Source organism: Phaenicophaeus curvirostris, chromosome 11, assembly GCF_032191515.1.
Source record: "Phaenicophaeus curvirostris isolate KB17595 chromosome 11, BPBGC_Pcur_1.0, whole genome shotgun sequence".
In the NCBI taxonomy this organism is placed as follows: domain Eukaryota; kingdom Metazoa; phylum Chordata; class Aves; order Cuculiformes; family Cuculidae; genus Phaenicophaeus; species Phaenicophaeus curvirostris.
The window spans coordinates 12,864,565-12,936,653 of record NC_091402.1 but is presented as its reverse complement, the minus strand read 5'-3'; the positions used below and the strand labels follow the sequence as shown (position 1 = coordinate 12,936,653).

General features: G+C 42.5%; 2 protein-coding genes across 2 annotated transcripts; both read right to left on the bottom strand.

Moving 5' to 3' along the window:
- Positions 1–35,518: 35,518 nt before the first annotated feature.
- On the bottom strand, positions 35,519–47,506 carry EDEM1 (ER degradation enhancing alpha-mannosidase like protein 1). Its single transcript, XM_069865435.1, has 12 exons — positions 47,112–47,506; positions 46,964–47,036; positions 43,849–43,952; positions 42,880–43,051; positions 42,120–42,303; positions 41,114–41,288; positions 40,424–40,544; positions 39,780–39,950; positions 39,125–39,198; positions 38,041–38,137; positions 37,169–37,354; positions 35,519–36,284 (listed from the first exon to the last, which is right to left on the bottom strand). Exons 1-12 carry the CDS (start codon positions 47,456–47,458, stop codon positions 36,195–36,197), a joined length of 1,794 nt encoding a protein of 597 aa, XP_069721536.1. The 5' UTR covers positions 47,459–47,506; the 3' UTR covers positions 35,519–36,194.
- A 4,911-nt stretch (positions 47,507–52,417) lies between these two features.
- Positions 52,418–67,245, bottom strand: ARL8B (ARF like GTPase 8B). Its single transcript, XM_069866293.1, has 7 exons — positions 67,064–67,245; positions 57,827–57,907; positions 57,126–57,199; positions 56,625–56,718; positions 56,110–56,177; positions 55,804–55,874; positions 52,418–54,374 (listed from the first exon to the last, which is right to left on the bottom strand). Exons 1-7 carry the CDS (start codon positions 67,184–67,186, stop codon positions 54,325–54,327), a joined length of 561 nt encoding a protein of 186 aa, XP_069722394.1. The 5' UTR covers positions 67,187–67,245; the 3' UTR covers positions 52,418–54,324.
- Positions 67,246–72,089: the final 4,844 nt, after the last annotated feature.

The following is a 72,089-nucleotide window of genomic DNA, read 5'->3' as shown; positions in this document are numbered from 1 at the left end:
TTCATGACAGCTTTGCTCGAGTCTTTGGGATTTCACCTTGTGATAACTCAATCTACATTCCCACATTGGGTCCCACATCTGGTCCCCCAGTCCATGCTCTCTGGAGAGCTTGGAGCACAGGCACAGACCCTTCCCTCAGTCCCCAGCAGCCCTCCAAAAGCCAAGGCACAAATCCTGTTGACATACACAGTCCCCTACCTGAACATCAAACTTCCTTCTATGTCTGCCATCCTGAAGAATTCGGAGTGTCCCTGTGATAGGGATGTCAATACTTTTTTTTCCCTCCCATGTGACAGGGATCTTGCTCCGGGACACCCACAGGGCTTTTCCAGCTCATTTCTCTGAATTTTGCTTGTAGGATTTCACTCCTAATTGTATTTTTGTGAGGAAGCCCGGCAGAGAATAACATTTTTAGCTGCACAGCCTTAAGGCAAGCTCAGACTGTGTCAGGTCTCTGTTCGCAGACAGCGTGAGAAGAACCTGCCATCTCCAAGTGTGTCCATGGCAAAGTATCCCTCATTCGTTCCTGGTCATGTCTAGAGAGAAGCACTTTGTAAACATGCCAGTGAATAATATTAAACAAGTGCTGAAATGTTCTATGAACAGGAAAACTAAACCTTTTGTAAATATTTTTCATTTTCCTATGCAGCTGGTTAATAGTACTGAATTTTGCCCCATGTACAGTCTTCATTGGTATTTAAGAATAACACACATTCTTGAATACATGAGAATGCTTGACACTTTTCCCACAAATAACCAAGGATTGTAATAACTCTGGGATAATCCAGCAAATAAACAAAACCCCTTGTAATAACCAACTTCCCAAAAAGCACTCAGGGGTACACTCACAGCCAGAATGGGGCTGCACTACTTGATACAATATTTGCATTAATATTCCTTTAGTAGCAGACTACACTCCTTGGACATCAGAGGGAGTCAATGTACAGAGACCGTATGTACTTATTCAGTGTGCTAACTGTATTTGTATGCATTTATTGCATTTATGTGTATACTTAAAGTATTTATTTAACTCTATGAAAATGTGACAGGAGATTTTTCAGTTTGTATCCATCTTCACCAAATTTAAATAAAACCAGCCTCCTTATGAGCCCTTCACAGAGCACTGTTTCCATTCATACTGAAAATTAATGCTGCCAGAATTTATATTATCTTATTTCTGCCACAAGAATCATATGAAATTATGTTGACTAACAAAGCAAGAAATAATTGCAATATGAAAACAATGTCCAGTGCTCCCAGAGTTTGCAGTACAGCCTGTGCAGAGCCCAACCCAGTATTGTATACAATTCCTATGATAAGAAAAATGCATTATGTCACTTATTTTTGTGAGAAATTTCTCACCAGTGTCAGGCAGGTGGATGTGGACACTGGGGCCATGGAGTATGCAAGTGCATCTCATAGTAAGACGCATTCTGCAAGCAGTGCAAGGAATAATATATTAATATAAATCAGATGCTTTTTATATTCTCCTTTTTAATAGAAAGAATAGCTTTTTATGCATTTGAACAGCTGATCCTTGAAAAAGAGGGGAGAGGATGGTTGGCTCTCAACCACATTTTGCCTAAGATGTCAAAATAAGGACCATGAAGCAGAAATTCTACAGCTCCAGTTGTAAGAGCTTCTTTGCTCTGTCACTCGGGGGAAATCAATACCATCCTCGGCTGGAAAATGCAGCCCATATGCAGCAAATTACTCATCACTCCATTTCTTCAGAAATCCACATTGGTAGAGATAGCGAGCATTTGAGGGGAGCTGAACCACACAGAATATACTAAGATGCACTAATCTAACTCAGACGAGCAAAACCATAAAACTTCCATTTTACAGACTGTGGCTATGTGCTTACATGGGATATCTCCCTCCACCTGCATTCCTCAGGGTCTTATTCCCAGAGAATTCAAGTACCTGGAGAAGAAGCGAAGAGTTCAGTAATTAGTCCTCTGGCATTCATGTTGGGTTTTATTCCAAATAGCTCTTGCAAATCCTTATAGACAAAAAATGGGGAAGGAAAAAAAGAAAGAAGGAAAACCCAGTATCGTGAGGACTTTTCTCTTCCAACTAAATAAACATGCAAAATTATAGATGCTGCCTGAACCAGCTTTCCTGCCAGGGGCAGGGAAAGAAAGGAAGGTGAAAAAACATCCCTACTGCATGTCCAGTGGTGTAAATTGGAGCAGATTTTAGGTATAATCTGTTCTTTCAGGCACCATACAACCCTGGAGTACCGAGCCTGCCCTCACCAGTACTCTGCTGGGCATATAAATGGGACTATCCAAATATTGAGCTAGTTTCTGGATTTGCTACAGAAACAGTACTTTGAAAACTTCATCCCTGCCGTGCGCATAATCAGACGATAATTAGGACTTAGCAAAGCCTACAACCTTTCTGTTCTCCCTCTTTCTCTGCTTTTCATGAAAGGGAGAAGATAAAAGCTTGCACAGCATGCTGAAGTTTTCCTTTATTTTTCTTATCACCTTGCTAACTACATTGTGGTTTCCAAATCAAGCTACAGAGAAAGGTTCCCTTTCCACCTCCCCCACACCCTTCACAGAGCACAGTAGAACTCTGCAGCAGACTTCTCATGATTATCACTTTTCCACTTTCTAACGTGATTATCAGTAAATGGCCCCAAGTAAGTATTTGAAAGCATTTTCAACATTTACTTTTAAATAAGATTTATGAAGCCCATAAAATTCCTTTCCAAAATCCAGGCAAGTCACTTCTGAAATAGCCTGTTATCACTATATATGTCTTCGTATTTTGACTTCACAGCTCATTTTTTTATTTCTGTCTTATGCTGGCCAAGAGAACCAAGCCCAACAAGTGGGGCCAAATGCTGCAGGACAGAAGGAAGCAAGAGGATCCAAAATCTCAGCCCTAACCATCAGATTTGTGGGGCAACATTATATCTGAGCAAATACACCCTTACTCTCTGTTGGGTTTACTAGCTCCTCTCAGCAACTGAACATACATGCTGGTGATTAAATAAGTGCTATCAGGGTGCAGAGGGTGGCCAGGAGTTGGAAACCCAGACGTCAAACCCCAAGGACTAGAGCTCCATCGGTGAGCACAGATGCTGCAGCACGCGCAAGTGCAGAGGCATCCAAGAGCAAAGGCAGAGCTATTACCCCAGCAGATTGTGCTGTTTCGCACATGTTCTTTTGAGCAATCCTCTCAGTTATTCCAGGCTGTTAGGATGGCTCACAGGGTGTTTAAACAGTTTAGCTGGGTCCTCTGGATGATTATAATGAGCTACAGTCTACCAAAACCTCCCACAAAATGTGATTCTACCCATGCTGACTTATCCGACTGCGGCACTCATTATGTCTCCTGGGAATATTTACAAGAATCGGGGGACTTCTTGCCAAAACGGGGTGGGGGGAAGAAGCAGCCAGTCATCACTGCTCACTTGCCTTTCCATACACCTGCTTACCTGACATCTCCTACAGCCTGGGGAAAACCCACTGCAAGTCACAGCATTGCACCCCGCAGCAACACATCTGCTGTTTATACCAATTCATCTACTGCAAAGGTACTTCTGGGCTTGCAAATTCTGCATGTAAAGTGACTATAAATATGAATTATTAGCCTGCCATAAGCCGGAGTTCTCTGTATCTGCAAGGCACTTCTCTTGACAGCCGCTGCCTCTGGCATACGGGTACACAGGTCAGGAAGGATACCTGTTCGTTTTGCTCCCTGTGCTTATCCTTCACAGCATGGCTGGATTTTTGCTCTGGTTTGCCTGGGATGGCTGCTCCATCTGCCGGCTCCGGAGATGTGATTGCCTCCTGCCCCCTGGCAGGGAGGAGGATCAGGAGAGCTCAGTCCACTGCAAGGCACAGGCTGCAACATCTCTCTAGCCCAGCTTAAATGTGCATCTTCCTCCCGCTGCAGTGATAAACTTTAAAAATCCTCCTGGGTGTGTGGTTATGCTGCAGGAGTGGGGATCTGGAGGCGCTAGGAACAGTGTGATCTCCCACGAGGATGCAATTTCAGGAGAGCTTCGCTTCCTCCAGGGCACTGCTGTTCTGGGAGGAAATTGTTTTTATGAAACTATCACACAACTTATATTAAGAAACACATTAGCAGGCTCTAATACTGCTTAAAATGATGTGAACTTGAGTTTTTCCATGGTGTGCCACCTGCATTTAGCCAGGGACCCAGAAGGGACAAGAAAATATGGAAAAAGTGCGGGATGCTGCACAGACATCTACAGCAGAACCAAAATCGGGAGCAACTTAGCTGGCCAGGACCAAGAAAAGGCAGAAAGATCATTCTGCAATGGCAAGAAGCACCAAAGGACACATGGAGTGTCACAGGACCTGTAAGCAGCACAGCCTGAGCAGTGGTATAATCCATATTACTAGTTCTATTTGTGTTTTTCTAAAAGCAAACCTTGTTCCCCTAGAGCTGAGGACAAGGATGGTATGGTACTAAGTACAACAGCATCATTAATGCATTTGGCTGGCAAGACACTGAAAAACAATTCATCAACAATCCCCATCATCATCATCCTTGGCCAGCTATGACAACTATATCACTATAGCATAAAGAGCAATTCCATAGATACATGATATATGAAGTACAAAATGTGTTTTCCTAAACATCTGTGAGGCAGGCAAGCAACAAATTAACTTGTTGTAATTAAGCCTAATAATGTGATGATTTGAGCATGACCTTTGTATAAAGGGCAAAAAAGTCTACCATCATTCATTAATGTTAATAAAGCAGTCGAGCTCTTTACTAAATAAATGTTCATCAATGGCACCTTGCCAAATTGCTACACAGGTATTCTTAATTAGTGCCTAGCAGGGCAGGTCACACTATACATGGGCTGATTAACAAAGAAGAGTTCTGTTTTAGGCATTAAGAATTATATTGGTATCAGAGTCAAGGTGGGTGTTTCACTGGTTTTTCATTCAAATGCAGGTGGGAGTGATGGTGGTAACCTTTCACAAGGGTTTGCAGAGACAAGGGGAGAGCTGCAGCTTAGAGGAATGAGAAGTTATTGTGAGAAGTGCACAGAGCAAGTTTTCATGGAGGTGGCACCATCCCATCAAGTGACCAAGCACAGCCAGCACCGACCCTGGGCAAACAGAGCTGCTCAGATTCAACAGAAAAAAAAAGCCTTTGCAGGAATTCTTTACATTTACTTTTCCTAAAATCAGATGGTTCATTGTTTCACCATGTCACAGAACATTTTAAGAGTACAGAAATCACCTGGACCTCTCCTATTTACTACCCCATGTGAAAGCTGCCACAGCTTCAATAGAAAACTTTGGCACTGGCTGGGAACTCAGACCCACAGGGAGCAGGCACACAGCCCTGCAGTATGTTACACCTGTGGAAGCCATGAGACCACCCAAAGATGGTCTGAAAGACCTTCAATTATGACAACAAGGCACCACTTCATCACAAAGCTGGGTCTTAATGCTCCTTGCTGCCCTCCTCTGTCATGCCCGTGGCTCGCCACCTGCCAGCATAGCAAGAAAAACAGGCAGTGTAAGAAAAGCCGGCTCTAAAGTGTTGCTTCACAGCTCAGTTCCTCGTTTTTGGTGCCCAGGGCTACTGGAAGATGCAACACAAGAAGACTGAACTTTCCATTTTGCATGCACAAGGCAGCCAGAAATCATGGATTGCAAAAGATCAGGCACCAACAAGGGACACCACAGACAGCAACGTCCTCTCTACATGACTCAGTTTTGTGGGACAAAGGTGCGACTTAAATCACGTTTAATGGGTAAATAACTAAGGAGAAAAACAAAACTATTTAAAAATACAAACAAACAAACAAACTTAGTCGTACCTGCTGCACTCTGGTGCCACAGAATTGCAATCCACCATAAGCACACAATGCCACAGAAGCAAAAAGTGTATTGTGAAACAACAGAGGAGCACATTAAATCACACCAGTGAGGGTGGAGAGCTGCAGTGGCTTTGTAAAGCCTGATTTCTTAAAAAGTAACTTCAGCTGATAGAGCAGGCAGGCAGCTACATGTCTGTGGTAGCAAACACCCCTGTCAGAGTGATCAAATATTTGTTACTGGCTCTTACACTCATTTTCCTGTGGCATTTCAGCACAGGGCTACAACTATAAACAATAACAGGGATTTTACAGCCAAACTTCAGAGCACTCTTGCTTTCTCTACTGCTAACTTTTTTTATTTTTTAACTGGAGAAGGAAGGAAATTAAGATGGAGTCACTTAGAACAAACAGCATGCTGGGCTGGAGTGGCAAGTGGTTTAAAGTGAGAATAAGGAAACAAAAGCAGAAGAAACAATAGGTAAAATAGGTTTGTATCCTCAGGTGTAAGAACAAATTTTAAAATAGTGCTTTGAAGTATAAATGTAAACTATCTTTAATTATTAATTTTATAAATATAATTATATTTTACTGTGTTAACATAATATCTTACCCTGGAGGGTCCTTTAGAGGTCTAAGTAAGCTAAGTATTATTTTCCTGTATTTTAGAACAGTAACAATCTGCTTTTTAATTTCCACAGCAGAAACAGGACCAAGGCTGTGAAACTCTCTGAAGTCTGGGAAACACTGGAGCAGCTCAAGCTCCTGGTTGCCTCCCTGGGGTGAAGTCCTGGCACCTTCATCACAAGGTGCTCACTCCCACAGAGCTGGAGTGGGGGTGTGTAGACCCTTCTTCCTAATATTAAAGCAAACCAGACTTCGGCTGGTTTTCTTAATCCACTTTGCACTACTGTAGAAATGCCCAGTTCCTGTGCTGTATTCAAACTTGAGGTAAGAAGCCTGCTTGCTTTTTTTGCCTTGGGAGAAATCAAAGAGAGCATATTTTTTCAAAGCTGGGCTGTGCAGGCTTCACCCACTCCAGTGCCTGGGGGTGGTACTGGTAAGAGGGTCTCAGCACAGGTGGGCTCAGCCGCTGCACCTCTGAGGGGCGATGCTCGACTTCATCACTGGACATTTAATGATGTGCTGTGTACAGCACCACTGCCATAACCAGAACAGTCCCCACTGAGGCATTCAGCAAACGCCTCACTTCACTGCTTTCATTACAGCAAATTTCCAGCAACAACCAAGACCCCCAAACCACCTCATCTTTGAAACAGCCAGAGGCTAAGAGGTAAAATACAAACATACAAACATTGTCAAGACAGTTTGGTATTAGCAGTCTAACATCGTTATAGAGCTAAGTGCTAGGGAGAAAATCCAGTGAACCATCTGCAGAAAGAATAGGTATTGCACACCCCTAACAGGCATGGCCAATAAATATATTTATCAGTTTAGAAATGCTAAAGTCTGTTCCGTTTCATTTCTCTCACAGAATATTTCTCCAGATAAATATATAGAGGTTGAAACATTTTCATCTTTGCAGCTTGTTAGGAATCTATATTTAAAAAGGAAAGAAAAAAAAGAAAGAAAGAATCACAAAAACCCCTCAACAAACAACCTAAAAATAAAAATCCAAGGGTCTCTCAGGGTTTTTTCCTAAGGCTCATTCACTGTGGGAAAAATTCACACACAGTCCTTTGCTTTCCTTTACTTTCAAGTCTGTGAAACCTCTCCTGAATAAGCTTTTTCATTATTATTAGGATTCAAAATAATTTATGAAAAGAGGCTGTGGACATACACCCTAATACAGACAAGATCTCCCTGTGCTGTTAATACAACTATGGGTTTATCACTCTCATCCCCAAATTCCCACCTGCCCTTTCTCTGCTGAGCTGGTCAGGATGCCCACAGCATCCCTGACATAGAGGACACCAGCAGCACCACGTACAGCTCTGGGTATCCAATTCCACTGCCCACTTTGTGCCAGAGCAGCACTAACAATTTTACACACCAGGAGTGAAAGAAGCAGGCATTTTATGGCTTGGGGAGGTTAAACGCTGCTGACATGGGACCATGTCCCCTCCTGTCCCACTGGGAAAGGGATAATGGTTTTCTTGAACTGCTCAGACCAGCTCAGTGCCAGACAGCTGGAAGGAATGAAACCAAAAACTCTACAAATGTGCGTAACCTACACACCCTCCAAGAAAAGAAGATGTGAAGGGAAAATATCCTGTGTCCAATATCACACAGAGAATGTCATATTTAAGCCTTTTCCTTACCTCAGCTTTAAGGCACCTTTCAAGCAGCCTCGGAAGAAAGAAAGATTAGCTGGTTTTATGCTGGCAGAGAGAATACATAACCTTTCTATTTTTTAAATTCAGTAGTAAGTTTGAACCACAATAGTTTTTATTCATAAAGTGATTTGCCTTTCAGATCTGTCAGGCAGACAGCTATGTTAGTGACCCAACCTGCTTTCACAGAGTGAAGGACAAGGGCTGATTGCTCATCCCAAATCTTTTGGCAAATGCATCAAGTATTTGTTATGAAAGGCAGTGAAAAGGGAACCTCTTAGAGAAAGTTATTGTTTGTTTTTTAACTACTTTAGAACAGTTTGTCCCCAGAAGGAATTGTTTAAACACAGAGGGCATGAAAGTAATCATTCATATCCATTTTGTCTTCAATAAATTATTCTTAGGACGTTAGCCCTGTGTTGGGAATAGAACTTATTACCCATGGGCCCTGAAAGTTTTTCCTCACCCCTTTAATTGCACTCACCTTCCTAAAATTGCAGTGTAGATGCTAGAGAAGTGCTTGATCCCACATTGAACCGGCTTTGTAACCCCCAGCACACAATAGGTCATGCTCTTTGTCCGAAACGTCTTTATTCTCAGCCTTATAAATGATTGATTTTGTTCATCTCTAATACAACAGGGAAAACTCAAGTTTTGCTTGTATGATATTCATAAATGATGCATTGATGCAATTCACGATTCGTCTCTACATGCTTATTACATACCTATCCATCACCTCAGGCATCACTGGACATGGAAGCCCCACAGCCTCCCCAGGGGAGTCCCTCGAGTACCTACAAAGGTTGAGCGGCTGTTAATTAGCAGATGCTTTGCCCTGGGTCCTCACTAGTTCGTTCAGAGCCACACCACAGAGCTCTGAGCACAACAGTGAAGTGAGGGTATGATTTTTCAAAGGAGTCTGAGCAAGGCATACATCCAAGCAGGATTCCCATTCTCACCGTCCTCAAGTTCCCAGCCCAGGTGCTTAGACCCAGCTGCCCCAAACCTACCACCCATCACTCTCAGCCCATGATGTACAAACCTTTACCAGACCAGGCATCTGAAGCTACTGTGCAACAGCTTCGATAGCTGTCTGGTACATTATTTCACTTTTCACATTGGAAGTGGATAAAGGCTGTGTGTGGCCAATGACTTACATCTGCACCAAGCTTTCTCCTTTCTCTTCTTGCCTTCTTAGGGAATCAAAGGACAGGATTCACACAGTGAAAGTCTGCATTTCTACCTTGAATGCAGTCAATTCTGCAACCAGCAGCAATTTTATATGCAAAGCTAGATAACACAGCACAAAAGAAAAAATCAGTAAAACTAAATTGCACTCACAATTCAAAGGCTGCAAGATAAAAGGGTATGATCCCACCATGAGCACACATCCAAACCTCTTTCAGAAATTCATTCATTTAAGCAAGTTAAACCATCTATGACTGATGTTAGTAAATCAGCCTTGTCCTTGAAGTTACTTAGGCATCAAGGGTTTGAAAATTATCCCCACTTAACTGAGATGTTTTGGCAAGACTGTACAATTGAGAGGCACAGATCCCTGCCCTTGTGAGAAGGGAAGCCTGTATCCCACCCGCACGCCCCAGCTACGGCTGATGGCGGATGTTGTGAGCCAGACCATGAATGGATTACCCATATCTCAGGGAACCACTCACCAGACTAGGCCAGTTTTACAAAATCATTAGTTTTACCAAAATCTGCAGTTTGGCACCATCATCAGTGAGCTCTGCTCTGAACCACTGCCATGGAGAGCCAGGATCAGCTGGACCCCACTGATGCTGGACCAGGAGCTGGTGCAGGAGTTGGATGCTTCCAGCTCCTCACACCACAACCAGGGCTTTGTATGCTTAGTGCTCTTTGAAACATGGACTCAAATAATCCATTTCTCCCGGAAAGATAGGCCTACATCATTATCTGTCCTCTGCACTGCCAGGCAATGTGTATTAAAATGTTTGAACAGAGAGTACTGCAGTAAGTCCAGTTTTGACTTTTTTTTTCCTTCTGGAAAGCATGAAAAAAAAAAGTTAATATAATAACCAATAAAAGATAAAAATTCTTGTCTTCTTTCTTTTAAATTGAAGTTTACCTAAGTTACACAAATACAGCATTTTAACAGCATCTTTTACACTTCAAAGGATTTCTATGTTTATATTAAAACCTTGATCAGTGAAATGTATTATTTAACTACTTCCATTTGCAGGAACAAACCAGAGATGCAGCAGTCTTCATTTTAGCGAGCCTTTCTTTAGAAAATGTTTTCCATTTTGCAAGCAGAAGAAGGGAAATCATCAGCCACCAAGCCCTATACTTTGCTTTATCAAACTCACAGAGCTTTGACTGAGCAGGACTTGTAACACACCCCTTCCCCATATCCCACCCTGAGAAACACAACTGCTAAAATTACTGCACATGCCACGTCTACTGTGCTCTCAGCACATAACTTCACTAACTCAGTGGGGAATCACACTCAGCTTGTGTAGCAGTTTGGGCTTCAAGATTCATACAGAATAAACAGAGCTTAGGCGTGATGCACCAATAGTAACCGCCGTAATCACCCACAGCTTCCGAGGTGCATTTGAAATCACCTCTTTCTTGCAAGACCACCAGGAACTTCCCAATCCTTTGAAAAATAAATTAAAAAAATTAACTACAGTGATTAGAGTTTATCCACATGTATCAGAATGAAGGTGCCAGGACAACGAGGCAAACCACTCCAGGTCTGCTAGTCCTCATAGACACACATTAGAGAAGCTGTGACAATAAATTCATACAGACTGTACTCATGCTCTACTTAATCCCATGTAGGGAAGCAAGTCCGTCTCATCTGGTTTGTGCACAGTGGTTATGCTGCCAGGCTGGGGTTGCAAATGTCACCAGCAGTGAAACAGGTTTCAGTATTTTGCTGTAATTATATATTTGAGAGAATGAATCAAAGCTATATAGTTGCTTCTTGCTTATACTAAAGTTTCTTCAAATAAATCCTTTTATTTTGACATAATGCTATAAACGTATAACAATTATTATTAAAAGAGCAAAAATTACATAAAGTAGAACTTAACAGGGGTAAGTGAACACAGCTCAGCTTAATGCAATTAATTTTATTCCACATGCCAAGGCTATAGTTACCACAAAATTAACTGTTAACCCACTTCCTCAAGCAGGTTGTCGAAGACATCTGAGGGAATGAAAACACTGAAGTTCCCCAAGTTTCACGTCATTCCTATGCTGCTTTCACAAAATTAGGTTCCTTCTGTTGCTGGATCACCCAAGAATAATTTGTGAGGAAACACTAACTGATACCTTGGTCAGAATTTGCCTCTTGGCAAAGCATCTTCAGGCAGGATTTACCAATGGAAAGTTTGTGCATGTGCAGAAGTCCTGCACAATGGTCCCCTGGAGGTGGGTGAGAACTTACAGCCTTAGTCATTAACAAATCTTTCCCTTGTCCTTGAGATCTTTCCATTATACACACCCCTGCCTCCTGCAGCAAGCAAGCCTGACCTTTTCTATAGGATTAAGAGCCAATTTATTGCATATTTTAAATTCATAATGAGATCAAAAGCGATAACGCTAAGATGACCCGGAGATCAGCCCAAGACATGAGAGATAATTGTTTCCTTAATTGTGATGCTCGAATTAAATTACTTTTACACTCTGTGTACTCAGATGATATGTGAAATGGAGGTCTCAGCAGCCTGTGGTCATTAATACTCCACTGGCAGCTCTTGCAGGAGTAGAGGAGTTAACCTCTTGACTGCAGTTCAGGTGATTACATCTCTTCGTGTCCGTGCTCCTCACCAGCTCGCAGACACATACTGTACTTTTCACTTTCTGCTCCCAACAGCCACTCACTTATGCCAGAGACACCAAATTCCAACCAGGGACAGCTGCATTTTGTACTCTATTCCTAGGAATTAACGTTTAATGCAGACTTTGCTCTCATGGGGAGAAAAGCCCATACACACAGCGAGAAGTATTTAGAGAAGGACCAGAGGCAGCACCAAAAAAATTTTAACCTAATTTGAAAGTGACATCTGAAGTCATTCATTTTTGCTTGGAAAACAAACATTTTTCTTAAAAATACCCAGCTGCTCTGTATCAGGGAAATTAAGCCACAGTGCTTGTAGGGAAAGTTTTGTTCAGTGTTACAGATAGTTCCCAGAGAAACCTATGAATTAGGGCTTATCTAGCACACACAGGGACAGGGACAGGTGATTATTGATGTAAAATCCAAGACACCAGGCTTTACAAAAAGGGTTTACTTTACAAAGACTTGATAAATTATTGTCTGAGGTTTTAACAAGTGGAAAATCAATAGTTATAGGCTGGCTGAGTGCTTATAAATAGTGCTAAGAGGTAAGCAGATGTCCTGCTGGTGCCCTCACATCCATCTGTAGCACTGGCACATTTAGTAATGTGTTTATAACACCTATGGATTGTTTATTAAGCACTTGCACTTCTATTTTGTAACTTTAATGTTTGCCCACTAGGAGTTTAATATACAAACAGGGAGTGTGCACAGACAGGTCACATAGGCTGGAATCTCCTTTCCTAGAATACAGGGCTTTGGCCCTGGAATCAGTGCGCTTCACTCCAGAATTTCAAAGCTGCATTTTGATATTTTGCAGATAACCTTTTTCCAAACTATAGAGAAAAACTAGAATTATTATGCAGAATTGTATATATAAGCCTCCAGCTAACCACAATCTTTTGTTTTAGAAATACAGTTTAAAACTTTGAAACGTACCTAGAGATTTTGACTTGAGATCCCTGAAGAGCCCTGAAATGCCAGAAGCAGACTAAGATGTTCCTATTCATTAGATTTGATTAGAAAATGCTGAGTGGTGTCAATAGCACAAAAGACGGACAGATCTCACCACACTGCTCCAAAACTGCAGCGAGCTGGAGTCACAGGCATTTTGCTATACTGTCACAGAGGCCTCTGGTTTTCTTGCCAGCCCTAAGAGTGAGCACTGGAAGCATCATGATGCTCCTGAAAGCATCGCTGTGTCCCTCCCACAACCATGATTGCACCAAGCAATGCTTGAAGATGCTAGCACCAGCAAGAGCCTCGGTGATGGAGACGGCTCCGTGGCTCATGCTGCCAGCGCCTGGCTCACAGAGGAGAACAAACAGATTAGAGGTACATCTGGGCAAAGAGACACGACTGCACAAAACCACACATACCACAAAGCTTTGCATGCTCAGTCCTGATTCATAACTGTGCGATGTTTCTCAGTTGCTTTGCTTGAAGTAATAATAATTAATAACTAATAATAGCTAATAACTAATAATAACTATTTTCCCAAATTTTCAAAGACAATCTCACACATTTTTTTCTGATCCTTCTATAAAATCAGCATATTTGAAATTAAAAAAAAAATGCATTGACCAATAAATTCACACCAAACCCCACAGGTTTGGATGCACATGAAATGGCTCCAGCAGGTAGACGGACACTTCTGCTCCTTCCACAGTGACAGGCAGAATGCCACCATGAACCTGGCAGTGTAATTTGCCTCCAGCCTCAGCTAAAAGATTGGATTTCCCATTGTCATTATCCCAGGTGCCACTGGGCATGCAGACTAATTTAGACATATAAACTCTAGTGCACCTCCAGACCAGCAAGTCATTATTTACAGGGGGAAATTCTAATTTAGATTGAAACTCCCTGCCAAAAAAACCCAGATTTTATCACTATTATCCTTTTCTTATGAGCTAAACAAGCATCTCGCTGAGAGCTGCTTGCTTCTGCATGTCACCATTTGAACACAGGTTTGAAAATGGAAATTCCTTCCAGAGATGACATCAAATCTCTTGCCTTTTCCACATTTAATCACTCTGCTTCCTAGTTCATCCTTCTGCGCATTCCCAGTCATTTGCAGGACAAGCATCTCATGCACTAATACAGCACCCAGCACAGTGAGGTCTCTGTCCCATTTGGGCTTGTAAGTACCGCCCTGGTGCAACCAATAACCTGGTGTTTATTCACCCATAAATAATCCCTCAATGGCTGCTTCCCAGCTGACTGTAGCACAGAGGTATTTTGAAACCATTCATACTAGATGATTAGCTAATACTTGTTGAGCCAGCAGTGTAAAAATTAGATGAATTGGCTTCATATGGAACTCAACCCTCAAATCAATGTGCTTTAGTTTATGCAATTCATATTGAATTAATAAGTACAACGATAACTGGTGAAGATTATGGCTCTGTCCCTGAGAGCTCACAGCAGCTTTGCAGTAATAGAGATGGGGTTTGAACAGCCTTTTAGAAACACCCCACTGCTATTTTTCCTAAAGAGTGAAGTAGCTGCAGAAAAGGTCATTGTTTTCAATCAGTTACTCCCATTGATGGTTTGCACAAGAGCAGATACATAACAAGGAATTGTTCATCCTGGAAGAAATGTCCTCTCCTTATCAGCAGGGAGGGGGAGGGAGGGGAGGATCACAGTAACCCCAGCAGCACTTCCTTCACATTACACATTGTCATAAATCACTGGTGATGCAAGTTACTTGGCTTCTTCCAAAAACTTGGGTTTCACTGATCAAATGTCCCAAGAGTTAAACACCCATCCCAGAGACCTATGGTTTCTGCTTTGGCTGCAGAAAGCCACAGCTGATCTGACCCAAAAGTTACTGCAGATCTTTGAACAACATGAAAATCTTTTGGACCTTGTCCCAGTTGAGACCATTAAGAGTTTGTTTAGTTACACAGCACAGAACAGCATCCTTTCTAGATACCCAGTGGTGATTTCCCTGGGACCCAAAGCGGATGTCAGTCCTGAAGCTGTTTCTTTGCAAATGGAGCAGAAGCATCCTTTTTTTCTTCTAGGACAGAAAGACTTAACACATCCCTAGTTTCTCTATATAGTGAGAAAGCAACTTGTTGGCTGGTTTTAATGTTCATTTTGACAAGAGGCTGCTTCTGCTCAAGGAGGATCAGCACAAGATTCCTTTAAGAGTCCCAGGGAAACACTCAGCATTGCTGTCAAGTCATATCTGGCCTTCAGCATTAAATAAAAGATGTGTGTCATGCCAAAAGCTGACCAATCCAGAGGCTGCCAAGGAGTGCCTGTAGCCACTGCACCATCCCATGTCAGTGACAGGGACACCCCTGTTACTGGCAACAAAGGGCAGGAGAACTTTTCTTACAGTCATCTTCAGCCCTGTCCATAGCCCTCAGCACAGGCTGCTGTGGAAGGTGCATAAGAACATTGATATGCTTATTACACTGCTTTTTCTACATTGTTTATAAGTGATTTGGAATTGAGAGACATTATAAACATCAGCAAGTGTGAACAGCATTAATTTTAAAGATAGCTATCTAGTGGTTAAACCTTTCATTATAAATAGCTTATGGATTTGCTGAGTTCTCTAACCTGCAAAAACAATAGATCATTTAATAAAAACATTAATGTGAAGTGCAGCTGAAAGTTATTAACCTGAATATGGAAATATATTTAAACCTTATAAGAAAGCCCAATTAAAGATAGAGAAAATGTAACAGCATGTTACTGTATTGCCAGTATAGGTGATTCAAAGGATACAGAATTAAAAGACAAGATTGAAATGAGTAGTATATTAGCAACGTCTTGCATGTGCCAGATTCTGAGCTCACACTGGTAGGCAGCCAACTTAAATCTACCAAAATGCATCAATTTGCACCTTTGCAAGAGGTTTGGACCCAGATAGATGCAAATAACTTTGCATGCCTGGTCTCACGTCAGTAGAGTACTGGGGTAAATGAATGAGCTGGGAAGTTATAGGCCAGACAGAGCCTCAGGTGGGAGATAAAATGAATATTCCAGGCAGGAAGAGCTAGAGGGGGGTGACAGCTGAGGGTGGGGGAACTGGTTGTGTAAGTGGCTACGGACAAGAATACAAAAACAATAAAAGAGTATAAGGACCAGTTCATCTTTCCTGATACAAGAGCATCCCGGGTAGGGAACGGAATACTTTCCTTACTGAAAATATAGCCATAAAAGCTTCATTTAAGGTAGCACAGTGTCTCACAGCCCCACAGGCAGAGCACAGGGCAGTGTGCTGTCACAAGTGATGCTGCTGCCGCACCAAGAGGCTGCGGAATGGAAACTAGCTCAGACAACCTGAAAAAGAAAAAAATTTGTTTCCTCTCTTCCTTCCCTGCTGCTGGGCTCACTCAGCACAACGCTTCTACGGGAGGCAGACACGGCCTCACTTTGTGTTTGTGTCCAGGGATGGAGTGACTCCAGTAACACAGGAGCAACCAGCTTTAGATTGGGTTTAGCAGAAGTAAAACCCGAGACTGGCATCATTCAGCACCACTTTGTGGAAGGAAACAGAGCTAATCCCTGTCACCTGCTGAATATTTTTCCCCCTAAACACGCCCATATAATTGTGCATACGTGAGCACAAATGGCTCCAACTCTGCCATGCACATGAACTCTGCCATGCACATGAACTCTGCCAGCCACACCTTATATTTTACAAATGTGTTTAATGCATATGCAAACTGCAAGCAAGAATTACCAAGTTGTCCTTTTTCTGCTCAGAACTGCATTTTTAATCATTTTCTCTAGCCAAAAGACAGTGGTGGGAGCACCACAGAGGTGTGTGAGTTACACATCCCTACCCACATGAGCTAATGAGAAACCATTCAGATGGAAACAAGGAGATTGTATCTTATAGCTAACTGGGTAAATGGCATGGTGTGCTGAAACCTGAAATAATAAACCTGGAAGCAAGGTACAAAGAAGGATGAATATCAAGTAAATTAGAGGGTTTGCAGGAGGTAGATCAGAAAAAAAAGCGCTCACAAAACAACGTTTAAAAATCCACAAAGCCTCTATCTAGAAGTCCAGCTTCAGTAAAGGAAAATGAAATCAAAGCAGAAAACAAGATTGGTGGTTGTAAAGAGTGGAGAAATCCGCTATAAATCAGATAAAGATGCTGAGGTCCCCAAGAGGATGCTCTCTGGTAGCATTCACCTACCGCAAGGAGGAAATAATTGCTTTGGAGGAGGTCAATACAAAGCACTCAAAAACCCATTCAACATTACAAACTGCATTAAAATGTGAAGTATCCTTAGCCCAGGTGATTCTGGATTTCATTTGCATAACCTGGACCCAGAAGAGGGAAGACACAGGTTACTGCAAAATGCAAGGTCGCTGGAGCGAGCCGCGCTGTCCTGGTGAGCACCACCAACGTGCTCCTCTCTGGCTGCCTCCTGCTGACATAAGCAAGGGGAAACACAGTGCTCAGTGCACCCAGAACTCAGTGCATCTGCCCCAGCAGGCAGTTTTATGGCTATCTGTGTTATATCAGTGCTGGAGAACTGCAACCAGGATCTGAGTCTGCCCCTTCGAGCCACACAGTCCTCCAATGGCAGCTTTTCTTATCAGCTGCATGCAAACACCAAAAAAAGTGTATTTTCCTTAAGCTACATTTCATGAACCCTGCAAAAGCAAGCAGTGGACTCACTGAGTAGTTCACTACACCATATCCTCCAGTACCGGTCAACAAAAATGCAATTTCAATCTTCAGCCCTCTCTTCTTCTAAAGCATGTGTGTAAGATGTGTAAAAACTAAAAATAATCCCTAAAGTTGAAAGCAGATGTGCAACCTCAAGTTAATTCAGGAAGCAGAGTTGGGCACACACATCTGTGGTATCATCATCTAATTTTGGTCCACCCATATTTGCAATGTCAAGAGAAAAATTATCTTTTTCAACAGTTTGGAGTGCTTTTTTCCCAGCATATCACCTTGACCGCAAGCTCCTGTCCTCATGCATTCACCTTAAACAAGTCTTTTGGCTGCACCAAGGAGTGATTCCAGCCAAGTCTTTTAAGACATGAGCTTCTTATTGATCTCACTGTATTATAAATAATTTCCATAGAAACTGGAAATATTCCCTAAACCAACAGAGGCTTCCTTATTTCCAGCAATTATCTTAAGGTCTGATTTGCATTTTAAATGTCACCTGTATAAATTAAAACTGTTTACTGCTAACACTGTCATTATTCTGAGTCATCTGGCAATAGCCAGCTATAGACTTTTTTTGTTTCCCTCCAGAAAGCTCTACTACAAGTACATCCCCTGAAACACTCAGTGGGGCCATCTCCTCCAGACAGCAGTGCCTGGCCCATTCTGCAGGCAGTTAAGCTTTAAAATACACCATTTTCCCCTGTCCCCTTGCCAATTCTAGCAATACAACTATTTCAGAATATAATATGGGATACATTTCTAAGCTGTTGCTGCAGGTTACACAGCTGATCTTCATCCCTGAAAGGACGTACAGGTAACAACAGTCTCCGCTATTTTCAGGAACTGGTTTGGATTCTCCTATATCATTTTTTAAGTTCAAGTCATTTATTAGGTTACAAATATTCTTTTTGTCTTACACTAAACTTTCATAACAAGCAGAAGATCTTCTGGCCACTTAAAAAGTTTGAAAACCTCTTTACTAAAACAAGTCAGATAACCAAATGGCAGTGCCCCTGTCAGACAACTGTCAAACTGGTTGACTCCCAGTTCAGACTGGAAGTCTTCTACTGATCCACAGTGCACTGTAGGTAAGGTGAATCCTGAATTGCATTCTATTTCCTTGCCAGCAAAGCTTTTGGACCCAGGTTCTTATCCACCAGATTAGACTCATGATTTCTATTTTCAAAAACTAAAGCCAGAGAAAGGCAAACCATTCACTGAAATCTCACCATGCTCAGACCAATGCTCTGTAAACTTTAGCTAGAGTAAGACCATGACCTCCTGTATCACATGGATAAGAACAAGCAGAGTGATGATTGACATGTTATACAACATCTTGTCCTCTGCCAACATGATAAGGGTAGACAAAAATGAGAATGCATTTTGTCTAATCCAGCCCAATGACAGACATGGGGTCAATACCTTTCATTTAAACTTTTGCAATGCCCTCACACCTCTGAGCATAAACCAGAATGTGTTTCATCTGCAGCCTCGAACTCTTCCTACGAAGGAACATCTCCCCAAATTTGTACCAACAGAAAAGTCCCTTGGAGATAAGAGAAGCTAGAAGAGCAGGTCTTGACCACCTGTGTAGACCTTCTGATGAAGGTCCCCGTGATTCTTATGATATTATTGTAAATACCAGCAACATTATTTTGCAATTATTATTCTGGTTTTTCCACCCATCACACAAATTCTGACAGTTTTACCTGTCTGCACGCAGGACTGCAAACTGAAGAGGAGCATGGAAAATCAGGAGGAGAAAGCCATTTTCTTAAATATTCACAAACTAAACATTTTCATTCATTAAAAAACAAAAAAAAAAAAAAGAAAAAAAGCAGAAACGTTGAAGAACTTGGAGACTTTCCCTTGAGGTCTGATATCCACCTGTGCATCCACAGCTGTGCATACATGCATCAAAGACAAAATGTCCCCACTCTCATTTCTAAAATACAACAGCAACACTTCTCTGTCTTTCTTTTCAACTGCAGTGTAAATGGGTATCAGAGCCCTACAAGGTTACTAGCTGATGACCTTCAGCATAATTGTTCAGGGAAAATTATTATTCTAAGGAAGTTTATGAAATGATTATTTTGTCCAACTTTCCAGTTCAGCTTACAGATCAATCTAGGTGAACTAATTTCATCTGCCTAATGATTAAATGCTTCATATTAATACAACCCTGTGAAATCAAGTTCAAGAACTCTGTTTTTTCATTCTCTGGAATAATTAGATCTTGAGAATAATTTTGTACCTCCTTAGCTTTTTCCAGATTTGTTACTTCTTAAAAAAGCTTTCCTGTACTTTCTGTTGCCATCTGTCCTAATAGGCAAAACAACACTTTGACTCTTCCTAGCAAAAGCACATGCAGGTTTACAGACTACATGAATCAGCAAAGCAATGAAGAGCCAGGCTCAGGTAGCTGAAGTGATTTACATCAGTATCACTCAGCAGGGCCAGGGCAGACAGAAATACTCCTTCTTTTCTAAAAACAAGTTGGAATTGTAAAAGTCTTCACTGTGGAAATCATCAAGAGAAACAGATTTTGCTAAGAAGAAGACAGCTTCAACACATACGACCTTAGAACAAACACAGCGCTTACCAATTTCCCAGTGTTGCTGGAGAAGCAAGTGCAGAGCACGGTGGTTCTCAGAGATGACTTCCAACCTCCTGTGTCTCCAGTTCTGACTCAGAACCAAGACATGAGAAAAGTTGTTACTTCTATTGATATTTTCAGAATTTTGGGAAAATTAAGTAAATAAATGTGATGTTAATACAATCAGTGAAGATCCTCGAGGCTCCGGGGACCCATGCGGAGCAGACATCTCTCTACCCAGAAATGCTCAGCACAATAACACCTACAAAATGCACAAGGACTGCTCTTGTTGATATCAGAGGGCGCAGTGAAAAGCCCTAACTTAAAAACACATCCTAGTTCAGCCTTTTATTCTTCTTTTCCTAAAGCTTATGCTGCAAGTTTGTACCACATAATCTCTGAATTTTCCTGCATGGGCAATGTTTTTAATTGGTGGTGACAGGGTACTTGGCTGTCATTTAAGGTCTGATTGGAGTCAGTTCTTCAATATCTGTAACAAAAAAAATTAAAGAGGAATACTCCCACTTGTGATTAAGGAGTCCTACAGACAAAACAACACCCTGTCAGCAACACTTGAAAATATTGCTCTAGGGCTTGGACCTCCAGCACTGCCCAGCTCACAGCACCCTGTACTGAAGCCTGACCTCCACGTTAAATACAGACCAAAGTAGTAGCTGAAAACAAAGTGCTTCTGTTTTAATGCTGCAGTAGTGTGCCAGCACCTGGCCTTGACTATGCCCTGTAAGGCAGACAGTAAAGGAAGGGCAAAGACAGCCCTTAAAAATAAAGTTTCCTTAAGGTTTGCAGAATGATACTGCCAGTCCCTGGTGTGCCTAAAATCCAACTCATTGGAGTTTTCTTTTTAAGCTATTAAAACTGATATAAAAGTTGTTAATTATGTCTTTGTTTCCTTTGAGTGCTTTCAGCTCAATTAATTTGTATAAAGCACTGAGGCTCCAGTTCAATCTTAATGACAAGGTCTTCCTTCACATGCCACTGATTCCAGCCAGCATTTAATTTTAATGATAGTTAAATGAGGGAATGACAGCTATGTACTGTACATGGTCTGCTTAGGAAGCACTGTGTGAAATTTCCACTGTGATGCACAACACTGTAGCTCTTATATTTCATATGCGAAGCTATGGCAGTGTATAAATTAATTGCACTGATTTCTATCAGGAAATATTGCTGAGGCTTTGGCTGCAGCCGCTTTGTTTCACAGGCATTCACATGGAGATATCCGACATCACAAGTCCAGCTTTCTGCTGACCTATAATCCCAGGGTTTCATAGTATCTTCACTTGCAGAAAACACAACTGACAGTTCAGGATTTTTTATTTCAGTAGCTTGGGATTAAACCTGTGTGCATAGAGATAGGGGAACAGCAGGGCAGAAATCCCATCTTTCATATGAATCACCACATTTCTTCATAGTCTTTACTGGAAGAGTCCTCAAGGGGGACACAACACTGAACACACCAAGGAGGCCCGGGCCTTTTGTCCTTACTTGCTTTATTAAAAAAAGGTTGTTATTATTTGCTTTGAAATAGCACTTAGGAGTCAGCTCCCTTCCCCTGCAGGGATGAGGATGCACAGGGAGATGCGATGCTCTGGGCATGGCAGGGGAAGCTGCTCTCTACAAGTATTCTTATGGGTTTATATGGCCTCTGCATGGCAATGCCTAGGTTCTTAATGGCTATACACATCATTTAAAGCAAGAAGCAGTGTATCTGACTCCTCTGAGAAACACAGACCTCCCACACGATCAGTCTGAGCTGCAGCCTGTGCCCTGCTCATAGCTGAGGCTGCTCCAGCCCGTGTGTTAGGGCACTGCCTTCTGCAGGCGCTCCAGGGCATAAGGCAGAGGGTGACAGCGGAGAGGAGAGCAGGGCAGGGGGTGACAGAAGGGAGGTGCAGAGCATGGCACTGCCCTGGAACACCCAGCAGCAGCCCTGCAGCCGGGGCAGTCACCTCAGGGAAAATCACTGGATCTCTTTGTCACACTTCTCTCTTTCCTTTTTCTTCCTCTCTTCTCTCGAGTGATTTTCATTTTTCAAGGCTTTTATAAGTGCAGGTTCAGAAGTTCTTACAGACCCCACTCAGGGCCTTGCAGCACAGCTAACTAAGCTTGCATTTGTTGAGTTCAACTATATGATACTTGCAAACCAGGATTTGCACAAACTGCAAGAAAACTGGATTGCTAGCTTACTGTTAAAACATCATTTTATATAGATATATCCCACACACATCACCCATACTGAGTTCCTTCCCCAGGATTGCCTCCCTCTTCACAGGTCCCAACATCTATCCCAATTTCTGGGTCAGTAACTGAGCCACTTACCCCCGCAGCCGCAGGAGCAACGGCTTTTGGAGGGAATCCCTTCTACTGACATGGATGCTCCAGCAGACCAGGGCATGTACGTTTCCACAACAGGAGCACATCCCAAACTGCAGCCAAACCAGAGGTGAGTACCGCTCCATTTCAGTATAATGTGCCCTAATATGTTTTTGTTTAATTTACCTTTCATTTTTACTGTTATTACAAGGCCATGCAGCTTCCATAATCATGCATTCATTATCATTTGAGTTATCCCTCCAGGAAATTACGCTGGAGAATCTGAGAACCAAAGATAAATTACACATTGTAATTATAGTGGCAAGCTCACTGCTACAACAGCCTGGAAGTTGCAACAGGGAAGCTATAAAACAGACACAGGCTAGTGCTGCTCATAGCCAAAGAAAACAAGATCAGACCCCAAAACCTCACTACTAGGAAAACAGAAATAACAAGGCAACTGTGGTTCAACAGGAGTCAGATCACTGCCCTGCAAAGGATTACAGTTTGTCTCTCTGTTCAAAAAGGATGTCATATAAACAGATTTAAAATTAAACTGCTGTTGAGTATTTACTCCGAAGGCCATTCTCATCTGTTTGTACATAATGTCATTCAATGCAACTGAAACAAATTCCTAGTCATCAGGTTTTGTGTTCTTTTTTATAAGGTTTGAGTGAACTGTAATGGGTCACACTGACATTTCGTCCAAGTTCCCTTGGCTGTGGCATTCCCACTAGTACAGAGACCAGCAGACCTCTTATGAAACCAGCATTTCCCCATCAACACCAGGACTGTAAAAGCAACAGAAGTGCTTTTATGTGTAAAGAGGCATAAGCTTATCCCTAACGCCTCTTCACTTACCTCCCAAGGAAATAAGCCACTCCTGCTTTTAAGCTGTAGTTGATACTTAGAATGCACATGATAAAAGGCCCAAAAAAATCAAAAGTAAATGTGTAATAACTGGTGCAATTCAGGAAAGAAAAGCAGCTGCAGAGCTGGGAATTAAACCTTTTTCCAGGAACCAAGAGCTGTCAAAGCAGCTGGAGAAGCAGGAAGCCTCCCAGACTCTCGGGGGATGTGGGTTTCCACAGGGGCCCTTGATTCTTCCTTCCACTCAGTAACAGTAGCTAGAAATACAAAACTTTTTGTTTGTTTTTTTTTTAATCAAGAAAAGTATCAGCAAGAAGACCTCATGGCACAGTCCTCAAAGAAGTCCTTAATCTAATAGTAATGTTTAGAATAGTATTAAAAATCATAACCTCTAAATTAAAAAGGCAAATATACACAACCTCCAGTATCGATTAAAGCCCCACAGCTTTATCACCAGGTAATTGCTTCATGATCAGTTTTTCAGCAGCACAAGCCTCAAACTTCCAGAATAGGAAATTTTAATTTCAGGGTACTGCTAATTTATTGTACCTGCTACTGCTACATTAGAAAAGCTAATGCAATATCTCTACAGGCATGACATTTTTCTGCCAGGCTTCAGCTCAATTCATTCCAACATTTTCAAATGACAAAGCCTGCATTTTCCTGTCCCTGTGGTATAATTCTGCATTTATGCCGCTTTTCACCCTCACCACCTTCCCAACACACCTGAGAAAGTTACAGATTATAAAGGGTTATGGGGAGCACTGTGAGCCTGTTCTTCTGACCAAAGTCCCTTCAAACTTCATGATATGACTTTGGGGTCTGACTGCAGATTCACAACAGACCATGAGGCTCAGGAGCGCTTCCATGTGCCAGATGTTCGCACACACCCATTACGCGAGATTCACAAGCTAAAAGCAATTTTTAGCTGGCGAGGCTGCTGCGGTGGTGTCCTCAAGAGTGGAAACAGCAAAAAGCTCCTCGGCTGTTGTCATATGAGAAATCATCATAGAATAGTTTGGGTTGGAAGGGACCTTAAAGATCATCTAGTTCCAGCCTCCCAGTGATGGGCAGGGACACGTCCCACTAGAAATTCCTTACATTTACAGACACCTGTGTGATGAAGGCATCAACACTTCATTCTCCCAAGCAGTATTGGAGGAGATGAAGTGATAGAAGGACCTTTCCCTCAGCACAACCACTGGCCAAATTACATTTTTCAGGAGCCTTGAATGTGCATCTGTTATTTGTCTTTTTATCCATTACTTAATGAATCAGAGTTTCTTAGCAAAAAAAACATTGGTTCTTTGTTGATAACAATCTGAGAGTTGTAGCATTACTAAGGCATTTTTGATACTACGGAGCAGCTTACCCAGCGATATCATTTTTTCTTTTGAAGTTCTTTGATAACTAGTGACACAATTACAATAAAAATTTATATCATGTTGAGGGGTTTAATTGTTATTTTACAGTCATTTATCTTTTATTTTTAAACTAAGAAGTCTATCACCATGGATAATTACTCAAAAATAAATGTCAAACTGCCTAAGGACTTGATTACTACTTTTTTTTTTTCCCCACAATATTTCTCCTTTCACACAGCCAAGCCCAGGACTCCATAAAGTCCATAGCAAAAACACCTACTGAAAGCAAAAGGGGATACAGTTTATAACACTTTATGCACAGCATCATCAAGATTGTTTTCCTTAGACCATCATATGACAAACTGTAGCACTAAAGGAAAATAAAACATCTTGTTATTGCTCAGAGATCTCCCTCTTGAAAGAGCTTTGATAAATTATGAACCAACCCCCTCTCAAGACATCCCTAACTGAGCTACAAGGTCTGAAACATCTGTCTACACCTTCACTGCTTTTGGTGTGTACCAGCCTTGCTGTTACTCACTGGTGACATTCAGCAGAAGGTACAGGATGAGGAGGGATCCTGCATCTGCCTGCAACTGCTGCCACTGATCACGTGGTTGTTGTAATTTTTCCACTATGAATTGCCCTTAGAACTGGTTTTTACTTCTCCTGGAGCTGGAGCATTACTTACATCTAGTTTTCTCTCCCTTTCATTGTCTGTATTAATGTTTATCTAATTTTTGGTTTCATGTTTCACCCACTTGTATCTTTTTCATTACCTTTTAAAGAGAGATTAGAGTCTTCTTGCCTCAAAACTAATTCAGCTACAAGCTGTTGCACCAGAAGTCAGCCAAACTTAAGGAGCCTCATGCAGCACTAACCTGCCCTGTCACCTCCGTTCCCTTCTGTCCCCAGGGAAAACCAAGCTCCAGGCTTTGGCTGGGAGCCACCCTGCAGCACTTGCTCCCCAGGGTGACTCACATGGCAGCAGATGCCCTCCCAGTATGCTGGACTGCACTACGGCTGCCCGAGCTCACCTCCAAAATCCTTTCCATACCTTAAAGCTATGTCCATAGATGTTTGGACACAAGAGGATGAAATACGTACAAAGCGATTCTCCGCATTCTTTCAGTATTAAAGCCTCAAAACTGCTTCTGCAATGAATTTGCTGAACTTTTTATCACAGCAAATCCCAATGAAATCCCTGGCCTGGGCAGGAGGAAGAAAAGGCTGAGGAACTGGAAAACAAGGCAGTGACTGGTTTTATAACATTGCTCCGTAAAACATGCAGCAGCACCACTCCATCCAGCACTAACCTGTTCTAAACCTATTGGGACACCAGCCTTCTCTGGGACCAAACCAATTATGCACCAGAATACACGAGGGCGGGGAGGGTGGATGCATTCTGACTGTCCAAATTCTTCAAAACTATGTGGGTTTTGTATTAGCACCTTCAGGGTGGAGGCAGGTGTCACCCCCAACTGAGCTTCCAGACACTCCAAGCTGGGCTACCCAGGGTGTCTGGCCTGAGGGACGGTATCAGCTTTTCATCCAGGGAGAAGAGGGGCTTCTTTCTCTGAAAACCAGTATATGGTGTAACAGCCTGGATTTTTTAATAGTAATACAAAATGCCTAGAACAAATTGATTTTGCTGCTCCTGTGTTTATTATGCAGGAAGAGTTGTCCCTAATTAGATAATACTAGATTTCTTGGCTCACACAAAGCAATACAGAAATAAGACTCATTATTGATGGGACAAACCATACAAAGAAACTGAGCAGGGTTTAATAATGCAGAAAAATATTAAAGGGAGAAAGGTTTTAATTCTTAATAAGTAGATCCATGAGTTTCATTAACCAGCATTCAAGATTTTCTTTTTAGGGTCACTTTTATTACCTAATTAATTAAAGCCTGACCAGTAAGATAGATTAATCTAATGGAATAGCACCTTGTATTAATAACAATGCTAATTAATTACCAACCTAAAACATTTCTCACTCGCTGAAGAGAAACCTCCCCAGTGTTGAGCTAGAGAGATCACTGAAAAGGAAAGGGATGTAGAATGGACTGAGTACATTTTTCTTCTGTAAAATGTAGCTTGGGGAGAGCTGAGAGGTGAAGGCAAAGCTGCAGCTCTGTCAGTGAGTGGGGCATGTGATGTGGGCTTCAACACGCATGTGATATCACAGCCCTGCTGTCACACATAGCTCCCAGGTCTGGGGTCACCCACAGTGGATGAACACAGCCAGTCCAGCTGACAAAAGCCAGAATTTAAGGGTTTACTATTTTAGAATCTCCATGGCTTTTATTGTCAGCAACGAAGAACAAGCCTGCACTCCCACAACAGGTATGATGGCTCCTGCAGGGACACGTCCCATCTCCTCCCGTTGGCCTTTGCATCCCAGCAAATCACCTCTACAAAAGCCCTTCCCCCTTTTGCTAACAGACAGGCAATCAAAACAGAAATATGCATTGAGTTCAGAATTGTCAGGATCCCGTTACAGCCCAGGTCACCCATAAAATTGCTACTGTACATTTTTAGGGCCAGGAGGCCTATTTGGTTTTCTTTACCTCCATCCCAATCACTAAATTGCTCCCTTGGTTCAAAAAGTTCTGGTGCTCATTTGTGAGTAACAGAGCAAAGTTAGGTGCATTAAGCCTCCAAATCTAATCATTGTGTGTCAACAGAAGTGAAAAGCTTCATTTTTCACATGATAACACATTTGAATAGAGGTTTCATTTCTGAAATTTTAAATGTATGCTCTTAAGCCCTTTTCTGCAGTCCCATCCTTGTTTTACCCATGCATGTTACATCTTGGTGCAAATGCATTCGCAAGATAAAAGCAGTCATGGATTAATTAAGACCATACAGAAACACAAGAGAATCTAGATATATTTTTTCAGTCACTGTGATCTCCACACATACATGAATTACCTGAACTTCATTGAATCTCAAAATTAACTCCAAAGACCTTTCTTTCTCCTTATCACACGTTTTGAGCCAGGACTAGACGGCGAGATTTCAGGACATTTCGAGTCATATCAGGAACTGAGGAGACATTAACCTTACCTGTCTTACAGCAGCTGCAGAGCCACAACATCCATTACACCAATGTCTGCAGTTAAAGAGATTTTGAAGGAGGCTGCAGTCCTGCTGCAGAGCCTGGGACTGCCCTGATGCCCGAGGAGAACAAGCTGAGATACGATTCCTCCTGTTCAGCCAGCAATGCGCACTGCAGCCTCCATGGTCACCCTGGAGATTCCAGGCTGCTTGAGGTTGGAGGCATCTCTGGGCTCCCCTGGTCCAATGCCCTGCTCAAGCAGGGCCACCCAGAGCTGGATGTGCAAGACCATACCCAGATGGCTTCTGAGCACCCTCCTGAATGGAGATTCCACGGCCTCTCTGGGCAACCTGCTCCAGAGCTCAAAGAGGAGGACAGAGGTAGAAAGAACCTGTGCAAAGAATGGACTTAACTCATGCCACCACTTTCCACCAGAAAGCACACCCACGTGGAACCTCCTTGGCTGGAAAAACGATGTTTCAAATCTTCATTTGCAATGACCTCTCAGGAGTATGAAATAAGGGAAAGGGGCATGCACTTACCTGCATTCCTTAATGGACGGGAATTTTTCACCTTGCTGGGTTGAGCACAGAGCGCTTCCAGCCCTGCATCTGCTGGTGTTTGAGCCAAATGCCCCATATGTCCTGCTCCCACCGGCTGCTCCGGAGGATCACAGGCACACAGGTACAAAGAGTTGTACTGAACAGGTACTATTCAAGGTTTTTTTGTAGTTGAAGACTGAGACTATTGTTTGAGCTTCACATGGGTTTTGCAGCTGCTGAGACCTGAGAAGAGGTTTTGGGAAGGCTGCCATCAGCTCCACCACAGACAAAGACGATAAATCTGAAAGCCAAACTGTAATAGAAGCAGCAGAGAGAACTTTCCACCTACTCCAAGGCACAATTACATCTCTGCCATAATTTAACTATTTGTAAGAATTTAATCCATTGTAAATGAAAAGCATCAATTCCAGTATCCTTAAGGAGCTTTTACCTCTGGGGTATTTTTTTGGTTTTTTTCTCTTTTGCCCACTGGCTCTGGCTGCTGGGTGCTGGGTGCAGCAAGCAGTGCTCAGCACATTGCTCCTATGCAGGCCAAGAAATGTCCAGAGCTCCCCTGTCTGAGATACAGGAGACAGGGCAGGGTCACCTTCAGACGCCTTGTTCCACAGGTGGCAACACCAAAGCCTCCTATTTCCAACGTGCCCCAGCCCACCAGGCAGCATCTCCATCGCTCACTATCCCAGAGAGCAGTCATCTAACTGCAACGATCTGGCGAGCATAAAACTGCCATCAAAGTGTCACTGGCTATTATCACAGCTTGTCATAAGGCCACGCAAGCTGCTCTGTCCCTTCAACCTGCCAGTCTCAAATCATCGTACAATTGGGTGCAAATGCGCTGACTCGGGCTTACATAGAAGGGGAAAAAAAAGAAGAAAACCCCAAAAAATAAAAGGTTAGCTACCCCCCCTCCCCCATTCTCTTGGATCTGATTTTTCTTTCATTGAATTATGGATTAATTACTGTTACTACAGTCTGCAAAGTATCATACTGCTTAATGACAGGACACTAAAATGACAAAAAGCCTGTTGATAGGCATAAAATGCAGATCGAGGCTCTGCTGTGGTGTGTCTGTGCTGCACTCAGCTGTGAGGATTGAAGCAAAAGGAAAGGAGGAGTAATCATTTGCAAAAAAAAAAAAAAAAAAACAAACAAACCTGTAGCTACCACATAATTTGGTATTTTTTCATTAAGCAGCATCCAAGAGCAAGGGCATATTTGTCCTATTAAAAATGCTTATTTAAAAACTCCTTTTTAAGTTAGTTTTTCTTCCTGAAGGCTGCTTTAAAAAAAAAAAAAAAATCAATCTCCTCTATAAAAGAGGAGGAAAAAGCAGTATTTTTTCAAACCAGAGTTTTGTATTTCATCTGAAATTAGAAAACGCAGCTCCTTGACAAAACCATATGATACCAGATCGCTAGCACTACCATTACATGATGAAGATAATTGATTCATGGTACCTTTCAAGGGCTATTAATGTTAGGAATTACTTATTCCACCAAACGAACATTATAAAAAATTAATAGTACGTAGATTGCCATTATTGTAAAAGCCTCTGGGCCTTACAGGGCACGGTCCCTTCCAACCTGGTAGTCTATGATTCTATTAAGTAATTTCAATTATTAAAAATATTAATGAAGTAAAAATCTTTTTTCTTTTTTTCCCCCTCATTTTTCCAACCTGATTTTTCACATTTTTAGAGCACCTGCCTCAAGTATAAAAACGCTGCTGCATTTTGTGATCTGCCTTTAAAAATGTGCAATAATCTCCTCCAAGGAGACTCATGCCAAGGGAGCCACCAGTCCCATCTCCATGCTCCCCCAAGGGCACAGAGGTCACTGGGGTGCTCCCAGCCACATGAATTCCACCATGGGGAGACTGGAACGCAGTGTCAAGCCACAGCGCATTCAGGAAGCTTCTTCACACAAAATTTTTATTTGAAAGGGTGGGTGAAATCATTTGAACTCAAGAACCCACTTGATGAATCCTTAAGTTGAGCGGTACAGTTGCCTCTCCAGGTGGGAAGAGAGATGGACAGGGAACAAGACAGGCCTAAACCTCCTCCAACTTCTTCCCCAACCTGGTAAATCCACACCCAAACAAAAATCTTGGACCACAGTGAGCAAGCAGTGAGCTGGGACGGGCTGCTGGCTTCACAATCCAACTTTGCCTGTCATGCTCATCTTTCCTTAATGTTTGCAACTTCCCCTGAAGGAGAAGCAGTGCTCCCCAAAGCTATAAAACTACATTTTTCCAACACTTCCCCTTCAAGATATTACTGTTGTCTTGCTGCTATTCAACAGACAGCAGCCTTCAAACAGTGGCACAAGAGTGGTCTCTGGTGGAAGCAGATCAGATCTACAGCACTGTCATCACAAGCACAAGAACCCAAGCCAAAGATCTTTACCCACAGCTACCCAAAACCATTTCTGTTTAGCCAAAATACTAGGTTAGCCTGATGCACTATAAACTAAACAAAGGAGTTTCATACACACTTTTGGACTTTAGATCTTTTATCGCATATGATCTTACAGTACTCAAATCTGCTCAAAAATCAATAGGAAAAGTTGTTTTTCTGAGGTATTTTCTTAGATGTGGAGTTAAGAGAAAATACAATCAAAAAAACAACTCAGTTCCACTTCAGAGCTGTAACACAATCAATTTTCTGACAGCTGATAAGGAAACCAAGGTAAGGAAATTCAGCAAATAGTTGTTCAGGGCAGTGACACCACTAGTAAAAGTGCAACCGTAGTAAAAAACATTAGAGCTCAGGTTCTTTCGCCAAGATCAGAATTTCAGACCACTTATGCTTACTCCAGAACTGACACCAAGAAGTCTGAACCCAGCAGAATTAGCAGTAAATGCACAAAAATATCATCACTCAATCCAACAGAACTTTAAAAACATCGCAAAAATCCAATCACTAATGTTCAATAGACATTTTCTCGTGACACAGAGATTGATCAAGACAGACAACAGGAAGTGCCCTGTCAGCTTCAACACCCTTCAAATCAGCACTAGAAATCAGAAAACAACGGAAGAGATAAAGTCTTTAAAGAAAACAAATTCAAGAGAGAAAGAAAAAAACCAACAAACCTGTGATGGTCAGATAGTTTGTTTCCATGCTCCTCTGTTTTCAAATACGGCACGACCTGTTTCCCAGGGTACAGATATCCACAGACTGGAAGGAGCCCAGCCAGATTCTTCGTGCAGAATTCCCACCTGCACTAAGGTCCTTCACAGACCAACTTGCAGAAAATGGCATTAGGGAACACCAGCAGGTAGGCCAGTACTTAGCCAGACTCCACTACCTGCTCATAAGGCCAGCAGCTCAATGCTGTCACACTCCATTTCTTCATTCCACATCAAGTCACTGCTTTCAGAGGAGGCTGACTCAAATGAAAATGAAAGGAAGATGAGAGGAAAGAAACTTTTTGCTTTGGAGATGGGGTGTTTATTTTTCTACAGTATGGAGCCATCCCTTGCTCTAATTAGACAAAAATTCAGCAAACGTAAGAATCATAGAATAGAATCATAGAATCACCAGGTTGGAAAAGACCCATCAGATCATCAAGTCCAACCATTCCTATCAAACACTAAACCATGCCCCTCAGCGCCTCATCTGCTCGTCCCTTAAACACCTCCAGGGAAGGTGAATCAACCCCCTCCCTGGGGGTGCCCAGTGATGCTTTCCATGAAACATTTTTTCCTAATGTTCAGCCCGAACCTCCCTTGGTGCAGCTTGAGGCCATTCCCTCTCATCCTGTCCCCTGTCCCTTGGGAGAAGAGCCCAGCTCCCTCCTCTCCACGACCTCCTCTCAGGTAGTTGTAGAGAGCAATGAGGTCTCCCCTCAGCCTCCTCTTCTCCAGGCTAAACACCCCCAGCTCTCTCAGCCGCTCCTCTTGTTCTCCAGAAGCCATCTCATGTCTAGTAACCAAGGCAGATGAAGCTGGCAAGAAAGCCCTTATCAGAGTAACACCTTCACAAACAATTAACTTATTTTGTGTTATTTTAAGGACATGGATGAGCAGTCTCATTTCTCTCAGGGGTAATAAAAGCTATTACTTGCACACCTCAATTATGTGTTCCTAAGCTAACCAGGTCTATGGCAAAGACAGAGCCAAGCTATCCTTGGAGACAAAGGACTGTTAAGTTCTGGTTGAGGCAGTCTTTTCCTTCCTCCGCTAAATACCCAGCAGTGTGCCTAACCTCTAAGTAAGTGGAGTAACACGGTACTTGCTGTAACAGACAGCAATGCTCTTAGCAGCGACAGCTCATGACTGAGGCTGGCTCATAAAAAAAATGAATTTCCAGCCCATCCACTTTGGTGTGTACAGTCAGAGACAGAAATTCTCCACGCACAAGACTACCAAAGACACCTACAACAGAGCCAGAAAAATGATTGGGAACTTCTGTTACTGAAATCAGAGGCCTAGAGCTCTCTAGATGGCCAAGTCACAGACAACTTGAGTGAGAGCCACAAATCTGCTTGAACACAGATTTAAGGTATATTTTCCTTTACTCGCTGCTACACCCAGGTCACCCTCAACTGCTGAAGTTTCCCTTTCTGGTGAACAGCAAAGATCAGGTATACACACTCAAATTCACCTTTTCCCTGTGTTTGGGAAATCACCCACAGACTTCATGATAGCCTTACCAGAACTACGCTATAAGAAAAAAATACACAGAAGTGGTCAAATATACCATTTTTAATGTAGATTTGTTAAATTCAAACTCAGTTTTGAAAATTTAGGACATTTCATGAAAAAGCATTTGGTCCACTTAAAAAAATTTCCCATCCCTAATTAAACACTTCATGGAAAACCAACAATTAAGCATATACCACATTTTTAATTAGGAAAAAATGATATTGCACATTATACAAAGAAATACAAAAGTCTGTTTCAGCAAGTTATTCCAGCAGTGTTATCAATCTCATTTTGATATCAATGACTTATACAAAAGTTTTAATTTTAGTGCATAACACATGCCCTGTCATTACAGAATAAAAATGTATCAAAGCATTTTTAAAACAAAGAGGAAGAAAAATCAAAGAATACAAAGCCTTTTAGTCAGCACCAGTCTCCTTGTAGACAAAAAAACCCATGTTCCTATGGAAAGATAACTGTTAGATCACCTTAGCAACACAAATTTCAATGCAAATTCTAACATGAAGCTGACCATGTGATATTTGGCACTGTAACTAATGGTCCAAGTCACTAAGGACTGAAAGGCTGCGTTCCCACTATATAGCCACCTCTCTATTTCTGGCAATATACAAGGAGGAAAAGCACAGTGGCAGAACAGTTGTGCAACTTCATTATAGTTGTGTAATTCTCTGAAGAAAACTCTGAAACAGATTTCTGTGCATAACACTCGGCTGGAACCCTTACCAGGGTTCAGGTGCTTCAGAAGGCACAAAACACAGAGGCAATCGCGTGGTATATAATGCACATTCAGGGAGCTAAACTGCAAGTCAGGGAAAAACCAACACCAGAAGTAGCCACCACCAACACACTAGGGCAAAGCCCATCCTAGCATCTGCTATGCCAGATATTAAATGTGGAATGCTGCATGTGGCTTCCACACTACTACTCATTTCACAGCTATGACTGGAAGATCTGGCCCAGACCCAGCATCTCAGAAAGCCCAGACACTTGCTTTCTGCCTCCCTCAACAAGCAGAAAACACTCCCTTTATGCCCACTCTTGAACTCCTTTACGTGTTTACAAACTGAAGCATACCTGCATGCCCAGGCAACATTTACTGGTTAAGAAGCTATACTTTGAACCTCTCCCAATATATGTCTTTGGATTGTAAAACCTTGAACTTAGGCAACTAAGACATTCCAGTAATAGGTTTGCAAAGCCAACTCTAGAGGGGATGGAATTGCCAGCTGCCTCAAATATCAAAGCAACCAATTCTATTGCAGTGTTTTGGGAAATGTTAACACATTTCTCTCCCCACTCCCTCCTCCACCCAGCCCTCTTCCCCTTTCCCCTTAAAATACACACAGTTAGACTAAGAAGACAGGATTGTTTTTTTCCTTGAATACGAGATCCAAGTATCATGGAATAGAAGATTCTACAATCAAGTCCCTGAGATTCATCTGCATACGAAAAGATTCAAATAATAAACTCCTCAGCACTAACTTCATATTTATTTAGAAATGTTCTGAGTTGCAAAATATGGTTTATGAAAACCGATGTTGTTATAAAAAGGTGAAAATACAGATCAAGTTTGCCCTTATATTTAAGCCTTAATTAAAAAAGTTAACAACAGCAATATTCAACTACTTCAACTGTAGTCAAAAGTAAAAAAGCATGTAAGCAATGGGGAATCACTGAAAAAAACCCATTATATTTAGAATAAGTCATTTTGGCCTCAGTTTGTTTTCATCCCTCAACAGCCCTGCCTGAATTTAACTGCCTTCTTCCTGAAAGTTCATAGGCAGTTATTCCTCAAACATACCTGAGCTGTATTTCAAGATGGTGGGATGAAGGAACAGCACTTTTTCACCATTCCTCACTGGAACCAAAAGACACAGTCCAGAGGCACAGTGTGACGCTACAGTCAGTGGTTGCTACTGCAGCTGTGAACCTCTTACGAGGGCATGTACCAAACTGCCTAGTAGCAGAGGGAAGTCTGCATACCTCTTCATTCACAGGGGAATGCAGAGGAAGCCCTAACTGAATGGACAGTGAGAATAAAACCAGCCCATAAGCATTCTTTATGATAGATAGATAGATAGATAGATAGATAGATAGATAGATAGGCACAGCAGCTGATATTCTTCCAGCATCTTAAAAAATAAAAATAAGTCATCTCACTGTATTTTGTAACAAGCTAATCAGAAATACTTTAGCCATCTTTCCAAACAAGCTCAGTTTTTCCTGATGTTGAAGAAAGTATAAGGCACTAACATATTAATGCTGTCAGGAATGTAAAACACTTTGTTCTTCATGTACTGTTATACCAGTTCTTAGCAGCATCTCTCCTGGAAAGGCACTAGATATATGGCAAACAATGAAACTTTTGGTACTTCTGGCTAGCTAAGCTATATAAGGCTAGCTGCTTGGACAGCTAAGTGACTTTGCAATCTCCCCTTCCCTCCCTCCCATCCCCTCACAATTATTACTGGTTTCTGTAGGCTCTCATGACCGTGCAGTTCTATACAACTGTGCATATGAGGGATATCATGACTATACCAATACCTTATTATACGATCAGGAGTTATCTTTTCAAAATACTATTCTAGATACAGCATTTTTGTTTCAGCAAAACCCATCACCAGTGGGTTCCTACCTGAGTGGTATTTAAGGTTGTGTATTGCTAGTCAAAATAATTCAATGATTAAAGTTGGTGTAAGAAATTGCACTTTCCCATTCTTTCCCCAATCCCAAGATCTCTTCAAATTAAATACTAGACCCTTTTCTAAAGGGACATTTGTAATACAGCTACAAAGAGGTAGCTAAGTGGCACATGCCAATGTTCTTTTCTTTTTTTTCTTTTTTTTTTTTTTTTTTTTTTTTTTTAAGTATATTCAGCCTTCATTTGCAAAAACATTTTTCATAGGAAGTCTTAAAACAAGAAATCTCTATTCAGGTGGCACACAGAGTTACCATACAGTTCAGAAGACAGAACTCATAAGAAAACTTGGTCTCCCTCCACATCCATAATTGAAAACTAACAAGCATGGGGGATACCCAAGTGCATATGCAGGTGTGTAACTGAAGAGGAGAGGAATGTCTACAGCCAAATACCATGCTTCTCCAGATGTATGATAATATTTACTCTGAAGAGCCATTCAAATCAAGCCCACCATTCGATCAATCTGTCTCATGTAGTTACTCTTCAATGGCAGTAAGTATCTCCTCTCATCAGGAACTCTGTTACACTGTTAAAAAAAGAGAATATCTTTAAGAACCCAAATATGAAGACCAACAATCCCATACCCTCTGTAATCTAACGGGCATTTCGGCATCAGTAACCACAGATTTCCTCCCAGTACAGAAAACTGCACCCAGCAGCACTTTTGGTTCCGACTCTCCCTCATTCTTTGCAAACTTACAGCACAAATCACATAAATGAACAGCAAGCGTTTCCTCAGTGCAGGCTGCAAGCTTCCAAATACAAACCAAACTACTGCAGCTTGTTATTCAACTGAGACTTCCTTCATTATGACAACTGTGAATGCTTTTTAAAATAACGCTCTTTTTCTGCAGGACTGGGGGGAGGAAGGAAGGAACCATGCTAGAACCTACTAGCAGAGATTTTTTAAATTGTTCTGTATTAAAAGCATATCTATTTTGATTGGCAATAATCACTGGGTCCATAGCTCTGTGCTCAGTTGATGCCCAGCTAAGAAAGGTCACCTCTACCTGCCCCAAAACCACTCTGAGGGAAAAAAAAGCTTTGTTTAAACTACCCTCTTCCTTTGCTCCTTCCCCATCACAGTAACACTGGAAGATTTTAAGGGCAGAGAAAAAAGCATATAAGAACAATTGGAAATAAATTAACAAAGAACAGTAATTGCTGCAAAATACTTAGAAGGGACAAGTTTCACCTTCAACATAATTGTTCTTGCATTACCCTAATCCGTTCATTGCACTATTGAAAGTGTTCTTCACAAGGGACCTTCTCAGATATTTGACATTTATAAAGGAAATGCTGCAGAGACCAAAAATATCACTTCCAAGTTACTCTTTCTACTGCCTAACCCAGTTCAACATACAACCCCTATGCAGCAACAAAACCAGGAATGCTCTGTGTATTCCTTACATTAGAACTGTAGTTGACTGCCTTTAAGTCGTTAGTTTTACTTTTTTCTGCGTTGTCCTCTTCTCCAGGGAACATGTCTTGCCACAGTGAGTTACGAAAACGTTCATCCACAGACACGATATGTCCCTCGGTAGTAAACATATACTTATTTCCAGATTTATGCAGTGGGTTTTCTTCATCGAACAACTAAACAAAAGATGGGAAAAACAGCTATAGTACGTATGCCACATTCTCCAGGTCCCATCAACAATAGCTCAAAACACACGTACTCGTGCTTTTGAAGGATCACACAAAAAGCATACCTTTTATTGGAAAATAGGTAACTACTGTTAGAGCAAACAGAAATAAATAGTTTTAATGCAAGGGATTTATTTTAACAGTTAAAAAGGGAGAACAAAAGAGAAACTTAAACTGGCCTTATTTTTCTAAGCTGCACCATGCAGGCATTTCTAGGCTGGCATCCACTGTTTCTCTTCAGTCACAGATTTATTTGTTTTTCTACACTAAAGGAGATTGCTTAAACTACTGTTCTCAATGTTGGCTAAAATGTTTTCTCCTGTGACTGCCAAAGCCTGATGAGGAGAAATCAGAGTCTCCTGCAAGGCAAACAAATGGCTACAAGCAATAATTTAGGTCAGAGCTGAGCAGTTGCTTCCTTCAGTCTTGCTTCCTCTCCAGCTCAAAACCTCCAAAGTCAGGGTAGGGACAAAGAAAGAAGAGCAGCACATTCTCAGATACACTCAAATACCTAAGCCCCCCTCTTCCTCAGAGCTCAGCAGTTTCTAATTAACAATATCCTGTCTCCTCACTATGCCATGTTTGTGCACAGCGCATGCAATACAGTATATTGGAAATTAAGTACATACACATACCAGGTACAAATATTTACATGTTTCACTGAGAAAAAAGCTCTCCATTCGATCTTCTTTTGTCTTCTCTACAACATGGTGTAATGTAGCATAGCCACACCTGCAAGGTTTAAGATTACCTTGGATTTAGTTCCCATGCATTCTGATCTCAAAGAAATCCCTATATATTTCTTAGACCATTCCAATTGTCACTAGGGGTAAAATTAAAATGAAACAAGTCTCTTTAACAAGTAAGCTCTGATTATTGGCTTCCAGTATTTTGATGAGAATGTAATTATTGACACTGTGGTTGATCCATTCCATCATGCAGATTTACCAAGAGCCTCTCCAAGAAGCAAGATACTGTCAAGGCACTTTTCACAAAACAGGTAAATTCCCCATACTAAGCACATGAGAAAACCCAGGTCCAAAAACCTGCTCTCATGCAAAGGTTTCTTCCCAAGCTACCTATTCTTCCACCAAGGCTTAACAAATGACAAGGCTGTAAGCCGTCACACAGTGTACTTGTAATTCTTTCGATCAGCTCCCCTACACAGCATCTGATTCCCACTCAGCTGCAGCATGGCACTGTTTTATACTGTCCTATGCTTAGTACAGACTTGTCTACAAAAGCAGTTGAATAAAGATTTGCTATCTCCCTGAGTCTTGCAAGAAGTTCAGATACTCAGTATTATTAGTCAAGAACCTACAGTTCCTTGTCTTGAGAACAAAGCCAATATGCAACAGCACCTAGCTTGGGACAATATCTCCAGTCTAGTTAAACAACAGGGTGCAGGAGGTTAGAATTACTCTTGCAAGAGCCATAGGAAAAAGAAAAATCAAAACCCACACCTACTAATTTTACCAGTTTTTAGCAACTGATCATTAACAACGCATTTTAAAAGGTAGTTATAGAATTCTGAAGGCATAAATTGTTTTCATTTTCAGATGAGAAAGAAGTAACTGTCCAATAAATAAATAATTTCGTATGGCTTTCGTGGAAGGTTGAGTTTCCTAGTTTACCTACATTTGGCATACTGGATTCTATATAATATTTATATAACAAATATATAGCACTGAGAGAAGACACAGGAGATTGAAGACTGACTTTGCTTTTGTATATTTTTCCAAACTCTGTAGGATATCCATTCCCACATGGAGGTAAAATGGGTTCTTCGTGGCCTGAATAAGAAAGACAGACAAGTTAGAATCAGCAATTTTGAAATCTTGTAAAAATAAGTTACAACAGAAGCCCAGTTATAGCAGATTCATGAGTGTTACAGTAAATTTATCTTTATAGGAACATGCCTTAGACTAATTTGTGCAAGCTTCTCACATTTGCCTTAGTGCAAATCCAAATAAAATCTGTAGTAAATTCAAACTCTCTCATGCAGACAGAAGGTTATTTTAGTTTACAGTATCTTCTGTTAGTCAGAGACTGTGCCTGGAAAGCTATTACATTTACTTCAACAATTTCTCTTAAGAAGTCACAAGATTCTACCTTGTAAAAATCTGCTGGCTTTTTTTTCAAAAGGCTGTTTAGTCTCATTTTTTTCTGTCTTAAAAAAAAGCCATTTTTAAAGCAAACAACATAGCATCTAAATTGCATAACAGTCTAGTGCCTAAACAGAGACTTCTGAATAAGGATAGGCAGATCCAGAGGCACCAAATTTTAGCAGGCCAAGGGTTAGGCGTAGAAAAATCGACCTGAACAAAAAGGCTTTGCCCAAACATGAGCTGTAAAACTGGAAAAAGTCAAATACCTGATAAAGAAGGTATGTAGACTCCACTAATTCTGGCCTCAGTGGATAAAAAGGAACATCCGGTGCTTGCAATTGCCAGTTGTATCTTTCCGGGAGAGCTCCATATCGTTTCCATATGGCATAATAAAAAGCATGGAGACAAATAGCATCTTCCACATCTCCTATTAATACCTAGGCATAACAACAACCATAAATATGCTCACTTAATAGTGCAAGCCAGCAAATTGCTTTCCGCTCTGTATAAGAACATACCATATAATAAAACACTCCCCTCCTCAGAAGGGGAGACAAAAAAAAAAAACCCACACAAAAAACCCAAGGCTAATGTATTAATTCCTTCACATTAAAAGCTTCAGTAGAGCTCAGTCTCACAGTGTGGTACACAAATGCTGAGTTTAAACAATAAAAAGTTAAGAAGCATCTCAAATCTAATGGAGAGCAGGCCAGGCCTTCCAATAATTGTTATGCTGATGCAGTAGCTGAACTGCTCCAAGACTCTGTTATCAGAGCAGCCAGGTGTAAACCTGCAGGTTGAAGTTCATCTCACAAAAGATGCTCAGATTTATTCACAGCCTAAGATTAAAATGAGCCTTTCCGACACCCCTCTACTGTGTTGCTCAGTCTTTAACAGAATGAAAGTTTACCTGTAGCCCAGGAAAAAAGGCTTGCAAAGAGTCAATCCATGTGTTCATCAGCTGTCCTGTGAACATGTTTACATTAACATACAAAGGAGGGTCACCTTCACCTTCATTGCAAGCTTCTCGACTGCCAAATAAAAATAAGCATGTGTAAACATTCACTGTTTTGGAGGAACACAATGCAGACTGCATTTCACAGCACTACCACCAGCAAAGAGAACGAGCTGCAAATTTGTCATGCAAAGCTCAACGCCGTTTTGAAAAAAACTAAAGCACCAGTCCTGCTCTCGTAAAGATTATTTCATAGTTTTTAATTCATAACACAATATCCTTAATTTATATTAGCAGAATCTCTATGAAAAAGTCATGGTAGGAAAGAGCAGGTCTTATGAAGTACTAAACCAGCCAATTTAATACATTTCCTTTGCAGTTCTACAGCCTTCTCTCAGCCTAACTTTTACTAACTTGGATGGTAACCAGCTTGGCTTCTTTGCACCACTAATGCTACACAAATCAGTTGACTAAGAGGCAAAAGGAAGGATACAACCCATTTTCACAGTGACTACCACAAAAACAAGATTTTATTTTTAAAGAAAAAAAGAACACAGATTTTCTACAGCATGACATAATACAGTCTTTCATATCTTGCTGGAGTACTCTTCTTTAAGGACTTGATACTCGCATGAAATAACATACCCTCTTCTTAAGTGGTTCTGAATGTTCCGATAAGCATCATTGAACATCTCCAAGTCTTCCTTTTCTCCAAAGAGGATGTAAGACTTAAGAAGGTATTCATAGAATGAATCCAATCCTGCTCCCAAGCCACTTTGCCTTCCAACCCAATGGCCAGTTTGAATATTTACAACATTTCCTTTCAGAACAGATAAAAAGTTTAGTCTCAACTCACGAAGTACATCAGAGGAAAATAGTCAAGAACCAGAAAAGTCTTAACCAGGAACGACCAAAGATTACTGCAAAAATAAACCATTACAGTGCATTCATCTAAAGAACTAGTACGCAAATAGTGTCGTTTTAAGTACTTGAAAGGATCTGCAAGTCTAAATTATATTAATGGGGATGCAAACGCTAGAACTTCAGCTTCATTGCTCAATTTTATGAAAAGTCTGTCTTTGGAAACCCATGCCCTAATAAATCATTCAGATACTCCATTTCTCTTATGAAATTACAAAGTGCCGTTTGGTCAAGAGAAACCACAAGCACTCAAGGAGAATATGACGTAACAGCTATGGAAGTAGATAGAGTTTACAATGCATGAAAAAAAAAATGCAGCACAATGGCATTCTACTGTGGGAGACTGAGGTAGGTTAAAACATGGAGCCAGTCAATATAGCATCACCTCAGAGGAGACCTTATCGATGTTTATCAATATCTAAGGGGCAGGCGTCTAAAGGAGGTGGCTAGATTCTTCTCAACAGTGCCCAGCAACAGGACAAGGGGTAATAGGCACAAACTGGAGCACACAAGGTTCCACCTCAATGTGAGAGGAAGCTTCTTCACTGTAAGTGCGACGAAGCTGCCCAAGGAGGTTGCAGAGTCTCCTTCTCTGGAGATATTCAAAATCCACCTTGATATGTTCCTGTGCAACCTGCTGTAGCTGAACCTGCTTTAGCATGGGAGTTGGACTGCATGATCTCCAGTGGTCCCTTCCAACTCCAACCACTCTGTGATTCTGTAAAATTACCTAGTAATCCGGTGTTATTGCTCCTGAGATTCCAGAGTGCTCTGACAGCTCTCCTGGCCACCCATTCAAATGTGGAATCACCAAGCAGCCTGCTAAGGATACCAAATTCCACCAGCAAGGAACCAGCACCTGCAGTACAAGTTTCATTAATGCCGTCTGGAGGTACCCCCTTCTTCAGATTGACCTGTGAAACAAGTAGAGAGAGTGCTAGTAGCAAGAAGGTAGGTTGCACTTCACACAGCTGGGCTCTAATCTGCAGTCTTGTACTTATTATGAAGCTCTTTTATTAGTTTTTGTAATATATAGCATGCGATGTGTATAAAATCGTAAAGCCAGCATTATCACTTCTTGCTCAAAAAGTATTCCTGAGGAATTCCTGAAATTAGTCTTCCAGCTCTATAACATCACGGTCAAACTGGGCAAACCTAATTCTGCTACTCTTATATACTTAGTCCTTCCAAATTACAGTCCACTTTTTCATCATTTCTACTAAGTGTTCAGGTTCTTCAAGGGCGATGCAAGTACTTCTTCCCTTCATTTAGCATTCTTGAAACCAAGAGGATCCTTGTATATCATGCGTACCATCCATGTCACTATAATTTAGTGCAGTTTCCCTTCCATGCTGTTTTAATGTAACCCAGACCAAATTCAATACCCCAAAAGCACATATAAAGGAGCACACAGAGCATGGAATTAAGAGTTGTAAGACAGGTGAATTGCTACTCGATTATTTCTCCCCTATGCTGTTATGCTCACTTACCCGAGGGTATGGAATTCCAGTCTTGGTGTTTTCAAAGGCTGGAAGTAGTCTCACTGCTAGATCATGAGCCATATGCAACAGTTCATTGTCATAATCCTTAATGGTCATATCACCAAAAGGCTGTTTGGTATCTGTAATTATGATGTGGGCAGAAAGTAGGCTTCCTAAAACCCTAAGGGAAAAAGTTAAGATCTTCAGTTTTTAAATCCGATCTGAAACTAGTTCTTAAACATGATATTGGTAACAGAAGTAGTACTTTTTGCACATTACAGACACTACAGAAAGATAACAGCTTTTTCCCCCCGCAGTAGCAAAAACATATGGAAGTCATGCTACTTGTCACTGTCACCCACAGTAAATCCAAAACCTGGTTCTACAAAACTTACCTAACCCAGCAGCTCCTTACAACATACCAAGTCTATTTATGAGTGAAGACCTCCTTGCCCCGTATATGGCAAGGTTGTTAGATTAACTTAGTATTTAGAAAAAAGAAAGCCTACCCTAGTTAAGCAGCAACTGAATAGTTTAAGACATTCAGAAAATGAAGCCATTTAAAATCAGACAATATCTTAAACTCATCTCCGAGACAGACAGGCCTGTTTTTCACCTAAAACAAAAGTGAAAGCAAACAGAAGGTCCATGGAAGAAAAATAGGAAAAATCCAGTCAGCAGGACTGTTTGTTCTACAAAAGTTGTTGAGTCTCTGCTGCAAAAGCAACAACAAAAAGTAGCAGTCTGGAAGCCAAACAGTTGAGATTACCATTGTATCACTGCCTCAACTCACATGTGACTCGTTAAAATTGTTTTAATTATGAAAGAATTGAATATTTTTAAAAGGTTAAAAAGCAATATGGAATAAAGCCTACTAAAGATATCTTTATCAATGATTGTACTTTGGTTCATCTGTACATGCATACCAATACTCTGACCTTGTTACTGTTTTAAAGACAGAAACTAAAAGCAACATACCTGATAGTTGCCTCAAAAACTTGGACTGTTGAATCTTTGTCAAATGAAACCGTGTCAATCACCAATTTCACTGCTTTCTGGAATTCTGACGAGTTCCCCATTACCTTTTACATAAAAACAAAACTGTTTTGTCCAATTGTTGCTTCAGAAGAGGGTTAGAAAAGACAATAGCAAATTCATGCTTTAGACCAACAGTCACTAATGAGATACAGAACAGAGCACTTCAAGCTCCTGAAAAATAAACTTGCCAGAAAGTTATTCATCCTACTGACATGTAAAAGCGCATTTGTTAAAAAGTATGTTATAACAGGCAAATCTGCAAAGATATATTTTTGTTCACTTTACTAATCTCTGCACTCATGTACTCTTCCACTCCCAACACGAGCCCTGTGGCTGATCTCTTAGAGCAGCACTTGAGATCTAGCACAGGAATGAGTTAACAGCTTATCAGTTTAAGAGTTGTATTTAGCTTAAAAAGTAACACAACTTGCAGAACAATTATTTGACATTCATTTGACCAGAGGAGTCCACCTTCTCAGGCTTGTGGTTCAACTTTGCATGCCATGCCCAGGAGTTCCCCCGTGCCACTTTTCTGTAGGTACACCTCAGCAAGGAAGCAGGAACAGAGAAGGGAAACACACTTGCATACATTTGTTATAAGACTATGAGTACAGGAACCTATCTAACTCTTTAACACCAATACATCATGCACCTGGCAGTCTGCTCTTTCCAATACCCAGACCTAGAGGGAAAGTAGCCACACAGATCTGAGTCGATGAAGAGCAAAACAGGCGTTCATCACACAGAAGCCTCTGAAACAGAAGAGACTCTAGGAATCACAAGTCTTATATTTGAGAAAAAAATTACATACTGCCCCAAAAGGTATGGATAGGATAGTGACCCACTGGTGAAAGAGGTGTGTCTAGCCAACACACCATAAGCCACATAGCATGGATCCCTAACTCTTGTTTCAGCTAAAAACAACTTCTTTCTCACTTCCTGCATTCAGTTCCGTTCGTTACTGCCATGTTCAGTTAAACAGCTGAGAGCTCCTCACCACACAGCTGTGGTTCCATCACAGCAATAGGAAGTACCTTGTAACCCCAAGCACACGTATAGTCCTTGCACACACCATCCACTCCCCGAGAAGAGAAACACACTAAGGATCCCATGTATTGAAGGGCCCTGACCACATGCCAGAAGGCCAAGAATCCATACTGGCTGGAAAAACGTGACTACAACACATAAGGGTCTTATAAACATGTGTAAGGAGTTCATGGAAGGGGCTTTCTCCATTATACCATGCCATTGGTACTACCAACATAAATTTTAGTTGCTTCTCATGTTACCTTCAAATTTTACCAGAAATGAATGCTATGGTCTATTTTAACAGGCAAGAAGCAGCTTTTCCCCTCCTTCCTTTAACTGCTCTTCCTACAGACTCACATGCCACTCAGGCCCTCTCTGCCAAGGAAAACAGTTCAACTGAAAGAGCTCCAATTGAGTGAGATGAACTCTCCTCCTGACACATCTCTCAGCAACCCATGCAGATTCCAGCTCGATCCACTCTTCCTGAACACTAGAATGATATCAGATCTCACCTGAGTCGTGGGGAAGTGCTCTGAAATTTCTTCTGCCCCTTCTGAAAATCTCTCCTGATACATCTCCATGTACTCTTACCCTTCCCTGTATGCATAACACCTGATACACAACCAGCTCCACTTTCTCAGACATGAAGGATTTAATAACCTCGAATTTAGAAACTGTTAGACATTTTATTGAAGTTCATCACAATTTTAACTGGTTCCTCACAATGTCACCTTAACATCTTCACGTTAGGAAGCCATTTCCATTTCTATCAGCAGCTCTGCATGAAACATCAGTACTTTCTGCACTACCAACACTAACAGGCAAAGACTAAACAGCACTTATCCCACAGCACATGCTTCAAAAACACCATGGAGTAACTTCCTCCAGTTTGAAACTTTCTGCTGCCTTCTTCCTTCAACCCAGCTTCTCTACATTCACCCCTATTCTTCAGGTCCATTAGTTGATTTTTAATTTTAATGTGGAGCCAATTCCAGATATTAGACCTTCTGTGGTTCCAAGTTCAACCTCAGAGCAAGAGACACTATCACTGCTGTTCAGTACCAGGGCAGATGAACCTAGCAAGACACATGTTCAAGAGAGCATGGAAGAAATTAACACTGTAGCATGCCCCCATTTCCCCTTTAGATCTTCCCTTCAAAGTCTGTTCCAGCACACTTGTTGTCAAGGTGACAGCTCACAACCATACTCCCAGATCAGTCCAACCATCCCACAACCAAGATCTGCAGTTTCACAGCCATGCTAAACAAAGCTCTGTGCCTGAGAGCGAACTCTGACTCCTGTTTTCCCAACTCCTGTTGGGAATAAACCACCTGGTGAATTGCAGCAGGTGCTAGTTTTGCTGCTCACAGCCAGACTAACAGAACAGAGCAAGCAAGAGTCAAAGAATCACAGAGTCACCAGGTTGGAAAAGACCCACTGGCTCATCGAGTCCAACCATTCCTATCAAACACTAAACCATGTCCCTCAGCGTGTCATCCACCCGTCCCTTAAACACCTCCAGGGAAGGTGACTTAACCACCTCCCCAGGCAGCCTGTTCCGGTGCCCAATGACCCTTTCCGTGAAACATTTTTTCCTAATGCTCAGCCTAAACCTCCCCTGGCATCATGTTCAAGAGCACTGGGCACTTCTCACTTCTCAAACCACTGACTTCACCTCTCAAATCCAACTGACTTCAACCTTTCGGACATGAGAGTCTGTATCCTGCCAAGACACTGCCTTCAGAGTTTAATTAGCAGGAGACAGCACATCTGTCTGTCTCTATCCTGCTAAGAGACTGCATTCAGAGTTTAATTAGCAGGAGAATTGCTCTCTGACTGCACATCTACACCTCTGTATCCTCCTAAGAGACCGTCTTCACAGTTTAATTAGCAGAATCGCTCCCCAGCCGCACACCTAGCTATATTACCGTGCCTTTAGAGCTATCTGCATGATGCAGTTCGCTGGGACACAGACCCCGAGCTCCCCCGGTGTGGCGGGGACAGACCCAGCCCCAGCGGGACTCACCGCCAGGGTGTCCAGCGCGTCGATCAGCGTCAGCGAGTAGTTCCCCAACACGTCATTGATGTTGAGGTTGGAGCTGGAAGGGAAGAGCGGAGCGTCAGTGCCCGCCGTGCACCGTCCCCCGCCACACACCCCCTTCCCGGCGACTCACGGGTCGTGTCGGTCGGGGCCGCGGCCTCGGCAGTGCAGGGGGTCGAGCTCGTCCCGGGGGAAGGCGTGCCGCATGTAGCTGTCGTACCCGAAGACGAACATGCCGCGGGCGGCGTCGCGCAGCCGGGCCCGCAGCTGCGGCGGGAAGGAGCCGCTGTAGCGCCGCTCGTACTCGTCCCCCGCGGCCGCGCCGCCGCCTCGCGGCCTCAGCGAGCCCCAGTGCGGCGACGGGAACGGGAAGCGGCGGCGCAGGCAGAGCCCGGGAGCCAGCGCGGGCAGCAGCGTCAGCAGCGCCTGCAGCCCCAGCCGCAGCAGCAGCAGCCCCAGCAGCAGCGACCGCCATTGCATGGTGGCCCGCGCATAGTTCAAAGGGACCGCGCGGCCCCCGCCCGCTCGGCAGCGACCGCCGCGCTGCCTCTCCCTCAGCAGCGGAAACGAAACACTGAGGGCACCGGGCCCCGCCCGCCGGCTACTATTGGCCGAAAGGAGTCACGTGATCCGCCCGCCAGGCTCCTATTGGCAGAGAGGAGACACGTGGCCTACCCACCCAGCTCCTATTGGCCGAGCCGAGCAGCACGTGGCTCGTCAGCCCAGCTCCTATTGGCTGAGATGAGGCACGTGGCCCGCCCGCCCGCCCCTATTGGCCGGAGGCGGGAGCAGCCGCCGCTCGCGGGGCGCGGAGCGACGTCGCCTGAGAGGCGGGACCCAGCGCCGCTTTAAAGGGCCGGGCCGGGGCGAAGAGGGCAGCGCCGGCGGCGTTGTTGCAGGTTGCACCGCGGAGACCCAGAACCGGAGCAGCAGGGCTTGCGCAGCTTCCCTCCGGTCAAGGCAGCCCCGACAGCGAACCGCTCCAGCGGCGCGGTGGGAACTGGAACCGGGTAAAGGGCAAGGGCCGCGGCAGCTGGAGCTTTCAGAAAGGAGCAAAAATAGAAAAATCAGCCCAGGGCGCGTTGCAAAGCGTCGGTATAAAGGGAGAATGGAGTCAGGCGGTACCGGTAAAACCAAAACCCCTCAGAGACAGCCGAAAGGACAAAAAAGGAGGGAAAGAAACTACATCTGGGGAAGTAAGGAGACTCTGAGCTCCCCCAGAAAACCAGACATCATCGCTGCTAACCATGGCCGTCGGCACAGCTGCCCCATCCTGAAGGAAGGACTGGGGTGCACACGTCAGCATCTTGTCCTTTCACCAAGACTCTGCATGACAGTTACAAATAAATTTGTTAGATAAGGAGAGGAGGAATATTTGAGGACATATCATGCACAGACACTCATTATTTGTCTTCAGCCTGTACTTTCCCAGCTCCTGTTAAAATCCTCTAGCTCGCTCAAACACAGCAGCTGGGGTTGTTCTGTCAATTCCTTTCCTCAGACTCTGGAGTTCACACCTCTTTTTAATATTTTTCCCCTTACGAAGTAATATTACTCACACCAAGAAAGGCATTAATTTATTGACTCTAAAAAATGAGGAGAATTCCTCATTGTTGAGAAGACAAATATCTTTCCACATCCCAAATTAACACAATTAATTATACAGAAGCAATTTACGAGTTTACCTCACTGAGACTCTTCAGAAAATTGAGTTTAGCTTTAATTTTCACAAATTACAACAGCTTTTTCTTTCTCTGCTTAAGTATTTGCTCTGTTTGTTAAATAATACGGTTTAGGAACTTCTACCCAATAGGGTGTTTTTGGAGAAACACAAACAAGACCAACAAGTATTTTCAGCACCTAAAGCAAAGCAATAATGAGAAATGATAGTTTCACAAACAGACCGCTCCAAAGGTCTTTCCCTCACCGAGCACAAGGCTCAGGGTCACCCTCTCGAGATGAAGTTGCATAGTTAACACTCCTACCAGTCTCCGCAGGAACCACTCTCCTAACAGACAGCACAAACCGACCAAGGTAACAGCAACAGCATTCAACTATTTTTTTCTTTTAAACAAAACCATGACATTTGGATTTAGCCTCATTCATAAACTCTAGATCATTTGCTTATGACAGTTTAAAACATTAAGTTTCCTAAGTTGACCAGGAAAGACCACTTGAATTTACTACTTGCCTCCATGGAAGTGATACCACCTCCTTTCTTCATTGTTAGAGTGCTTCAAGGAGAGAACCTGTTTGCTCCACTCACAGATTATTTAAAAAAAAAAAAAAATTAGCGTAGATGTGTTTAGTTTAGCTGTGACAATGTTTCCCCGATACAGTAATGAGGGCTTCTTCTGTATTTCTACCAATAATAACAGCAGCTGTACTATTACAGATGAATATGCAAAAGAACATTTTTCAACACTTTTATTGAAGCACTTCAAAATGATCACAATGATAGATGTTGCCTTTAACAGAATAAAACCTTTAATGTCATAATTAAAAGGCACTAATCCTGGCACAAAGGTCTACTTACCCACCTTCCACTGTGACGGAAATAAAAACTCCTTTGAAAGAGTATGTACATACCCCCTTTGAGTGCCATTCCCTGTTTGCCATTCAAGTGACATGTAAAAGAAAACCCCAAGGTTTCACCAAGGCATACTTAAATGCTCAGCATCTGTAGTGCTAAAGCAACAGGCTATTTATTGGAGGTTTATGATGTAGCAAGACAAGTCATTCTACACTCAAGTTTTGGGAATACAAGTCCTGAAGCACATACCAGTCTCGGGCATCCACACACTACTTCTCCTTTAACACAATTCACTGCTTTGCTGTTCGTGTTATTGGCAATGCACCACTTTTAGCAAGACAGCTTAAATAACCTGAATTGCACTCCCTATTTTGAATTCACACAGCTCTCCAGAGTCAGGGTGAGTGCAACAGCAAGACAGCAGGGAGCAGTGCTGGGGCACACTACCAGGACAAAGCGTGATTCTTCAGATTCAGTAAACACACACAAAGCAAATCATGACATGCCATTGCACAGCCACAGGAACTATAAAATTAAACCTTAAAAAAGTTAAAAGCTTGATAATCCAGCTAAGCCATACTTCAAGTTATTATAGATCCCTGCACAACATTCCTATATTAATTTAACCAGAGAGACTGTTTAAGGCATTTTCTTTGGCCTCCTTTCTTCTACCAGAAAGTGAAGACTACGCAGTTTAATATGTCAGCATCCAAAAACGACCACCTTTCCAACTTGTTTCCACAAAGATATGAGAAAACACAAATTAATAAGAAATTACATTATTACTTCTACAGATGATGAAACAGTTCCATATTTGTGCATTTTCCATGTTGCGAGGTGGTAGGTAGGACAGAACTGCTCTGTGCAACTGCTAAGACACTCAGCTCTGCTCAGGGTGATGAGAATTACACTGCACTGTAATTGCACTTAAAGAAACCACCATCGACACTAGCATCAACAGGACATTAACACTCTTAAGGAAAACTTTCACACAGCTCAGCACTGTGGGTGCCTGCACAAACATTTCTTCCCACATGCTGCTCTATGATCAGTACAATCGATCAATTCATATTGAACAAAACCAACGATTATTTAGTCGATGGCTACTTAAATTTAGTTATTGGGACACCATACAACACCAACACATCATGCGGTCATAAAGGTATAACTGGTGACTAGCTTGCATGCATATTCATGACCAAGAACTCTCTCAGGCTCAGCGTTTGCCTTTCCATAAGACGCAAATTTCTCAACACGCTAATGGTCAAGGCCTACTGCAGATACATCAACAGAGGTTCAGGACTACCGCTATTGATGTTTAAGTACCATGATTTATGCTATTAAAATGCAACCTCCAAAGCAACTTTGTATTTTGAAGAGAGTGAGAAATTCAATCAGTCTCTTTTTACTGTCTGGGCTTGCTATGGCATCTGAGACACATAACCATCATGAGATATTAGACTGGTCCAACAGATTTCTAGAAGCAGAACACAGCTGTAGCATCCAGGCTCAGCAGACAACACTGGTATTTGCCTAAATTAGGCTCTACACCATTATTAGAATAGAAAAGGTTTAACCTTGGACTGGACTGTGCCACAAGAGTAAACAGATCTTTCAGTTCAAGGCTGAAAAGTGGAGAGAGCAGCCTCACGTCTCTGGAAAGCCATACTACGCTGCGCTTCTGTTTCAAAATAAAGGCAGTTGTCAAGTGAACCAAGCTCAGAAACAGGAAAAAGTGTAATCCTCTGCATGGGATTCTAAAAGTCTCTTTGAGGTCTACATTTCTGCCATGTGAGTAACTAAAGGCATCTGGAAAACTGTAACAGGATAGCTGTGAAAACGTAGGTGGAGTCATTTAGTAAAGCACTACAAATGTTGGCCAGCGTAGCTCTTCTTGCTAGTTGTATTTAGAAGTAGAAACTATTACTTAAATACAGCATCAAGCAAACAGCTGTTGGCTATGTTCATGCCACAGGTCATTTAAGTGATTAGTACCAGTATCAGACCAACCACAGTGATAAAACTTACAGCAGTAACACTGTTTTCAGCTTTTGTGTCTAGAGGCATTTTGCTTTGAATATTAACCCAGGTAGCATGTTTTGCATGCAGGGAACTCTCATCAACTGCAGAAATACACACATGGTCTTTTACTCAACAGTTCACTAGCCTTTCCCACCAGCTGAGTTACAGGTGAAGGATGCTAACTGACCAGTACACAAGCCTAAAACCTAAGCCTGTTACAGCTCAGTAAGTTTGAAAGCTCATGTGGAGGTAAGCCCTGATGAATAGTAGACATCCAATTTGCTACCGTTATTTGAAAGATATCGACATACAGTCCTATAAGTTAATCAGTGACCCCAAAAAATTACTGCAACAAAGAATTTGGGAAGTTCAGTGTAACTTCAGCTTAAAATCACAAGAGATTTTGTTCAAAACCCCAGTCAACAAAAGCCTCACGTTTAAGTCAACTAAGGATCTTTATACTTTAATTGACAGTGAACAATCAGGCACTACTAGGTCTGACACTTGTGCTAGAAAAGCAAAGGTTTCACTCAAGGCTTGACAAGACACAAGCTTGTAGACACATGCATTTTTCTCCTGAAAACAGAACTGCAGAAGGCTGCCCCTACTTAAGACCCTTCAGCTGACCAGTGCTTTTCATGAACACAAAGCTGCACTGAAGTCTGCCAAGACTGACTTGCTAAACTTGCTCATGTAAGCTAAGAAAGCCCCAGGCCTGAAAGATAGTTTTTTAGAAGCATTTCACTTGAACAGTTGAACCACAGAACCTACAGAAGCTCAGGTATTTACCAAGCCTTCTTCCCCGCCCAGTAACCTTGTGGGAGAGGAGACAGACACCCCATAATGTATTGCCATGAGTTAAGCCACATCAACTCGTCAGTCAGTTAAGTGTCAATACAACCCTCAAAACATAAGTTTATTGAATAAAGCTGAAGAGCAGTAAACCAACATATGCATCCACCTAAATAAAAAAATTCACGTATTTACAAAGTTCAGTAATTGTATAAGTTGTTCACATGCAGAGAGTAATGCACAGGTTAACAATTGGTAGTGTTTGGGTGCCATAAACGCTGAAAGCAGTGAAGTATATAAACACCAAACACATCAAGTTTAGCTATAGGCCAGTTAACTAAACAGTGACCTGGTCCCCCACAAAGATTCACACATTCTAGTTTAGCTTCCTTATTTTAGGCACAAGCAAGTTTGCTAAATAAAAGTAACTGTAGCAGTTCCTGGTGAACTATGGACTACAGCAAGTTAATATACCTTCTCCTCTACAGCACCAGAGTATGAATTAATTGAAATCATGCTTCAGAGAACTGAAAGGGGACAAAAAGTTAAAATGCAAGTTCAGACTGAATGCAGGCAGCATGTAGTGTCTGTGCAACAGTGCGATAGTTTGTACAGGACAGTAAGGCCATGGAAGTCTAAATTAAAACTGGCTTGTCATAACTGATATGGACTAAACAGTGTTTGCGACCAAAGACTCCAACATAATGCAAACTACATTTAGGTGAAGAATCACACACAGTGTGAGGCAACACAAGCAGGTGTACCATGTATTTGCATACACTAGTAAGCTACACTAACATTACTGTATGAGCAAACCAGTCCTAACAAGTCTGTCCCTTTAAATATACTGAAGTCTTGAGAAAGTAAAGCTACAAAAACATTACAATCTTTAGTTTATACATACTTCGATATACGGTAGGAGCTAGTCCAGAAACAGGATCAATTCATTGGCTCTCTTGTGCTTTGACACAGTAGAACATTTCATCTTGCAACTTACAGACTTTGCACGTGGTTACATCAAGAAAGCAGGCAGGTCTAGAGTTGTCACAGTAGCCTAGGTGTTCCATAGCACCAGGTGAAACTGTGCCCGGCCATTTCATGAGCAGGAGAGACACTAGACAATTACGCAGATATTGTGCTAAAGGTCAACAATTGACTCTATACAAAAACATCAGTAATTTAAGTGTCATGCAGCTGCTCAGAACATGTGTTCTAGTTTCAGATAGAGACCATTAATATCTGTAGATAGAAAAATGTATGTGAACAAAGTCTGATATTCCTAGCAATTAGTTTTCATGCTGGAATACTCCATTTTTTGAAAGCTTGACAGAACAGTCCATTCCCATCCCCCACACAAATGTTAAACAGAAGCAACAAAATTATTTTAAACAGTTGACTCTTTGCTAATTCATCATGAAATTTTTCTTTTTGAAGTGACAGGATATGATCTCAGCTGTAGATTAGTGATGCTGATCTATGCCTTGTGCTCCCCTCTACAAACAGTCTCCATTTCTCTGCTTACATACACACATCACATGCATTTGTGAGATAAATCAGTATCCCACAACTCACGCTTAAATGTTTTCTAACTATTGTATGTGGCATCTTACAGAATCTCAATGCTGTCAAGCATCAGCATCTTCAAGCCACTGAATACTAGAAATAAAACACTTGCTGAAAATCATATAAAAACCTGGCCCTGAAAAACCGGAACAGAGTGTACCATCATAGTTAACATGACAGATATTTTTTTTAAAAAGCTCCCCCCCAGCCCTCCCACCACAGATGGTTGTAAAATAAATATTTGTGCTGACTTTATCATGACAACTCTAGTTGTTTTGTGACAGAAGAGGAATACAAGTCTTCAGCAGTGCACATGAGAAATGAACCGTGAAAAGGCAGATTTTCTTGATACAGGGTTCTTGGGCAATATCTCATTATGGAGGGAAGTGGACAATCGAGATTATGGCCAACTGGTATTGGAGATTCCAGGAAGACTTCAGCTTCTTCTAGATTTTGAATGCTGAATAAGCCACTGAAGCGTGATATCTAAAGAGAGAGAGAAGAGAAGTTCCATGTTCAGGTGTCTATCTGTATTTGCACAACTGGCATCACTTTGATGTGCCAGTGTTCTCAATTACATGGCAGGAATATCCAGCCCTTCTCTACTGGATTGTCCATGACAGATCAACAGCACATGTTTTATTCTGAATGCTTGCTCTTTGTGCTTTGGTCCTGTAACCACATAACATTCTTTAAGTAACATTTAAAGGAATTGCCACAGACATCCTCACTCCACAGTCAACTACTACACCTCTAAGAAAAAGACATCCCTTAATCTGACACTTTAGTATTGCACACATAATTACTTCTAGATCAACACTGGAGAGCCAGTCTGCCTCTCCTCACCTAACGTTAGTTTAGCCATACAGTAAAAGGCATCAAGCTTCTCCATGCTTAAAAGACTGTCTCCTAGGGAAGGGAAATGCATTAGCATCATACCAGCCCAATGCTTCCAGCAGCACCTTCCGTACAGCATCACAGCTCAGCTGTGCCACAAGCCTTGTGTGTAAGATATGATACAATGGAGTATCTGCTTCTCCTATCCACCATGTTTGAATCTAACTGATGGCAAGGTGACAGGGAATAAGAAGTCAGAAGAGTTTAACAGGTTGTTCATTTTTCCCGGAAAGAAGCTCAGTCCTTAATATAAAGCAGTTCTGGTACCCTCTATTGCTTGTTCCTGTGACCACCAGCCTGAAGCTTCAATCATCAGTAAACTCATGACAGCCCACCAGTGAAACAGTGTTCATCTCACAGCAGCCACAAGAAGGCATCAGGAAAAGCACGGCAGGCGTTAAGTACTATGTTTTCATTCAGTTGAGATTCATCAGTTTACTTGCAATGCTAATGTCAAGTACTTGGTATTACACACTGCTATGGTTTCTGCCTCTGAATTCCAGAAATTCTAAAGCAAATGATGTCAGCACCAGAAAAATTTACTGCTTGGCTACATGAAGTAGTGACTAGCACAGTCAAAACCAAACAAACTGCTTTGATGAGACAGCAAGGCAAGGCAATTATTTAAAGAGAACAACCGTTGAGGAAGAACATTCTGCAAGTACTTGCCAGCCTCATGAAGTGAGGCAGAGATGACAGTAACTGATGAAAGTATAAAATGGTTTAAACCAAGCTCAGACCATAGACTCAGCTACTTACTGCAAACTAAAGAAAGGCAGCAGACTTTACAGAAGACTGACATGTCTTTTGATAACTACAAGCCCTACAATTTCAATACCAGTTAAGTTTCCTCAATGTGATCAGGAGTTACACTGAACTTAACCACTAGACTTACACATTGTTCTTTGATTTGTTACCAGTTTTCTGAAGCTATGAAGATTGTGTCTACATGTTACAATCCCCCGATTCATCTTCTGACAGGTCTTCACAATGCTTAGCATTTTAGGTTAATAGTTACCTATATTATCTTTCTCTTTGCAAGAAATTGAGTAGCAGCAGATTTCTCTGTCCTGAATAGCAGCAAGGTTCCTACGAAAGAGAGAGCATTTCAACTTACATTCACTTATAACAAGGACTCTTATAATGAGAATCTAAAGTGTTCCACTTCACCCTCTCCACATAACCTGTTTCTGTGCAATGTTTCAGCTACCTCCTGTTGCTGGGTTTTCCCCATAAAAATGCAAGCTTCTTGATCTAACAACCTCATGTACATGAATTCATTTATTGAGTTAAAGTAGCCTTTCTTAGGATGGGTTAGACTTACATCTTTTCAATTAGCTGTTTCTCATCCAAAGCATTAGGAAGGTCTCTCTTATTTCCCAGTACTAAAACCTGAAATACAAAGCAGAAGGAAAGGGTTGCAGCTTTGCTTTTTTTTTTTTAAAAAAAATCAGTACCCCCTAAAAAATCCCACAAACAGCAAACTTCGGGGTGGTCTGACAAACAGTCTGCACTAGGCTATTAAATCTAACAGAACAAATTCACTATTAAACCAGATCAAGAAGGAAGATTGACCTAGGCACAGGAAAAAAAAAAGGGGTACAAACAACTTGTGTGCATAAACCAAGCAGAGAACACATCAGCTGATAAAACTCAGAACAATCCCCATAGACTTTCAGCTAAGGTTCTGCAAACTTACTCCGTACTTCTGTATTGTTTATGCTTATACTAAGCAGTAAGGTTAGGCCTCACACTTAAAGAGTTCAAGCCAGACTTCGGGGTTGAAGTTATTCACATTCCTCAATCAGGTTTAATACTGTGTAAGGCAATAATACTTACAGGGATTCCTTGTAACTGTGGCTTATCTAGAAGATTGTGCAGCTCATTTCGAGAGGCTTCTATTTTTTCACGATCTGCAGCATCTACCATGTAGCTTTAAAAAGAATTTAAGGTTAGGTCAGCAAGACTGAACTACTTCCTTTATACTGTCAGTTTTGAGCATACTCAACAAGGCTTTAAACAAAGCTAGGTCTTCTGAGCAAAGAATTTGGCTCTTTTAAAAAAATTCTTTAAGATCAGAGTAGATTAAAGATTCTTTCAGTTAGACAGCATTGCCACCCAGTTCAGACAGCAAGTAGTTAGTACTCCAGATCAGACACTGATAAGAAAATAACCCATCTCAAGCCCTGAACTTAAGGGTAAAAAAGAGGTCAACATGGTTGCAGCAGTTTCAAAATTAAAATGAGTACTACCGAGTCAAGCATGCACTGTCAGGGAGGCTACACGCAGAAGAGAAGCAAATCTGAAGTTCGGTACTAGCTGAAAGAAGACGACACTTACACAATAGCATTAACTCCTCTGCAATATCGCTCCCACATGCTTCGGAATCGTGGTTGCCCTCCTATATCCCAAATCTTAAGGCAAGGGGAAAAAGACAATTTATCCATGAACTATATCTAAACACGCCACACAAGAAGATACAACAAAAAATCAAAACACAGTTTTTCCTTTCTCCTTAGGCCAGCTGCAGGATCTCACATATCAGAACAGAAATAATCCCTCATATAGCTGCTCAAAGCTAGCAGGTCAATAGCATAAGATGCAAACCAGAGTGTCTTATACCAGATGCAAGAACATAGCTGTGTACTAAGTTTATACACTGTGGTATACATGAAAATAATATAAGATATATTGACTTAAAAATTTTATTTTTACGTAAACCTTCCATTAAATAATACTGACAACTAGGAAAGGTGGATCTCTGGGCCCTAAGCATACGAAAATTAACTCAGATTAAAGTCAAAAAGCACTATCGCAGCATTGTTTAAACTAGTCCATGAACCTGGAAACCACACACAGATTCTCATTTAAGAAACCTAATAAATAAACATCCTTAAGCTATTTGACAGATTTAGCTAAGCCTCTTCATTTAATATATTTGTCCCAATGGTGGGAGCAAAATAGAGCAAAACATTTTAAACTAGAAGCTGAAGACAGCTTTGCACAGGTTTAAAAAGAGACAGTCAGCAACAGTAACATACCTTTATTGTAACATTACCCTTGGTAACTTTTCTCATGTTGAAGCCCACAGTAGGAATCATATCTTCACTGAATTGACCTGACTGGAAAAAAAAAAGTTAAATTTAGTGCTTATCTAATACAGCTGGTTTACATAGTAAAATACCACAAGCTGCTTCTAACCATTTGCCTTCCAACTGAAGGCTTTATAGCCATAAAGTCATAGATAATACATTCATGTGTATTCAAGCTTGTGCGAAGTCAGTCAAGTCATTTCTTACAAGAACTTAAATAATTTTTCAAGCCTTGAGGCAATTAGGGGAGCAAAGCTACTTGGGGAGAAGTGTTTTGCATAGCTTAGATGGACAGCCAGGACAAGTATAGGAAAAAAGCCATTCACCTACTTCTGCTGGAGACAAGCAGGATCTTCTAGTTACCTGGAAGCTAGAAATATCCAGGAGAGTTTCCTCTGATGCAAGCTACTCTATGGACAAATTTACAGTAATAAATCACTCCTGTGGAGTAAGCCTCCAACCCACAGGTATGGGTTAACTCCCTGAGGAGTTTTAAAAGGCTGGAAAGTGGAAAGACCTGACTGGTCTGCTTCCTGCTATGCAAAAACGTCCAACTCGTTCAGCACTGTAAGAGGCAATAGAAATGCAGCCGTTTCCACCAGAAATTCAGCATCACTTTAAGCTCTGACATAACTGCTCCAAAACAGTGTTGTATGAAAGATTTTCTCTAGTGGCAGATGTTTTACTCTCTGTTATACTTTTATCTGTAACAGCTTGAAAGACAAGTTCACAGCTACTTCCTGTAGCTAATCCAGGAGCCATAACAAGTGTTACCGGCAGTAGTACATATTTCTCTTCTCATGCTCCCTTGGCTATTTGGCAGAAGGGGAATCTCTGCCACAGCAGTCATTATGTATCTCACTATATCCATTATGTGTAACAGAACTAGACACTCAACCAGATTTGGAAAAAAAAAAAAAGTCGACTCAAATGCATTTAGTTGTTTAATTGTAGTTCAATGCCATAGCAGCAGAAATCTGCTTCTATCTCCTGACGCTGCACAGAGAAGCTAGCTCAAGTTAAAAGCCCTTCAGGACCTATGAAGCAGGCATCACACCACCCTGTAGAGTCAGGGCCCAACTGCTCACAAGTTGGGAGCAGTAACCAAGTCTGATTGGACATGCTTTGAGTACATGCCCTTCAGAGTTTGCAAAGATGATCAGCTTGTAATAAGAATGCTTTGCCACTGATTTCTATGCCTAGAAGGCCACACTTTCTTCAGTTTGTTCCCTACGATCGCACCTTCCCAAAAACTTGTGATCTTCCACTAGCAAACCGAAGCTGCAAGCTTCACACAATGCAGACCCCAGGATAATGCTGATAAACATTAGAAGTCAACTGAAGACAGATGACAGCATTCCCATTTGGATATATCTGGCCAAGTCCTTCAGTTAAACGGCACACTGATCTTGCTGTTGACCTCCAAATCAGAAATCAATACAGAGCTTGGATTTGAAGCCAGCAGTCCCCTGAATAGCTGGTGAATTTTCACATTTAAGGTCTGCTTTCCAGATGCACGGCTATACAGACCAACAGTCTTCTAAACAAGAGTAAAAAAAATAACTAAGACTTTAAATCCAAGGAATGCAACAGTAAAAACAATTATGACCTGAAAAATGGACAACTTAAACCTCATTAGGAAGGTGTTCTGCATTTTCATTTGAAAGAAGCTTCAACTCTTTCAGCTACAGAGAAGAGCATGTACCAATCTCATGCAGCACTGCTTCAGAAACCACTCTAGCCCTTCTGCTACCTTAGCAAGCTAGGTGTACAACCTGAATGCATTCTCGCTCCTGCCCTAAAGGTCACTGTATGAGTTGTCCACTTCACAGAATCACAGAATAACCAGGTTGGAAGAGACCCACCGGATCATCGAGTCCAACCATTCCTATCAAACACTAAACCATGCCCCTCAGCACCTCGTCCACCCGTGCCTTAAACACCTCCAGGGAAGGTGACTCAACCACCTCCCTGGGCAGCCTGTTCCAGTGCCCAATGACCCTTTCTGTAAAGAATTTTTTCCTAACGTCTAGCCTAAACCTCCCCTGGCGGAGCTTGAGGCCATTGCCCCTTGTCCTGTCCCCTGTCACTTGGAAGAAGAGGCCAGCACCCTCCTCTCTACAACCTCCTTTCAGGTAGTTGTAGAGAGCAATGAGGTCTCCCCTCAGCCTCCTCTTCTCCAGGCTAAACAACCCCAGCTCTCTTAGCCGCTCCTCATAAGGCCTGTTCTCCAGCCCCTTCACCAGCTTTGTTGCTCTTCTCTGGACTCGTTCCAGAGCCTCAACATCCTTCAGCCAGTTTGATTATGTGTAGCTCAGCAGCGATAGTTAACCATGTTCTCCACATCTGATGCAATTTAGTTCAGTTCATAAAGCACACACTGTCAGTCTTGCCTTTGAAGGGCCAGTTTGCCACAGTTGCCCAATAGCCAGTGCATTCCTGCCTCTGCAGTCACACCCTACACCCACATCAAACTTCTCTCAAGCACACCCTGAACCTCCATCTCTTTGTGCTACTTCATATTACCACATATGCTGCCAGCTATTCCCACTCAGATACTGCCAGATTCTTCAGTCAAGAGCTGATCCTACCAATAGTTCATGCTCTCTCATTACTCTTTTTGGACACAGATTCCTTCAGATTGGAGCAGCACCTCATTTGCCACATGTTTAATGTAACGTTGAAGAAATGACTGTGATCCATCACACAGAAGCTTTTACAGAATCTTCAGAAAAGCTGCTGCACATTATACTACTTTCCAAGTACTCTCTACCCACGCTACACATCCAGGTGGCATAAAAACTTGTTCTGACGTGCTTAAAAAGTACACTACTTGAGTTTCAGCTTTCTGTACTCTGCTTTGTAGGCAAGATAAACCAGCACTATCTGACTGACTTTCTGAATTGTCAGTAACAGAAGGAAAGGGTAGCAGGCACCTTCACTGAGTTGCCTCCAATGCACAAGCACGCTCTCTCTCTACAGGAAGTTTGGAGTCTGTGGACTCCAAGGTGAGGGTGGCACTTTATAGCTTTGAGAGGCACATTTGACTGCAGGTTCTGAACATATTGATCAACTCAGATCTTCATTTGAAAGACCTTACTCTAATATATGTGTGAGTGTTCCTCTGCTCACAGTTACTGTGCCTAAAGAAAGCTACTGGCAGTCACCTTATCTTTTAAGACAGGTCAAAAAATGGTTAACACAACTGTAACAGATTTTGCTAGCAGTCAGTGACCCCCTTTGGCAGGTTTTGCTGTTCTATCCAACTGTTTGGGCACAGAAACTCTGAACCCAGAATTTAGAGGATGTTTTTTCACTACCTCTACAGAGAAAAAAAAAAAAGGCAAGACCTTAAAGTATTCATATGAAAAATCTACTCCAACAGCAGAATAAGAAAAGCAGAATAGGTTTGGATCAGACTTCCCTCTGTCCCCCTAGAGAAGATTACTTAGCCCTGTCACTGTGTGTTTACAATACAATGCTTTCCCCTTCCAAAACAGACGTCAGCTTTAAAACAAATTTGATAAGCACAGAAATATTTTCAATTCCCGATCTGAAAGCACTTGGCTGTTGTCATACACAGTGGCAGCGTTCACTCATCAAGGACACCAAGAGTAGTTGATTACAAATCTAGCAATAGCATTTGCTTTCAGCCCTTGTGAATATTATAATAGGCAGACACTATAGTTCATCAAAGCCCACTGGAAGATCAGCCTTGTGTACTAAAAGTGATTATGAATTAAGCCATTAGCTCTGAGGTCATACAGACCATACAGCATTAATACAAACTGTTTGCTGAAGGTCACAAAATGAAGTTAGCATTAGTCCATATGTGAAAGATAAAGAAGTAGACTAAACAGACCAAATTTCACAGAAACATGCAGAAAGAACCTGCACAACTAGTCTTTAAGCCTCCTGTTTTAAGAGATGATTCCTTTTCAATACTCCATGCTACTGCAGAAGCCAAGAATGTGATTTTAGTGCAACATGAACCCATTTACCTGCCTGAGCATTCAGAGGAGCAAAACTGCTTCCAGGATTTGGGTTCAGCTCACCTTGCATCTAGCGCTAGGCACTGATTCTTGCACAGACAACAACATTTATGAACTGTACTCTATCTCACTACCAGACCCAGCTCCAGCCAGCTGCTACACACCAGCTAACACTAGCTTTGCTTTGTGCTCTGAACCACCACCATACATGTCACAGTACAGCCACATCCACAAGCACTGCTTTTTATCTGTAACTGGCAGACTGCCTCTCTGCGCCCTCTCCCTCAGCCCACCAACAGGCCAGGAGCAGCTTTGCCAGCCAGCACCTGCAGAAATCTTGCCTCCATACCGAGTGAGCAGTGTGCCTGTAACAAGCACAGTTCATTTCCCAGAGGGCAGGATCAGAAGACTCCAAACAAGTGTTTAACTTACTGTCACTTAACATTTCAGAAGTGTACAAAGGATGCAAGTTTAATCTTTTTTAACACTTAGTTAATACTAAAACAAGCTGCCTATAAAAGCTACCATTTCCAGCTGTTTTTAATCAAAACAAAACAAACCACACCATATTCTGGCTACTCCATCTGCCTCTCAGTAACCATAAGCTAAAGCCAGAAGACTGCCAACTTCCCAGAGTTGTGCTTACCAGACTGTCAGCACCAAGCCCTAAGCAGCTTGATCAAGTAATTGAGCCTAAGACTAGAGTTCCTGCTTCCTGTATCTACCTTAAAAATTGATTTCAATACATAAAAGGAATCATTACAGGCAGAACTTAAACTGCAGCAGTAGAGCCAGTTGTTGCCTCTTCTTTCTTTCCAGCTACAGCAGTAGCTCTCTCCTATTGGCACTGGAAAGCACACTGCTTACAATTGTTTATCCACATGGTCCTCAAACAATTCACAGCTATCAGATCTTGATTCCACAGTATGCACAAGGACATTCTTTATATCAACAGAAAAGATCAGGGCAGCCTTTAGCTTGCATCTCATAGAGCTAACATGATTCATTACTGCTATAGGACAAATTTCTTCATATGGCCTTTGTTATTGCACAAAGATTTTTTTTTTTTTATCCTTACTCATAATACTTTTCATCCACTTAGAAGATACCACTAACAAGCCTAGCCAACTAGGAGATAACATCATTGCAGCATGGATACTAGCCAGGACACTCCCAATTCACCTGAACAAGCACACCACCTTAAGCTTCACCATTCATCACTTTATTTTTTGGTTTTCACACTAAAAAAAAAAGTTACATCTCTCAGAAGTCTCTCCTCTAAAAAGAAAAAAAAAGCAGAGCCATTTTAGCTTTATACAAAGCTACCCCTACACTACGATTCCTTTGCAACATTCATCGCCTCAACTAAACAGTTCAACACACATGGACAAATCAACACTCCAGTTCCTGTAGTCTACCTTCCTTCTTGAAAAATGTCAGTGTTTCAGCTACTTGTGATCACATTCAGAAGCCTGAACTCTAGTTTAGAAGCTTCAGGCCTTGAGATCTAACAGTCACTTTAAAGGCTTTACAACAGCACCTCTATGAATGGCTGCTGCAGAACGCAAAATACCGATATCCAACAAGAAAATGCACTTTTATTTCCCCAAGTCCAACTTCAACAGAATATTTAAAAAGGACATGTAGTTACCACAGAACAGAGAAACAAGAACTAAAAAGGCATATTTCTTCTAGACAGTCAGTTGTGTTACCACTTAAAGCTTTTTCATTGCTTAAGAGTGCTACATGCGAACTTAAGACCGTGATGGAAAATGCAGATACCAATTCCAGTCACCTGTTTCACACCCTTTGGAGTACAGCAAGCAGTACCTCAAAGAAGGAGTATTAGCTGGTATATGAGTCACCTCATATTAGCTTTATTACCTAATCAAGTGAGGCAACCTACTTCAAGAGATTTCTACGATTAAGAAACACTTTGCTTAAAAACGTATCAACCTTGTCACTTAACTACTATGTGTACCAAGTGACAGCACATGATATTTATGTCCTACCTTAGAAGGTACTAAAGCAGCAGTAAAGCTCTTCAGAGCAACGTTTTTCTGCACTTCTCCATTGTGGCTTCTTTATGTCAGTTACTTGCAACAGTCACGTGGATGGAAGGAAGTCACAGCTCCCAACTGGCCATAGGAATCTTTTGTTGAGAGAAGCTTCAAAAATTGCCTCTCCCTAGAAGTCAAGGCCTCATTCAAAGGTTTGTCAGATATTCCAAAGTTAAAAAATAAACCACATTACTTCAGGCTTTGACTCAAATCCTAAAAAAGGAACTTATTTATCCTATCACCTCAAACAGGAGAGGTTGAGTTTAGCTCTTAAACCCAACAACTGTATCAGGAAAGTCTGACTCCTTCCCACACCTGCAGCTCTTCTCTCCTCCCCACTGAGGATCAGGCTATCAAGCTTCAGTGTTCAAGTGCCAAATGCCAGGATCAAGGATCAACCTACCAGGCTTCAAGAGACCTCACAACAGGAGACACGACCCCTTCACAAAGTACATTTTTAAAGTGAACAAGTGTCCCATTATTCACTAACATGCACCCCTGCAACCTGGAAGCAGAGTCAGTTTACTTGAGTCATGTTTCAGTTGCATCACATGGCTGTGGAGCTCAGTTGCCTCTCCTACCTCCCCACTCCAGCATGGCTGGGACTCACAGATTTGACAGCAAGTCTGATGAAAGCCTTTTAAGAGACCCAAGCTGCAGACATGCAAATGACAGAAGATACTGCAGACTCCAGTAAATAATGGGTATTTCAAGCCCTCAGATAAGAAGCTAACAATTCAAGATGCGATACTAGGATGACACGCAGTTTCTCCAAACAAGAGCCACAGGCCATCTACATTATGGAAATTAGGACCAGGAAGAAATTATATCCTCCCTTGTGAGCAAGTTTACTCACGCACATGGAAAACTTATGCTTAATTCTAATTAGAGACAGTGACTAATACTGAGCCTTAGCAAAGCAGAAGCTGCACTAGTTGTATCCAGCAATAACTAGATTTCACTGTAAAGGCTGGTTTTTAAACCTCCTAGTCAAACTAAGTCTGGCCCAATTGCAAACTTAAGTGCTTGTTTACATTGGAGGAATAAATATGGCCCAAACCAGAAAGCAACCTAGAAAAAAATTGTTCTCGAATTGGACTCTCTGCTTTTCAAGACCTTTCCACTTCGGTGGCAGTCAGGCCTTGTACCAAGCCTCCTGTGTAATTGGCTTAAGTTCTTCTTCTAGTTACATATGCCTGATTCAATTAGCACAGATTATATTAGAGATTTATATTAGATCAAACTCACTGTTGTCAAGAGACAGGTAATAGCCTTTTGTTAGATAAAATGCAACCTTATGAGCCATACCAAGCTCCTGGTATGCAATCCAGCTTTTAGAGCTATGCTACAGGAAGAGCATCTTGCTGTGTCATTGCTTTCATTTTAGTTGCAAGGAATCCCAATGCTCAACAGCTACATCCATCCAAACCATTAACTGATGTGCAAAGAGCAGTTATTTTTTTCCAGCACTTATTTCCAAATGCATACTCTGAATTAAAGTCAGTCAAGAAGCAACTAACAAGAAGTTAGCTCTTGTTAGCTGGGCAGCCCTAGTCCCTCCGTAAAGAGTAATACTGCACTGATAACTGAAGTTCATGCTATTTTTTTTAAAAACCAATAATTAAAAACCTGAGCAAGGCCCCTCACTCTGCTTTTTGTCAAGAGTCACTAGAATTCCTAATTAAAAACTTCAGAAATGTGACTTGCTACTTCCAAACCTAAACCAGCTAACTAGGCTGTGTCTTTCTGCATAACAGCTTCCTTATTTCACTCTGTTTTGCAAGCCTATTTGAATGACACTTACTCAGATAAATGCCTGGGTGTGATCCTAATGTGTGGTTGAAACCTTGCAAGATTCAACCACTAGCAAAGCAAGCTGGATACAGATCTCAGCTTTACTTCAGAGTACTTCTAGTGTTTGAGACTACTTGGATGTGCCATCACATCATTCAGGACTCTAGAAGACAAAAAACCTGCAGAGTAACCTCAGTGTCCAAAGTTGCACAAAACCACCATTCAGTATCAGCTCAGTGGCCACGGACTGAGGTTGTTCAACAACTTCAAAGTTTCATCTTTAGAAATCCAAGCCCAGAGGTAGTAGCAGTTACTACTGTGTGCGAAAGGAAAAGTTTCTGTCATTGTTGGGTTAGTCCAGCAACTTTCACCTAACATAACTAAGCAAAGGAAGAGTTACTCATTATGAGGGTGGACCCATTTCACATGATTATCATGAAGCACACTGAGTGCCAACATCTTCAGCTACACAAGAGCTCGGTTACATTTGACAGCTAGTGTGTGTAACAAGGATTATGTAGAACTGCAAGAGAACGAGTCCTGTTCCTATCCAGTGACTCATTCAACTGACACTTAAATAAATACTTTCATAAAATACTCAATAAGATCAAGGAGACAACCTCAAAACCAAAAAAAGCTGAAGGTTTGCTCCATCTAAGGAATACATCAGACTTCTCATCCTAGGTGCACTGGACTCAAGTTATGCTCCCTGCAAAACCAAAATGTACCCTGGTTTCCCATTTCAGTTTCCCATTTCAGTGTCCCTACAAGGGCTTTCAAATTCCAGCACGTCTCTTTGAACGCTGTGTCTCGTGAATCCACTGAACAGGACACTGATGAAGGAGAGCAAGCCATTTAAGCAAGCCACTCTCAATCTGCTTCAACAGTGGAAAAGCTTCACGTAGGAGGATTCCCACACCCCTTCTTCATTTGCTCCGGGCAGCTCATCAGATAAGTAGGCCCGAGTTCAGCAGTCTGCTGCTGTTACCCTTGGAAACTGCACTTCTCCGTGCATACCTTAAGAGAAAGTAGATTATTCAATACAGGTTTCAGCAACAAGAATAAGCAGAAATCCGCGAGAAGCCTCGTGAGCGGGCAACGTTTAAATCACTAATTGAGGACTACTGAGAAAAGCAGGCAACTGGAAGAAAGTCGCCAAAGCCTCTGTTCGCGTTAAGCCAACGTGAGCCCTGGCACGCCCACGCGGCGAGCCCGGCCTGCGGAGCACACAGAGCCGCGCTCGGCCAGGGCTCCGGGGTCCCGTTAGCACACAAAGGCTAGCGGAGGCCTCGCCACCCACCCCCGCCGCCACAGGGCCCGCGCGGCCCCGGCCCGCTCACCGCGATGACGTTGACGAAGGTGGTCTTGCCCGAGTACTGCAGCCCCACCAGGGTGAGCTCCATCTCCTCCTTCCAGAAGAGCGAGCGGAACCAGTCCAGCAGCCGGGAGAGCAGCGCCAGCATGGCGGCGGGCGGCGCGGCGGGCTCGGCTCGGCCCGGCTCGGCTCCGGCTCCGGCGGCGGCGACGCTCCCACACCCGGGCTCCCACACGGCCCGGCTCGCCCCCGCGACGCGGTCATGTGACGCGCCGGCGCGCGCCGACAGCCCAGAGAGGCCTCGCCGGGCCCCGCGCCGCGCAGCGCCGCCCCCTGCCGGCAGCCGCCCGCGCCGCGCCCGGGGAGGACCCGCGGCGGGGGGGCGGGGCGAGGCGGGGCGGGGCGGCCGCCATCTTGGGCGGGTGGTGGGGCGGGTGGGTCTGGTGACGCGCCGGAGCCGCGCCATGTCGGGCGGAGCGTGCCCTGTTTGCTATGCGGGGAGGCTCTTTAGCGTGTCTGTTCAGACCTGTCAGCCCCACCTTCTCTCGCCAGACCCCTGCCATCCCGGGTGGGTGGAGTGACAACGGTGTCTCCTCAGACCCACCACCCTGGGCAGGTGTGGTGAGGGGTGTCCGCTCACACCCCCTCGGTCCCACCCTCTCAAACGGCTGCGGTGAGCAAGGTGTCCACTCGCACCCTCCAGCGTCAGTCTCTGGCTGATGTGAGTCAGGGGTGTCACTCACACCCCTGAAACAGTGACAAGAAGATAAGGGTCATTATAGTTATCTTAGTGGTTATAGAGGAGGCTGAGGGGAGACCTCATTGCTCTCTACAACTACCTGAAAGGAGGTTGTAGAGAGGAGGGTGCTGGGCTCTTCTCCCAAGTGACAGGGGACAGGACAAGGGGCAATGGCCTCAAGCTCCGCCAGGGGAGGTTTAGGCTGGACATTAGGAAAAAATTCTTTACAGAAAGGGTCATTGGGCACTGGAACAGGCTGCCCAGGGAGGTGGTTGATTCACCTTCCCTGGAGGTGTTTAAGGCACGGGTGGACGAGGTGCTGAGGGGCACGGTTTAGTGTTTGGTAGGAATGGTTGGACTCGATGATCCGGTGGGTCTCTTCCAACCTGGTTATTCTGTGATTCTGTGATTCTGTGTTCCATCCCACCATTTACAAATGGCCATTTCACCCCCTCAAGCCCACCATCCCTGGCCAAGGTGGGTCAGGGGTGTGCGTTCATACCCCTCAACCCTGCCATCTAGGGCGGGTGCGGTGGCAAGAGTGTCTGCTCACACCCCTCAGCCCCACCACCTCAGGCCAGTGCAGGCTGGAGGGTGTCCTGGCCTCTGAGGGCTGCCCAGGTGTGGGGCCATGGTCACACTGGACGCCCCAGTCCTACAGCCCAGCACTCTCACTGCAGGTGGTCCCCAGGTAGCCCCTAACCCATCCACAGTCTCCTCCACCCAGCCCCACTGACGTGACCAGTGCTGAGGCCCTCAGAGCCACCCTAGCTGCTCTACCACCTGGCAGGGTAGGAAGGATAATCCTACCAGGATTTTATGGTGGCTTGAAGCTCCAATTACAAAGGACATGGAGCATAAGGACTTTTCTTGGTGCTTCAAGTATACCAGTATATTAGTCTCTTGGGTTTGTCACGTGAGAGCTTTTGTTTTGTCCCCTGAGCCACTAAGCTGGAAGCCAGCCTGCAGGCAAATCCTGGGCTTGCAGAGGACTGGGGGTTAAGAAATAGTAACCACGATATTTTCATGTGACAAATGCTGAGAATTTGTTTAGCAAATTAAAGATCTTATGAAGCAAGCCTTGTGTGTGCTTTTAGAACTCCCAAAAACTAAAGTTCAGCCCACAAGACATCGTTAGTGGCAGTTATTCTGTTATAACCAGCCGTTGTAGCAGTTTCTGCCAGGAATCCATGCACTTTGCATTGGTTCTTTTCAGGTGATTTACTGTGGACCTTGCTGCTGTGCCAGTCTGGTAGCTGTAACTGGTTATTGTCATTCCCAGCCAAGGTAAGCCTAATTCTGTACAGTAAAGCCAATAGCAATCACACAAGTTCAAAGAACAGCAGAATGAGGAAGCAAATCAATGCATGCATCTGCACGTTTTGGAAAAGGAAAGGCGATCAGTGTGATGCAAATTTACAAGCTTGAGACATCTTCATTTACAGAATAAATTCCACAGCTTCTCTAAATGTTTTTCTTCCAGAGAGACACCTCTAAGGATCCTTATGTTTGTATTGTTCACAAATTGTGTATTTCCAGGTAGTTAAGTGGTGATTTTTGCACTGCGAGGGCAAGGCAGCGGGGACATGAGCTGAGCAAATGAACAAGGAGCTGAAAAAAAATCATAAGGAGTCTGCAAGATGCCTAGAGGAATAAGTATGTTTTCCATTCACCTGAAGTGCAATCTTTGGTAAGGACCTAAAGCCACAGCATGAGCAGTGGAAACAGAGTCAAGGCTCTCTGCTATGCTTTATTAACTTGCTGTACTTCATTAATTCTACAGCATTTTTCAGGGCACCAGGATAAGGCAGAGGGTGCCTTTCCTCCCTAATGAGAGCTGATATACAAAGTAGCCCTGAAAAAGCTGGAAACCTACCTCTGGACACTTCACTAACTCCACAGCTGTTGGGGATCCACAGCCTTTGTAGCTATGAAGGACTGACGCAACACAGGCAGGAGACCAACTCTCCACCCCAGCACTGTGCTGGGAGAGGAAGAACCAGCACATGCTGGGCTCCATTCCCTCCTCACCTCGGCTATGCTACCTGATTACAGGCACCCCAGCTTCAAGGGGAGCAGGGCAAGCAGGCTAAGTAGCTTTATTGAGGCTGAATAATGAAGAGAAAAGGGACCAGCAGCTCAGACAGTACAGAAGAAAATACAAGAAAGCAGTACAATCTGTACCTGGGAATGTTGGCATTGTTTCTCATTACTCACATCTGCAAAGAGCAGCAGTGCTAGCAGAAGTTAACAGGCTTCCTTTTTCAGAGGTTTTCAGAACTACATTTTAGCCTTATCCCTGGATAACAAAAATCACATATAGGAACTGCTTTCAAACACGGGCAGGCTGTGATATAATGTACACGGCCGGCAGATAAACTTTCCACTCCTGGATGAAGAGGGAGCGTGGCGTGTGCAGCTGGTGCAGCTGATGAATTTCAGGCAGCCAAGCGCTGGGCACACTGCCCTCCCGAGGTTTCCCTGTGGCAGCACGGCTCTGCTCTCCCCTCTAGTGTCTCAGGTCACAATTCACCCCTAAAATAACTGACACTGACTGGATTTCAAGGTAGAAATAGTCTGTCGCAGAGATGCAGTTGCTGCACGGCTTGCCTCCTCGTGCCCTTGTGGGCTTTCCTCTGGTTTGCACTCCTGCATTGCCAGCATTAATGAGGGAGATGCAGTCATAATACTTAACACATCACGGGTGTGGATTTTAGCACGGACATACATAAATGGACAGATAAAACATGCAAGAAACATATTGGCATATCCCAGTACAGTCATCACTAATCATCATGATCGGCACAGGTCTCATCTGAAAAGACACAAAGCACCCTGAGCTCTCACTGGAGTGCAGGGCTCTCACCACCTTGCTGCAGGAGGCAAAATAAGGAGTGGTTGTGTATATTTCAGTCTTCATCTGAGGTCCTGACAGCCCATAATATTCTTTGTTAATTGCTACACAATTGCACAGGAGAATAATGTCTCCAGAACTCCCTTTCTGATTGCAGTTTGTGCTTGTGTATATTCAGAATTTCACGGAAGGTAGAAGCTCTGCTAAGGCACTCAGATTACAAGAGCCAGTCTGCGTGGTCAGTTGCTTCTGTACGTCCATTATTACTTCAGAGATAAAAGCTTCCCAAGGTACACGTTGTAACTCACAGCAAACAGATGTGGAACAGCAACAGCACATGTTATACAGCAGTCATGTTTTCCATGAAAAAATAAACGAGCATTTTACTCCTGGGAGCAAACTCAATTTGCTAATTCACCCACTGGAACAAAACGGTGTGAGAGGTACCAAGCACTTTTATCGCTGTATAAAACATGATGCCCCCTCTCTCTGTACTGCAAAGATATCACAGACGCTTTCTACATAGACTGCAAATCCTGCGCAGAGAAAATCTCTTCTCATTTGTGGTGTGTTTTCAGGCAACGGACCTGTGATTTACTGTCAGCTGCTTCTGCAGCCAGCAAATGGGGATGTTGTGTCTGTTCTCTCAAGTCTGTTGAAGTTGCAGAGTATTTCAGATTCTCATATGGCCGTTCTTGAACACCACGAGTATTTCTCCCAACACAATCGTGCTATACCATATAGCATAACAAAAGATGTGTAAGTGTGTCTAAACTCAAAGGAATTATAAAACTCATTACATTAAGTTAATAGTATGTTCTTGGCATCCATCTCAAATTACAAGACTCTCCAAAATACCTTTCACTATGATCAGACAGGCAGCACTGAGCACTAATCTGGGTACATGATTCTGTAAACTGTTCCACACAGGGTTTCTCAGGCCTTTAGATTTCTATTCTACTTCTCATTTCCACCGTCAGCTGTCTGCATAAGCACTCTGGGAATCTTTGCACTCATTACTGTTGGGGTGCAAAGCACTTAGAGCAATGCAATTACTGATGCCGTGGCTTGGAGGATATTTCTGCCATCCATGGAGGACCAGTCTGTAGATGTCCATTTCAGAAGAAGAGAGCACCTAAAACCAGGGTCAGATCAATACTTTCTGTGCCTAGACATTTCCTGGAAATTCTCTGGAGGCTGGAGGTTGCACAACACAAGAGGAGAACTGCTGGATTCACCCAGTGATGCAATACATCCTTCCAAATGTATTTTGAATGGGTACACAGGTTGTTTGGCATTTGCTTGAATTACAAATTATCTAAATTACCAAGATTCTGTAATAACATGAAATGCTGTATCCTCAGATGAAACATAAGAGTTCATAATGTTTGGATAATGAAAGAAAAAAAAAACCCTCTGTTACTGCTACTAAGGACAGAAGCTTTGGATGTTTCCAGG

Coding starts and splice junctions, on each gene's coding strand:
- EDEM1 (XM_069865435.1), bottom strand. CDS start 47,458: ATGCAATGGCGGTCGCTGCTGCTGGGGCTGCTGCTGCTGCGGCTGGGG. Junction 43,052..43,848: donor GTTTTTGAGGCAACTATCAG/GTATGTTGCTTT, acceptor TTTTTCCCTTAG/GGTTTTAGGAAGCCTACTTT. Junction 42,304..42,879: donor CTGGAATTCCATACCCTCGG/GTAAGTGAGCAT, acceptor CTTGTTTCACAG/GTCAATCTGAAGAAGGGGGT.
- ARL8B (XM_069866293.1), bottom strand. CDS start 67,186: ATGCTGGCGCTGCTCTCCCGGCTGCTGGACTGGTTCCGCTCGCTCTTC. Junction 56,719..57,125: donor AGAGGAGTTAATGCTATTGT/GTAAGTGTCGTC, acceptor TTCTTTTTAAAG/CTACATGGTAGATGCTGCAG. Junction 56,178..56,624: donor CACAGTTACAAGGAATCCCT/GTAAGTATTATT, acceptor TTTGTATTTCAG/GTTTTAGTACTGGGAAATAA.